The 51,627-nt window shown below is 41.4% G+C and overlaps 3 protein-coding genes and 2 long non-coding RNA genes across 6 annotated transcripts, besides 4 other annotated features; 3 read left to right on the forward strand and 2 right to left on the reverse strand.

The window, feature by feature from the left end:
• Positions 1-6,685: 6,685 nt before the first annotated feature.
• Positions 6,686-7,813, forward strand: LCE6A (late cornified envelope 6A). Of its 2 annotated transcripts, none has more exons than NM_001128600.2 (2): positions 6,686-6,841; positions 7,330-7,813. In NM_001128600.2, exon 2 carries the CDS (start codon positions 7,351-7,353, stop codon positions 7,591-7,593), a length of 243 nt encoding a protein of 80 aa, NP_001122072.1. In that variant the 5' UTR covers positions 6,686-6,841; positions 7,330-7,350; the 3' UTR covers positions 7,594-7,813. The 2 variants fall into 2 exon arrangements, with proteins under 2 accessions (NP_001122072.1, XP_016856816.1); XM_017001327.2 differs by having other exon boundaries at positions 6,686-6,738.
• A 16,012-nt stretch (positions 7,814-23,825) lies between these two features.
• Positions 23,826-25,082, forward strand: LCE7A (late cornified envelope 7A). Its single transcript, NM_001395990.1, has 2 exons — positions 23,826-23,861; positions 24,507-25,082. The coding sequence occupies exon 2, from the start codon at positions 24,528-24,530 to the stop codon at positions 24,813-24,815; it is 288 nt and encodes a 95-aa protein (NP_001382919.1). The 5' UTR covers positions 23,826-23,861; positions 24,507-24,527; the 3' UTR covers positions 24,816-25,082.
• Positions 25,083-25,396: 314 nt separating this feature from the next.
• Positions 25,397-32,033, reverse strand: LOC105371444 (uncharacterized). The gene is made up of 3 exons (XR_922149.2): positions 31,640-32,033; positions 27,178-27,290; positions 25,397-25,761 (listed from the first exon to the last, which is right to left on the reverse strand). It is a non-coding gene; the product is annotated as an uncharacterized LOC105371444 (long non-coding RNA).
• Positions 32,034-33,159: 1,126 nt separating this feature from the next.
• On the reverse strand, positions 33,160-36,325 carry LOC105371445 (uncharacterized). The gene is made up of 4 exons (XR_922150.1): positions 36,158-36,325; positions 35,901-36,034; positions 34,824-35,503; positions 33,160-33,223 (listed from the first exon to the last, which is right to left on the reverse strand). It is a non-coding gene; the product is annotated as an uncharacterized LOC105371445 (long non-coding RNA).
• A 5,826-nt stretch (positions 36,326-42,151) lies between these two features.
• Positions 42,152-48,877, forward strand: SMCP (sperm mitochondria associated cysteine rich protein). The gene is made up of 2 exons (NM_030663.3): positions 42,152-42,276; positions 48,233-48,877. Exon 2 carries the CDS (start codon positions 48,253-48,255, stop codon positions 48,601-48,603), a length of 351 nt encoding a protein of 116 aa, NP_109588.2. The 5' UTR covers positions 42,152-42,276; positions 48,233-48,252; the 3' UTR covers positions 48,604-48,877.
• Positions 44,068-44,147: an enhancer, noted in NCBI's record as "active region_1733". NCBI's record gives its function as "activates an Ori minimal core promoter by ATAC-STARR-seq in GM12878 lymphoblastoid cells {active_cell/tissue: GM12878}" and the evidence as "EXISTENCE:reporter gene assay evidence [ECO:0000049][PMID:35858748]".
• Positions 44,278-44,337: an enhancer, noted in NCBI's record as "active region_1734". NCBI's record gives its function as "activates an Ori minimal core promoter by ATAC-STARR-seq in GM12878 lymphoblastoid cells {active_cell/tissue: GM12878}" and the evidence as "EXISTENCE:reporter gene assay evidence [ECO:0000049][PMID:35858748]".
• Positions 44,698-44,877: an enhancer, noted in NCBI's record as "active region_1735". NCBI's record gives its function as "activates an Ori minimal core promoter by ATAC-STARR-seq in GM12878 lymphoblastoid cells {active_cell/tissue: GM12878}" and the evidence as "EXISTENCE:reporter gene assay evidence [ECO:0000049][PMID:35858748]".
• Positions 47,912-48,041: an enhancer, noted in NCBI's record as "active region_1736". NCBI's record gives its function as "activates an Ori minimal core promoter by ATAC-STARR-seq in GM12878 lymphoblastoid cells {active_cell/tissue: GM12878}" and the evidence as "EXISTENCE:reporter gene assay evidence [ECO:0000049][PMID:35858748]".
• Positions 48,878-51,627: the final 2,750 nt, after the last annotated feature.

A 51,627-nucleotide genomic window follows, 5' to 3' on the forward strand; every position in this document is an offset into this window, starting at 1 on the left:
CACATGGACACAGGAAGGGGAACATCACACACCGGGGCCTGTTGTGGGGTCGGGGTAGAGGGGAGGGATAGCATTAGGAGATATACATAATGCTAAATGACGAGTTAATGGGTGCAGCACATCAACATGGCACATGTATACATATGTAACTAACCTGCACATTGTGCACATGTATCCTAAAACTTAAAGTATAATAATAAAAAAAAAAATAGTTTCCTATAATTCTTTAAAAGTGGCAACAATGGCTACTTTGGAATTTTTGTTTATTAAGTCCAGCCTTTGGGCCGTCTCCCAGGAAGTTTCTGTTTATTGCTTCTTTTCCTGTGTAAGGGTCACACTTTCTAGTTTATTTGCATGTATCATGTGTTTTTTCTTTAAAAGTGGTTATTTTAGAGATTAGAATGTAGCAACTCTGTGTAATGATACTCCTCTCCCTTTAAGGTGTGCTGTTGCTTGTTTATTTGTTTGACTATTTAGATAGACTATATTAGTAAAGTCTATTTCTCCTGAAATGGGATGTCTCTGATGTCACTCCTCAGGGGACTCAACCCTGGGCTTGCTCACAGTTACCCTGAATGACAGTAGGTTTAGCAGAACTCTCTTTGGTTGTCTCTTCGATGATTTCTCTGTTAAGCTATCTCTGTTGGCATCACACACAACTGTTAGGCTTCACAACAGTTGCTGACAGATTGGTTTATTATTTCTGATAATGTCCTAGAACACAAACAGAAATTGCTTCATAATTGAAGCCAATTAAGTCTAGGCCCCTTTTCAAGGGTAGTGTTTGAGGCCAGGTTTGAAATTTGTTCTAAACTCGGGAAGACTCTACTTAGCCCTCACTTTCCTTGGTTTTCTCTGGTAAACAAGCTGCCCTATGGTTTAGCATATTGCTCTTATGACTCAACAGCCTCTTCTTAAATGCTTGCCAACAAAATCTCTCCCATTTACCAAAGTGCCTTTAAGCTTGAACGTCCCCACACTCTTTTCCAAATATAGTCAGTTCCTTTGGTGAGAACTTTGGAGTTCTCTGGGTTTTCTGGACATCCTCTTCCCTGGACAAATTCTCTTAGCCACTGCTTTTGAGCTGAGGGCAAATGTCTCCTGGAGCTCACTGCTGATTAATGAGCAGAACACTTTAATGGGGTGGCAACCACTATTCTTCTTGGATTGTTTCTCCCACCATCGATCCTCCACCCTACAAGTGAGCTGGGACAAAGGACTTTGGTGTCCCAATATTCTTGCCCTGCTGCACCTGAGGTAGAGTGACTGCCTGCCCCATGAGTGGGAGATGGGGAGTAAGAAAGCCCCCAATCTCTTAGAGTCCCCCTCCTGGAATTTAGCCTCTATACCACAGAACTAAGGGAAGAGGTGTAAGAAATGTTGGCAGCCTCCCCCTCACAGGAAGACACTGGAGGCCATGATTTGGAGCTAAAGGGGGATGGAACCTTATCTCATTGATTGCATCTTCCAAGAGTGGAGCTAGCATCATGCCCAACTGGAAGAGATTAGGGAGGGTGCAAGTTGTGATTCAAGTGCCACAGACTATTGTTATTGTTACTATGATTTAGTAGATTTTCTTGAATAAAAGTTTTTTAATTTGCTCTATACCCTTAGGACAATTTGCAAAGGATGATTGCAAAACTTTTTTTTCAAGTCTTAATTATTTTGCTAGGAGAAGGGTCCAAGGAGTTCTTCATGCCACTGTTCTGAAAGTCCTCCCTAAAGGGATTTTTATTTAATTTGTCTTAGGTTTTCCATAAGGCTTTTTAGAAAATACTCTGAATTGAGATTTTATGTATTTATAGATTTCTTTTATAATTTAGTCTTTAAAAGTTTTTTTAACATAGAGTTGTGAACAACCTAAGCTGTGGACACAGTTTTTTTGTATTTATTTATTTATTTTTAATTCTTTTTTTTTTTATACTTTAAGTTCTAGGGTACATGTGCACAATGTGCAGGTTTGTTACATATGTATATATGTGCCATGTCGGTGTGCTGCACCCATTAACTCATCATTTACATTAGGTATATCTCCTAATGCTTTCCCTCCCCACTTCCCCCACCCCACAACAGGCCCGGTGTGTGATGTTCCCCTTCCTGCTGTGGACACAGTTTTAATTATTTTCTTCTAAATCTTAGAAGCTTTCTTTTCTCTTTCTTTGGATGATGAGAAAGGGAAAAAAGAGACTTACTCGTCTGATGAAGAAAACACTACACTAAGCTCTTCTTTTGCCAATGACAATTTATTCTATTGAAATGGAAACTAAACCACTTATATCCAATGGTCTACATCAGGGGCATCCAATCTTTTGGCTTCCTTGGTCCACATTGGAAGAAGAAAAATTGTCTTGGGCCACACATAAAATACTATTAATACTTGGGCCACACAATAATACTAACAATAGATGATGGTCTAAAAAAAATCACAAAAAATTTCATGTTTTAAGAAGGTTTACAAATTTGTGATGGGTCACATTCAAAGCCGTCCTGGGTCACATGGGGCCCACAGGAGTTGAACAAGCTTGGCCTAGATTAACAAGCCAGTTCTGATGATATTATAGTCTTGAGTACAAGTCAGGATAATTGGTGGTTTGGATACCATCCTACCTGGAGGAAAGAGGTAGGACCAGATCTCTTGGCCTTTCTTCCTAAGAAAACATGAGCAGGGCTGGGTTCTAAAATAAGAAGTACCTGTAGAAAACATGATATAGATTTCTTTTATTTATTTATTTATTTATTTATTTTTTTATTATACTTTAAGTTTTAGGGTACATGTGCACATTGTGCAGGTTAGTTACGTATGTATACATGTGCCATGCTGGTGCGCTGCACCCACTAACTCGTCATCTAGCATTAGGTATATCTCCCAATGCTATCCCTCCCCCCTCCCCCCCCACCACAGTCCCCAGAGTGTGATATTCCCCTTCCTGTGTCCATGTGATCTCATTGTTCAATTCTCACCTATGAGTGAGAATATGCGGTGTTTGGTTTTTTTGTTCTTGCGATAGTTTACTGAGAATGATGATTTCCAATTTCATCCATGTCCCTACAAAGGACATGAACACTCCCCTCAAACTAAACTCTTTGGCACAGTCTAAGTAAAAATATAATAGTGTTCAGGAAATATAGTTGAGGTGCCCACAGTGTGATGTGGACAATCCCAAACTCACTGTAAGTGTCTGATTTCATCATGGCCTGAGTCTGTATTTCATCAGAATTAATTGACTCAGGACATAATATTTGAAAAGCATTCTGTAAACTAAAGTTCTTTGCAAACATCTGTGATGGGGATTTTTAAAAACTTAATAATTAACAAACCTAATAACTAGTAACTGTAATGAACCATTGTGTACACTGAAATGGGGCTTGAGATATACAGATAATAGCCCCATGTTCAAGGCATTAACAATATCACATACAAGTACAATTGTTTATGATAATAAATTATATGTATAACAAGTAATAAATGCTCTGAAAGATTTTCTCAGCCAGGCATTGTCTAGAAATTCATTACAGAGAACACGGGATTTGAACTGGCCCTCGGAAGTAGTCTCAGAAGAGGAACCAAGAAAGACAAGAAGTAAGACACAAAGAAAGACAAAAAGAAAAAGAAAAAGAAAGAAAAGAAAAAAGAAAGGAAGAAAGAAAGAAAGGAAAGGAAAGAAAGAAAGAAAGAAAAAAGAAGGAAGGAAGAAAGAAAAAAAGAGAGGAAGAAGGAAGGCAGGCAGGCTGAGGAAATAAGAGGAAGACAAAGAGATAGAGTGGAAAAGGGAGGAAGAAAGAGAGGTAGAGACAGACGGACATCAGACAGGATAAAAGCCAGTTCACCATACAATAAATCCATCCATTCAGCAGAGGAGGAGACATAATGAAAGGAAGTTCCAGAAGTTAAGCATAAAGCGATGGGATAGGTTCGAGTATACACAGGGACTTGAATGCTGGCTAAAGGAATTTAGATTTATCCGGAAGACATCAGAGTGTTCTGAATGAACACTTAACAGTCAGGGCAATTATTCATTAAAAACATAAAGCAAAATAAAAGAGATTTTAAAAATATATTTGAGGAGTTACTTCAGGAATAGTTAAATGATTTGAGATATCAGAAAGAAATTGACCAAAGAGAAACCCAGTCATGGGAAGCCAAGCAACTTCATTTGAGGCTGGGGACCTAGAGATATCTCTTGCTCAGAGAAACAGTCTCCTGAATAGAGACCAGGAATGAGATGGGATTATTCTCAGAGATGGGCTCCTGTCTTCAGACCAGGTGGGGACTCTGATAATGGTGGGAGCTACATACTTGAGACACTACCTTTCTAATTTGGTACATTTAAGAGGACTAGTTGTATTCTCAAGCTACAACTACAGTTTGCCTATTTGCCGATTTTTCACTTACAAGCTTGTGTTACCTATTAATTTGTCTGTATTCCCTCTGGAGAGTGAAAGCTTTGAAACATAATATAGACATCTTATTCTTTCTTGTATCCAGTACATAGTTGGGACTTAATAAATATCAAATCACATAATTATAGACACAATCTGAACCAGGAAGAGAAGTGGAGTGGGATTAGAATAAGAACATTACATTTCTGTGGTCCTGATTTAAAACTGGCTGGACTTTTAAGTTTATCTGGAAGACAGTGCAGCTCAGGGGCCTCAAACAGGCTCACTTAATGAGCTAGGCAAATCTAGATGCTGGACACACTCCATCCTATATGTGATGAAATTCACTGTACTGAAAAGGAGGGGGCTAAGAGATTTCTGTGGGCAATTTATTATGGGAGGTGGTCTGGGAGAGATATAGAAGGGGCAGGAAGTGTAGTTTGCCTAGGGCAGAGCCTCCAGAAAGAACCCTCAGCCCTAGGCAGAGACAGTAAGGGTTGGGTACTTGCTAGTTAACTTCAAAAAAATGCATTTGTGATGTGTGAGGTCTCTGAAGCATGTGTTTAAGTGGTGCAGGTCTTGGGTGGGGAAAAGGAGCAACTGGTGCATTGAGACCAGTGTTACTTTGCCTTCCTGCTAATGCTTAGTGCAAGGGAAGCACTTCTGAGGCACCATCAGAGTTATTTCTGGTGTCTGAGGGAAGAAAAGAGGAGAAAGAGAAGGAGAGAGAAAAGGGAAAAGGAAGTAAAGGAAGATGGGGTCTATCCCTGAGGCTGTCTAAATCAGGCACTCTCTCTCCAGGGCTCTGCTCTAACAGAGTGAGCGAGGTTTCATACCATTCTTCCACCTGCTGTTTCACTCACAAAGATCTTCTCTTCCTCCATCCAAACTGCATCTCAAAGTTTTCCCAGATGAAGCAATTGAAACCTGATGATCCTGCCCTGCTGGATTTTGGGATCCAATAGCTGCTCCTTTTCTGGCCTTGTCCTATTTTCCACCCTGGTCTTCATACCCTCTCCCATACCCCAACCCTACTCACCTTTGTCCTATACATGATTTGAAGGCCTTTGAGGACTGCCCCTACAGTCAGAATGTTCCTTGTAATTGCTCATCTTTTTATTTACCCAACTGTTTCCTGAATACCTACTGTGTGTCAGGCATCAGAAATACAGAGGCAGGTGAGGCACACTCTTGAGCAGCAGGGAGTTTCATCAGTGCCTTTTAACTTAGCTGGGCACACCAGGAGCGATTCTGAGATGGAAGCATCCAGAGGTGAGGGACTGTGTTTAGAGAATGTTCCCAATTTAAGCACTGCCAAAACATGATTATCTCAATTTTCATGAAAGCTAAAGAAGAACTTTTCACTCTGTGGAAGGCTTTTCCACAATGTCCCTTGATAATTCCAAGAACAGCTCCCCTTTTGCATTTAAGAGACAGCAGGTGTGTGAAGGTTTTGCTTCCCACCCTCTGCTCAGCCTATTGTGTAAGGTGAGGTCCACCCACAGAGTTCCCTGTAGTATTTATGAAAGGGTGTTCACAAATGCCTTAGGGGAGAATGATGGAAACAAGAAGTCAAGGTCTCGTCCACAAAACAAAATGAGTTGGGCTTTATTTTATTCCTGTTTTTTTCTCCTGAAACACAAAGTCTTTTCTAATGGCACATAGACTGTTTCATTCAACAAATACTAATGAGTATTTTCTTTGTGTCAGGAACAACATCAGGCTCTAGGAATGCAGAAGTGATAAAGGCACTGTCATCAAATAACAGTTTAATAGGTGAGATAGGATATGTATCTTGGTCACACGACCCAAAGCAATAGTAAAGGCTGTGACATGTATCTATAAAGGTCAGAGGATGAAGGACTCATGTGTGGCTAGAGCAATGGGCCAATCTCCACAGAGGTGATGACACGGAATGGGATGCTGACAGTCATGGATGATGGGTGGGGAGTAGACAAGGAAGGTCTTCCTCAGACCCTGGGTGATGTCGAACCTGATTTTTCCCTCCAATCCTACATAGAATTCAACAGCAGCTGCAACCCGCCCAGCCTCCCAAGGACATCATCCAGATTAGCCAGTGTACCCACTTCTGCGTAGGCCAATCTGAAGGCCCCAGCCTTCTGCTCACTCACGCACCTGCAGATGCCTTTGAACCACATCCCAGCTACATGTAGCTGAGGAATCTAGCACTGGGAATTGTGAAATACCCAGATCAATCATCCACTCCATGGCTCTCCTCCAATGACATGTGGCCTGGAGGCTTCAACTGGAGGATATATAAAAGAGCCTCTTACTTCCTGGCAACACAAGGCCTCCAGACTCCTCCTGGGATAACTTGTCCACACATCTTCCACTAGGGTAAGGCTACTTCTGGCTGAGGAGACACTTGGATGTAGCTCAAGTGCTGCTTAGGCAGTCCTGATCTCTCCTCTCGTCTCTTCCCAGGGAGCTGAAAAGCCAGGTAGGAGATGCTTGGGGTAGAAAGAAGGGAAGAGAAGTGGATCCCTGCAAAAGAAAGACCCCAAATAATCTAACATGGGAGAAAGCCATAGAAGTTAGAGGGCCAGAAAAGCAGAGATGGGACAGTCAGACTTAGGAGTCTGGGGACAGAATAAGACAGAGTAAAGAAAGAGCAGAGACTTGGCTCTCCTTTGCACTTAACCAGGTGGACATTGGGCTGGGAAAAGTAAACTGTCAGCTCAACTAAGTACAATTTGTCTTTTTTTTTTTTTAAGGAAGCATATATCATTAACATGGTTATTAGTAAGTGAGTCCCCTGGGAAGATTTACTCCCAAATATTTAGTCCTTTCAAGTCCGTTTTTCTCCTCCTGAGATGGAGTTCAGTGGGTTGTAAATGCTGGACTTCATTTTTGACAGCTCCAGTTTGTGGAGGAGAGAAACAGAAGCCCAAGCTGCCTGGGTCCCTGATATAACTATTTTTCTTCCAGATTCGACCTGGTAGCCAAGCAATGTCACAGCAGAAGCAGCAATCTTGGAAGCCTCCAAATGTTCCCAAATGCTCCCCTCCCCAAAGATCAAACCCCTGCCTAGCTCCCTACTCGACTCCTTGTGGTGCTCCCCATTCAGAAGGTTGTCATTCCAGTTCCCAAAGGCCTGAGGTTCAGAAGCCTAGGAGGGCTCGTCAAAAGCTGCGCTGCCTAAGTAGGGGCACAACCTACCACTGCAAAGAGGAAGAGTGTGAAGGCGACTGAGCCCAGAAGAGTTGAGGCACAGGTGCAGTTACTCTCTCCCTGCCCCACCTTTGGGTACTAATTCCCCCTTGGAAAGCCAGGCCCTCAACCTCTCATTTGGACTGAGAAACACTTCCTGATCCCCAGCTCTAGAGAAGCGAGAACTAGGCTGAGCCACGCTGCTACTGCTCTCTTCCATTCACCCCTTCAGCTCAGCAACAATAAAGCTGCTTTACTTGGAGCCCTGACTTCTGTGAGTTCTTGAGACCCCTGCTCAGATGTACTGAGACCCCCGCTTCAACCCAAGTGCATGGTGCTTCTCCTCCTTCCTCTTAAGACAGCTGATAGTATTTTTAAGAAGCAGATGTTCTGGGATTTATGTCCCAGTTTCCAGCAGCCTCACAGCCATCAACCCATGTCATTGCATGATTCTAGCACCAAAGACTACAATAAACATATGTTGAGCACCTACTGTGTACTGGCCTCTGTGTTTACAGATGTAAGTGGGAAATTTGTCCCTGCTCTAGAAAGCTTATAATCCAGTAGGAGATGCAATGGACACTTCAGATAGAAACAAGTGGATTAGTAAATATCATTTTAAGCTGATTAATTTACTCATTTTTATCTCTCATTTGTGTTCAAAAGAACTTAAAGCAGAAATTTAAAAAGTACCTTAGGTCAAAGACAGCAGAGAGAGGAGAACCATTCTGATGGTGTGGATCAAATGTGGTTTCCTAGGCCTTGGAAGGAAAGAGAGTATCCCACTTGGGAGTGGGGAGAAGAGGCTCCCAGACCTCTAAAGATAGCAGACTTTGGTGCTAGGAGGTGCAGTGAAGAGGAAAGTTCATCCAGGTGGAAGATCCAGCATAAACAAATGCATAACAAGGGTGGTACTTGCCAATGGTGTGTATTTCAATTTGGCTGGAGTGCCAGGTGTGAGATGAGAGATATGACACAGTTCATAACCCCAAGTCTTCATGATAATTCAAACCAGCTGAGTTTACTGAGCTTTAGGTATCAAACACCAGCTACCAAAAGATCATACCTCTGGGAAAAGTCTGGGCCCAAACCCCAAGTCTAGTAGTCTGAGATGAGGGAAGCATGACATAAATTACACAGACTTGAAGGGGACTTGAAGCTCAACTATGATGCATATAAATATAAGTTTATGTAAATAATTTTGTTGATCTGCATTTTTGGCAAGACATTAAAAGCATTACTTTTTTTAACCAAATATCCAACTCAATAGATTGTATTGACCAGGCTCAGAACAGAATTTCAACCTGTAATATCCAGTATATGGGATTCTCATTTTCAGAGCTTAGTAATTCTCCTCATTGCTGGGACATGATGTCACCTTTGTGATGACACACATCTATATGCAGATATGTATCATGGTTATATATAATTATAATTTCATATGCATGATTTTTCTCATTAAACAAATGACACACACTTGTATAAAGATTTGTTAATGGGCATATGTAACTAACCTGCACAATGTGCACATGTACCCTAAAACTTAAAGTATAATAAAAAAAAAAAAAGAAAAAAAAAAGATTTGTTAATGGAGATAAGCTTAAGGAAGATGACTAAGATCAACCTAAAAATCCTATCACCTAAAAATAACCATGGCTAATCATTTCATAGATGTATTTGCAAACCTTTAAACATCACACAATGGGTTCATTACAGAATACTTTATAACCTACATTTTTTTTACTGTTAAGTAAATGGTAAAATTGAACAAGAGTCATTGTCAATACTCTTCCATGCTGGTAAATATTGATCAACACTATTTACACATGATATTCACAAACACATCATGGTCTGCATAACTAGGTCTCCAATACTGGGCATTTATGTTGTTTTTGCACTTGCTGTCAAGTGTAATTTAAAATAATCATTCCCATTGATAGTTACTCTTAATTTTCTTAGAATAAGTTTTTAGAATTGGAATAAATTAGCAAAACTATGAAGACTTTTTCAGACTCTTCAGCAAGACTGCATTTTGGGAGCAATAAAAATTACTCCACTTAAGAAATTAATTATGGTAGAGGGGATTTCTTTTGTTTGAGAGCAAAAGTGAATACAAAGTTAAAAGACTGCCCATGTTTATAGTGGAAAAAGTCCACTTTTTGAGAAGAGACACTTCCTAAAAAGCTTGAGAGGTGTCCACCTATTTGCCATCATAAAATCTATACTTTAAAGAAAGTTTAGATGCCTTCCTCTTTTGAGGAAAAAAGAGTGCTTTGTATTATATGAAGCAATATCTTATGAATATTGATATACCATTGTTTGAAATTTTGTGTCTATATTTGCATGAGAGATTTTTGGGAAGAATCCCATATTTCCCTAGGAAAAATACAAAATATCAATGTTGAGTTGATTGTGTAAAGCTCAATGTGTAAGAACATCTTTTTTTCTACTTTTTATTTCTGCTCTTTATTGAAGACAGGTATTTACCAAAGGAAAATTTTTTAAAAAGTTTTTACAGAAACTGTTTTTCTTTGACAGGAATATTACTTACTATTTTGGCCTACTCAGCTTTCTCTAGTCAGTACTTGAATTCCCTGTGCTAAGTGTTCAACCTATGTATTATTCTATAGATACACTGGTTAGTCTGTGTCAAATTGATTTCTAAATTACTACAATGAAAATAAACTAATGATTTGATTATTGTTTTTCTTTATAAAGGCTGTATTTGGCATCTTCACAATTCCTAAAATATGCCTGTACATCAGAAATGTCAATAGGAGTGACTTTTTTATATGGCTTTAGGATGGCTTCATTTTAATACTACATGTACATTGTATTTTGTTTTATAGTAATAAGTAATGAAAAATGCAGACTTTATATTTTACACAAAATGTCCTGTAAATCTATATATATGTTATGATTTATACATAAATATATATGTAGTTTTAAGCATTCTCACCACAAAAAAAGGTATGTGAGATAATGCATGTTAATTAGCTTGATTTACTCATTCCACAATGTACACATTATTTCAAAACAATATGTTGTACATGCTAAATATATACAGCACAAATTTTATTTGCCAGTTAAAATAAATAAATACATGTATTTTTTAAATGTCCTATATATAAAATTTTGTAACTTCATAGGAACAACAAAAGTAGGTAAATGGTACAATTCCTTTTATTTAGAATATATCTAACTTTATGCTTTTAACAAATGTTAAAAATCTTACATATATTTTACATCTTTTAATTCAGAAAACTTTATTTTGACAGAAAAACTTTATATATTTGATATTTAACATATTATTTTATCTAATTTTTAGAAAATGTTAAATGCTATATTGTTTGGACTAAATAAAGAACACATAAGTTAAAAGAAAAAAAGGTGCTAGGTGTTTAGAAGCGCTCCCCAGGGACTTTGAAACATCCCCAGGTGTCAGTTCCTAACACTACTCTGTCTTCCTTAACAAGTCTGGACTCCAGCCTTCCAGCAAGCAAGCTCTTGCACGGAAGCTGAACTTGAGCCCAGTGATCTCAGTTCAGGCCATCCACTGCCTCAATATGCCCAGCTTTTCCGGGTCTCCAGCCAGGACAAATAGGGCCCTCTTCAGCCTGGCCCATGGTCAACATAGTCAACCTCTACTGCGGCTGGCATAGCCCACTCCCTAAGTATAACACCTTTTTAGCAGCTATGAGTTTACAGTGTTTGACAGGCGGTATTTTGCTATTGGATGGTATACACTTCATGATACAGCATAAATAATAAGTCGTTCCTTTTATTTATTCCTGTACAGATATCACAAATAATATATTAAAATAAAATTAATCTAAAGTGAAGGAAATGCGGTGCTGATTTAGTACGAAGTCAAGAAATACTGCCAAAACTTCAGGAATGAAGAAATAGAGTTTTAATTATAGCATTTAAAGTTATAGAGGTAGCCAATAATGATATTAAAATTAAAAATATGTCTAAATAAGAAGGAGGGAGGGAAGGGATGATGAATGTGAGCTTAATTCTGTTTTTTATTGAGAAGGTAAATAGACACGGCCTAAGAAATAAATGTATAAGCAGATTATTTAGACTGATACTTAATTTTTTCATATTACAACTATTTGGATTACCTGACTTTAAATTTTCATTTAAATGTATTGCTTTTCTATAAATAAATAACTAAAAGCCCATCCCCTTTTTTCACATGCATCTGTAAGAGTCCTAGGCCAAACCTTCCCTAACAGAGCAAGTACAAGTTGAAATCCTGTCAGATGAAACTCACTTCAAATCTTTGACAACTCCGTGGCTTTATGAAAATTTCTGTACCTCTGAAATCTTCCTCATCTAAAAATTAGATAAAAATTATAGTATCTGCCTTGTGAGACTGTGGAGGGATCGCACATGATATCATAGGTAACATGTACTGCATATCTAACTCAATTTAACTCCAAGTTGTAAGTTCGTTGTAGTTTACATTTGGGGTACATTCTATTTTTTTAAATAGATTGTTTATTTTATAATAATTTTAGATTTACAGAAAAATTGCAAACATAGTTAAGAATTCCTGTATATCTGCACTCAGTTTCCTTTGTTAATATCTAACATTAATAGTAAATTTGTTATAATCAATTTTCTGTGTTCCTGAGTCCCATTTAGGAAAATCAAGTTATAGTCAGTGGTCACATCTCCTCAGGTTCCTCTTGACTGTGACTGTTTCTCAGACTTTTTTTATTAAGTTGGTGCAAAAGTAATAGTGCAATTAATTTTGCACCAACCTAGTATTTTGGATGACTTTGACAGTTTGAGCAGTACTGTTGGGTATTTCGTAGAGTGTCTGTCAATTGAGATTTGTGTAGTGTTTTTCCTATGATTATAATAGGATTATTGACCTTTGGGAGGAAGACCACAGAGGTTAAGTGCCATTCTCATCACATCATATCAAGGTTATATAGCAATGTGACCTCACTGCAAACACTGACCCTGGACAGTGTTCATCAAGTTTCTCTATTGTAAAGTTACTCCATTTCTTTCCCTTTCAGTACTCATGTCTTAGGAAGGATGTCACTCCACATCACCCATTCCAAGGGCAAGACACCTCCTTATGGGGCTGGGAGTACATGTTATATATGCTGTATAAATTATTTGTAATTCTTCTCTATGAGAGATTTTCCTATTTTCCCTCCCTTTTTAAGAACTATACAATCATTTCTTCTTATCAGCATGAACTGATGGATATTGGATAATATTTATGTCATACTTTGGGTTATAATCCAATATATGTCATTTACTTGTTGCTCATATTTTTCCAGCCTTGGGAACTCTTTCAGTTGGCTCTTGTGTCTCTTCCCCAATAACACCACCACTTCCTTTTCAGAGCACTCCCTGGCTTTCTGGTCATACAAGATGCTTCAGACTTATCTTGTATAGTCTCTGTCCTGAACCTAGATTAACTCATTGCTCTAGTGAGCCTTGGCTTCTGTTATTGAAAAATTGTGTTGTAAACCAAGTGTGTTGGTTGTGCTCATTGCTAGTGGAATGTCATTGCTTCTAAGCTTTCTCAGTGGACAGAGATTAGAAATATATGTGCATATACTAATCAGTGTATATCCATAATTATTTCAATATGTATCCATCTTTTTCTGTATAAGCTAACCATTAGTTTATACTGATGTCCTTAACTCTAATTTAGTATCACATGGTTTATTCTAGCCTTCCTTGCTTAGCTATCATTTCTTACTCCAATATTGAGAAATCAGGCTCTCACCATCTGCCGTATATTCAATTATATGTTCAATCCCAGTTTGCCTATATGGTGTACTCTATTTTAAAAACAAAATTATAAAATGCTCAGTAGTCAGTGTATCCTATGTAAACAACATTTTTTTCTTGACTTTGCAGGTTATATGATTGTTTATTGAAAAGAAAGAATGAGTGAGCCAGGGTTCTTGAAACTGGGTAAGGATGGGATCAAGGTAAAGACAGAACATCCTGAAGGTCAAGGAGCTGAACAGAGCCTCAGCATCGTGGCTTAAGGCTGTAATCTCAGTACTTTGGAAGGCCAAGGCTGGAAGATCACTTGAGCCCAGGAGCTTGAGACCAGTCTGGGCAATATAACAAGATCTCATCTGGACTAAAATGGTAAAAAAAAAAAAAAGAAAAAATAGCTTGGCATGGTGGCATGCAGCTGTGGTACCAGCTACTCAGGAGACTGAGGCAGGAGGATCCCTTGACCCAGGAATTCAAGGCTTCAGTGGGCTATGATTGTACCACTCACTGTACTCCAGCCTGGGCAACAGAGTGAGACGGTCTCTAAAAAGGAGGAGCAGCTAGTGGGGGTTGGAGGCTGAATAGAAGTAGGCTTTCACTCCATGGGGACCTCCTTCTATCAAAACCTCCTACTCAGCTTCCTCCTCCTGCCATTCCATCTTAACAGACCCACTTCTGAGAACAAGCTTCCTTCGTATAGTTTGGACACAAAGAGTGAGGTTATGGGTATCTTGCATGGGGTTATGGGCATGAGAGGGCCTCACTCCATATAAGGCACAGGTTGAAACAGTTTTGATTGTCCCTATGAAGCAGAACAGGAGTGAACATAGCATCTCTGTTACACAACTATAAATAGGAAATCAGGAAACCATAGGGAACAGGCTGTGAGTAGATAAAAGAGCACATGATATTCAATCTGCAACCTACATAGTTGCTATACCTCAGCCTAATGAGTAGTTCTGAACTTCCTGACATACAGAATATAAACAGACAGTCTATTATACACTCGTTTTTTCTTCAAAGAAAGGATAGACCATCATAACAGTGGATTCTAAAAGAAATTGTTTGCAATAGTCAGCAAGACGCTTAACAACACTCTTACAACAAATACACAGATGGTTGACAAACCCATACTGCTTTGTCTCCCATTGAAAAACACACAGTACATTGAAACAGAATGTTATTCATGATATGGCAGAAAGGGTATACCAAGAATACAAGGAAGCAAAAATGCAGATGCCTAAAAGCAGAAGGTCTCTCAGGCCAACCATAGCTTGGCTTACAAGATACATAATTTACCCATCTGTGAAATGTGGACAATAAAAAACTTAATGCATCACTCTAGCATAAAATGATGTCCAAATAAGATAAAAGAGCCCTAACTAAATGTGTTTCTTGCTACTTCATTCACCACCCTTCACAGATATCATCTAACATCTAGCCAGGGAAGATTTCAATACCACCTACACCTTTTACATACACACACACACATACACACACGCATGCATGCACGCACACACAGAGTCTATAACTCTTCTCTCTCTAGCAGCTCTGCCAGTTCTCTCAAGTCCTTGTTTCTCACTGGCCCCAATCCTCCTCCTCTGAGCTCCAATATGCCCTCCCTACATGGACCTAGAGGTGCCTCCTTATCTTTCTAATAGTCAGTCCTGGAGTTACATCCTTATCTCTGTCAGAATCTCTCTGCCCTGCTTTGATTGCTGGAGGAGTAGAAATGATCGAGGCACCCTGAATCTAATGAGAACTCAGCCCCTGCCTAGACCAAGGACTAACTCTAATGGCTTCTCTAATGTCCAGTTTGTTCTCACAGCCTACAGGTAAATATTTTAGGAAACTTTCCCTATTATGGCTTTATACAATAAGCCTGATATGTGAAAATGGTTCCCCAAGTGTAAGACTCCAACCTTGAATCCTTGCCCAATCCATGTCAGTATCCATTGTCATGGCTGCAGCCCCAATCTATATGTGACTTGGGGTGATTTTTTATAAGAAATGGAAGTGGTCCTGAGAGTGGATTAGGGAGAGTGTTGTGAAACCAGCTTTGCTTAGTCACCAACATGCTCTCTTGGCATTCATGGGTATTCATAAATCATGGGAGAAATAAAGAGATAGGCCCCCATCATTGAGGGACACTGAGCTAAACAAATGATAATAATAATAAGAAGAAGAAGAACAGCAACAATCTGTATTTATATAGTGCTTACTACGTACCAAGTACTCTTCTAAGCACTCTACTCATATTACTTATTTAATTCTCACAACACCTCTATGAAGGAGATGTTATCACCATTTTACAGACCAGCAACTAAGGCAGAGATGTCAAGTGACAAGCCTAAAGTTTACAACCAGTAAGTGACGAAACCTAGGCTTGAAGTTAGGAAATCTGGCTACCAACACTAAACACTGAGCTGCTATGCTGTGCTCCCAGAAGTGTGATGCTGTGCTCCCAGAAGTGTAGTGCTGGATGGGCATGCTCTCCTCTTGCTACCTTGCATCCCTGCTCCTCCTCCATCCACCCCTAGTCATAAACACTGGGTTGGAACTTAATCAACCCTAGGTTTAGTCTTGATTCTGACACTATTTTAACTTTGTGGATTAAGTAAGGTGACTTCTGTGAACCTCCAACTCTTGTTTCTAAAATGAAGGCCTATAACCAAGCCCACTGAAATATTTTATTTGTAATTAACTCAATCATTCAATGAACCCCTAGTAAGTACCAGCTATATGTAAAGAACTGCTTTATTTAGGTATTATAGTGATTACCTCTTTATGATCTGATCTTATGCATTTTTTGGAGAAAAATTTCTTTTTTTTATTATACTTTAAGTTCTAGGGTACATGTGTACAACGTGCAGGTTTGTTACATATGTATACATGTGCCATGTTGGTGTGCTGCACCCATTAACTCGTCATTTACATTAGGTATACCTCCTAATGCTATCCCTCCCCACTCCCCCAACCCCATGACAGGCCCCAGTGTGTGGTGTTCCCCACCCTGTGTCCAAGTGTTCTCATAGTTCAACTCCCACCTATGAGTGAGAACATGCGGTGTTTGGTTTTCTGTTCTTGTGATAGTTTGCTCAGAATGATGGTTTCCAGCTTCATCCATGTCCCCACAAAGGACATGGACTCATCCTTTTTTATGGCTGCATAGTTTTCCATGGTGTATATGTACCACATTTTCTTAATCCAGTCTATTATTGATGGACATTTGGGTTGGTTCCAAGTCCTTGCTATTGTGAATAGTGCCGCAATAAACATACGTGTGCATGTGTCTTTACAGCAGCATGACTTATAATCCTTTGGGTATATACCCAGTAATGGGATGGCTGGGTCAAATGGTATTTCTAGTTCTAGATCCTTGAGGAATTGCCACACGGTCTTCCACAATGGTTGAACTAGTTTACAGTCTCACCAACTGTGTAAAAGTGTTCCTATTTTATTGGAGAAAAATTTCTAACAAAGATAACAATGTGGAAAGAAATGGACTGCCTTGTGAGGTAATGAGTTCTCCAACTAAAAGCATTTTCATTTAGGCCAGGAAGCTCACCACTAGGCATGTGGGTGAGGAGATACAAGCTCCTGGTGGAAAACCACACTACATTCTTTCTAAGGCCTCTGCAAGGCTAAATAAGTTTGTGAGTTTACTATGCTTCCTGCATCTTTCAATTTCCTAGGAAGATCCCTAGAGGAGCTCAGAGGAAGGTGGTAGGACTGTGAAAATGTTGTTACCAGAATGTTTCATGGGCTGGCTATAGTTCTACGGTTCTACCAGAACATGCCAGGACAGTGGCTACCAAACTAGGTAGAATAACCTGGGAAATAGTTAACCAATGTAAATCATAAAGACCCACTCCTTGGAGATTATGATTCAGTAGGTCTTAGTTAGAGACCAGGTGTCTGCTTCTTTTATTTTTTATTCATTTATTTTATTATTATTATTATTATTATTTTGACAGAATCTCGCTTTGTCACCAGGCGGCTGGAGTGCAGTGGCACTATCTCGGCTCACTTCAATCTCCACCTCCTGGGTTCAAGCCATTCTCCTGCCTCAGCCTCCCGAGTAGCTGGGATTACAGGCGCGTACCACCACACCCAGCTAATTTTTGTATTTTTAGTAGTGATGGGGTTTCTCCATGTTGGCCAGGATAGTTTCAATCTCCTGACCTTGTGATTTCCCTGCCTTGGCCAACCAAAGTGTTTGGATTACAGGCGTGAGACACCACACCTGGCCGGGATCTGCATTTTAAAAGTACTTCCAAGATGGCTCATGTTCCCAACCAGGTTTGCAATTCTTGATCTACAACAGCACTGAGAGTCCAGGACAGCTTCCTTGCTTTGCGCAGTTCTTTGCCGGGCTTGCCTTATTGCTCTGCACCCTTACAGACTGTGTGATATGCACTTACTTTTAACTGTCCAGTATTCAGTTTTTCTAGATGCAATAATAACAAACTCTCAAGGTTGTTAAGAAGAGAAAATAAAGCATGTGAAATGCAATACAATGCATTACAAAGCATGTGAAATGTAATACAACGTATTACAAAGCATGTGAAATGCAATGCATGGAGGGATGTGAGGGGCTTCCCTTGTGTGACCACCATCACTAAAAGAATGAATGGTTTAGAACTACAGGCTCACAGAGTGATGGAACACGGGGTCTTGGTGTCACAGGTGAAGGTGTGGGCTCCAGAAAGATTGAGCAACTTGCCTAATGCTTCTTAATGTGTCCCCCCATGCCCTTAAGAGTTTTGTAGTGGCTTTCCTAGGTAAAAACACTACTGAAAACAGGCTTTGAGGTGAAGGGTGGTGATAAGAGGGATTCATCTTCCCTACCTTTCTCTTAAGATGTGTTAATTGCAGGATGAGAGATACAGTCCAGCTGGGTTATCTCCTTTAGGCACAGTGGAGAAAATGATGGAGAGATCAAAGGCATGGAGTTGTGATGAGCCAGAGATATCATCAGAACAACTGTTTCCAAGAATAGGAGGGCGGTGGAGCCAAAGATCTGTTCTGCTCACCTTAGTTGGTAGAATTCATCTTTAACATCAGCAAAAAGACATGAAGTTTCACAGGAGTCAGAAAGCTCTGTCATTGTAGGCAGTGGAGTCTCCTTTCTTAGAAGATTCAGAAACATATTCTTGGGATTTTAGAAATATATTCTTATTTAAAAATATATTCTTGGGTCTGGAGGAAAATGATAGGCAAGATGATCACTCTTCATCCCTTCCTATTTTAGGATTAACAGGCATCACTTGATGGTGACATGTGTAAATACAGGCTCCTGATAAGGTGTTTTAGCTATTGCTCCATTCACCAAAGTCAACCAAGAAGCCAGGGCAGGGCCTAGGATCCAAAGAGGGCATCGTTCCATGTGTTACATAGGAGAAGGATTGGCGAAGCTATCGGAGACAATAAATCAGGGAGTCACCCAGGCTCTAATATGGTCTAGAGCAACCACAAGCACAGAGATCTCATAATTACCTTAGTGATCAAGATGAAAGCAACAATACTCATTTTACAAATGAAGAGACTGAGGCCCAGAAGAGGCAAGTGGCTCATAGCTGGTCAGAGTCAGGACTAGGCTTGTGCTCCAGGGATGACCTGCTGCTTCTTTCCAAGGGAGTTTTCTACAGCTGGAGATATTAGGGAAAAGAGGGGCCACAACACTGGTACGAGATGATATTGGTGTGCATCCCCCATCCTAAAGGAATAGAGCTCAGCATCTGGAGAATAACTGGGACTGTAATAATAATGCTTATAGTTGTAACTGCAGCTTATGGAATATCAGTTAATTGCTGGGCACTGTGTTGGTTTCTTTTCTCACAGTAATTCTTTTAACCACCATATTATACATGATGGGCCTACCTCTCTAGTTCACACTAAACAGATAGAATGGAGTGCCTGTTTTAAGGCCACCTAATAAAGGTGATGAGAATATGTTATGCTGAATAGTTATTGTCCCTTTCTTCTACCCACTAATTCAGATGGGCACAGAACCATGAGGCAGGTCATTGATCATGGGTCATCACTATTTTCTGTGCTCCAAGAGAAACACAAGCAGCATTGGTCCCTCAGTGGCCCTGTTATGAATCCCATCATCCTTGGGAGGACCATAAATCCTCTCCTAGTGTGGTTTGCCAATCAGACCCACATATGCTCCCTGCCCACAGAGATTCTGGCCCACAGGAGGACTGTTCAAGGGGTTGATTGCTCAGGCAGAAGGATAATCCTTGTTTTCCTTTCTCTCATCACTTGGGAATTAGCTTGATAAGAATCTCATGCATGCCAATGCTAGCTTGGCTGGTACCTCACCGTTTTATTAAGGGGCACACCCAAGCCAGATGGGAATCCTTAACATTCTTGAATCTTCAGGCAGGCAGGATGGTGAGGAAGTGCATGGGCAGATGAGAGTGGAGTCCAGGAATGCACCAGCTATGCCCAGATGGCCTAGGCCAAGCAAAGATCTTCCAGTCATCTTCCAGCAATTCCCCTTTTCTAGAAGCTGATTAACGAAGCTCCTCCCCCAAGTCCATCTCTGATCCTCATTAAACCATCAGGCTGGTCATTCACCATAGGCTTCAGCTTTGTAGATAACCAAATCAAAACAACTAAGACCACCTTATCCTAGTAATCTTTTTAAAATGTAAATCTGATCATACTTCTCCCTTGTTTAAATGATCAGGGATGTCCAGTTGTCTCTGGTCAAACTTTTAAAAGCAGAATCACCCTGTTTTCACATTAAATCATATGTATGCTTCCAATATATAAAGAAGGTAAAGGTATAATTACTTTGATTGCAGCAGGGGGTAGGTACAAGGCCCCCACTGTTGTCTGCTCAGGGTCTCCTTCCCAGGCAGCCTAAATAGTCAAGGATTAATGGTATTTTTAAGTGGAGCTCAAATTTCTGGAACCCTCATATTAATGAGATGGGAATTAAAATTTATTCTCAACATCCTATCCATCAAACATGTTAATTGCATTACCACATTACAATAGCTCTATGAGTTTCTTATTGATAATCCCATTTTTTAGATTTTTTAAATGAAGCTCAAAAAATGTTAAATAACATACAGCTCAAATGCCAATGCCCTGATTCTGAGACCCATATTCTCCCAGATTGTATGCCATGTAAAGACATGAAGCAGATGCAATAGTCTATGGTGGAGGCATGGAGGGAGGGCTAGAGAGTGCACAAAGGCAGAGAAACTCATGTTGTCTGGAGGCTCTCAAAAGAGATGACGGTCGAGCATCCTTGGCAACAGCATTTTAGGAAATATAATTTGGAAGCCATAAATGTATGCTAAAATCACACAATGCATCAAGTAAAGCTTTTAATGTTTTGGGCCTGTCCTTCCTTTCTGTCCAGCAAACATCCCACCTCTGGTTCTTATACACCCAATATTATGGCCACTATCTGTTTCCAGAACAAACCAAGCTCATCCACATCTCTGTGCCTTTGTCAATTCTTCTTCCGTTTACTTAGAATGCCAATTTCCCCTTCACTCCCTGATTAACTCCCACTGATCTTCCAAATGTAACCTCTTCCAAGAGATGTAGTCCCAGACAGTACAAATTTCTGCCTTTGTGCACTCTCCAGCCCTCCCTCCATGCCTCCACCATTGCCTACTGCATTGGCTTCATGTTTTTACACAGCATACAAGCTGGAAGAGTATGCAACCCAGAATCAGGGCATTGGCACTTGAGACATAGGTATGTTATATAATGTTTCTGAGCCTCCCCTTTTTTTTTTTTGAGACAGAGTCTCACTCTGTTGCCTAAGCTAGAGTGCAGTGGAGCTATCTTGGCTCACCGCATCCTCCACTTCCCAGGTTCAAGTGATTTTCCTGCTTCAGCCTCCCAAGTAGCTGGGATTACAGGTGCCTGTCACTATGTCTGGCTAATTTTTGTACGTTTAATAGAGACAGGGTTTTGCCATGTTGGCCACGTTGTCTCGAACTCCTGACCTCAGGTGATCTGCCCGCCTCAGCCTCCCAAGGTGCTGGGACTACAGGTGTGAGCCAGGAGCCTTACTTTTTCTGTAAAATGAGATTAACAAAAAGACACCCATAAAGCTATTATACTATGATAATTCAAATAACATATTTAAAGAATAAATATTAATTCCCTTTCTTTCTCTCATATTATCTCACTTGGACCATTCTCTAAGGACAAGAAAATATCTTAATTTTCTTTGAATTCACAAAACTCTGCAAGTATCAGGCACTCAACAAATGAATTAACATCTTTAAAGTAGCATTTGAAAAGTTACTACAAAAAAGGAGTTTCTGTGGACATAAATAATTCTTCATTATTGAACCAGAAGGTCATTGATGGGTATTAGACCAACACAATAAAATGGTGTTTTCCAACCTTTTTAAATATACTTGTAATACTTTTTGTCAGAAATATCACAGGGAAAGAGCATCATTTTGCCTATCTCTACAGATCTGGGCTTCAGTGGCTCAGAAGAAGAGCCAGAAGAGGCACAACCAGAAGAGAACCACATATATACACTATACTCTGCTTTGGCACAACAAGGCAAGATGTTAAGTCATTTCCTCTGATAAGTGGGAGAAACTGAATAGACTGTATGGAGTTCCTCCCTCATAATGTGACTTACTTTCAACTATCTCACACCCTGGCATAGTCAACATTCCAGCCATCATCTCCACCCTCTTCATCAAGTTCACTGCCACTTCCAATCCCAGATAAAATATATTCAGGGACAAGATCAGACCTGTGCTGAGTGTAAGCTCCGTGGAGTTCTGAGGCTCATAAATAAAAATACCTACTTGAAGATATACCTAAGATAATCTGGTCCAGCCTCTCCTGAAACCCAGAAAGAGCAGCAGAGCAGGGACCAGAGCACTGACTCACAGTGCAAAGCTCCTGCTGCTGACTCCATCCCTGGAGCAGCTTCCCACACCTGCCCCACAGGCCTGCCACTGACCTGGCCTCCCAGGCTACTCTCTCTCAAGGAGTGAAAGGAGGGGAGACCTTTGCCTCAACCACAGATCACCCATTAACTCATTAAACAAATACTTTTGAGCACTTACATTATGTCAGATTCTGTGTAGGTGCTGGAGATAAAGAGTGAACCCATGAACACTGAGATTTCATTCTATCCAGGACGACAGATATTGAAAAACAAATACAAGCAAGTGTTACCAGAAATACAAGGTGCCATGGGAGCATTTCATAGGAGAAACAATACAATTGAGATTGAAGGTGCAAGGATCCAGAGAAAAGGGCTAGGGATAGGTGTTGGAAAAGACAAGGGGCCACTCCTCCCCTGTAACACAGGAAGTCATGAAGGATGGCTGCAGATGTAAGTGAGCTTGAAGACTTAGGAGAAGGAAGCGGAAGTGCTTTATGTTTGACAGGAACTCTTTGCTCCATATGGTAGAGGCAGTACCATCTATCTAGAGGCAGTAGTGAAGGTTTGGAAGATTCAAGGGAGGAGAAAAGCCATGAGGTATGTGCATGGTGAATACAGGGAGGTATACGGGGATCACCAAGCCATGTTTTGGACCAGCCAAGGTGGATGATGGTGATTTTATGATGGTGTCATCCTGCCAAAATGTCTATTTTTGTTTTCATTTTTATAGCAACTAGGCACAACAGGGAGAATTCAGCCAGGGATAAGGCTTTGCCAGTCAAATGCAGTGACAAGCCAAATGGGTAACAAAAGAAAGTTTATTATATTGGCAAAAGAGTAGTTGAAACAATGAACTAAGAAAAGTGAACTGGGTGGGGAGTGGCATGAAAAAAGGAGGGAGCTTGTGGGCAGGGGAGAGACTAGATCCTAGTGGATGTACCCAAGCAAATCCAAAAGAAGGGGCTGCTGTGAAATGGGGGCCTGAATTGATGATCTCAGAGAGTTAGAAGATATGGTTTCTAGTTCAGACTCTGCACAACTTTGAGGTCTCCATTGCCCCCTCTGGCCATATGTTCCTGACCTACGTAGAGTGGAAGTATCCTAAATCCGCTTGCAGCTGGGACTTTCTATGATGCCACATGGTTGATCAATATTTTAGGCACTTTGGTATCTGAATCAAATACACTGAGCCCTCAGTATTGGCCCATGTGTGCTTAGATTATTGGTTCCCATCTTATTGATAATGCCTGCAGAAACCCCGATCAGTGCCTGTGTTGATCTAACATCTGTGACTTTAGATGCCCAGTCATGTTTTGGATTCCTCCAGAAACCCTAATTTCAATTCCCAAGCTATGTCATTATAAATACCCTTCTAAGTCATGATCTTCTAATCTTTATGGAAATCCTGTGAGAGTTTATGAAGGGGAAGGATGCTCTGGGGGATCTGTTAGTGACACAGGGTGACAAAGTGACAGAATGACAGAGCCACTGGAATGTGGGAAGTTGACATCACAACCACCTGGTTGGGAAACAGTTTTCACATCATCTGTGGCTCATTCTCTCTAGTTGAATGCAGTGTGTGTATAAAAGGCTCCCGCTCACAGTGTATCTATCCGTAGTCCCATCGTTTGCCCAGGGTTAAGAGGACAAGGTGAGTGTTTTTACTGATCTGATGGCAGTTTGGGGATGACTAGGGCTGCTACACCTCCTTTTGGAAAAGCCATTCAAAGTTGGAGAGAATGGAAATTGATAATTCCAGGAAGACCAGGCTCATGGCAATCATCGAGGTGGTTCAGAAGCAGCAAACCCAGAAGGAGTGAAGTTAACCAGAGACTGGGGCAGTGCAAGTGTTTGTAGGGCAAGAGACAGCCACGCAGGGCTGAAGAGTAGGGCTAAAGGTACAGCTCATGATGCAAGAAAGAAAAAAAGGGAGATGATGATGAGAGGTGACGTAACCATAGACTCAGGTTAAAAATGTGGTTTTTAGAATGCATAAATTAGAAGATAGGATAATAAGTAAGTGAAGATTTGGGGGACTACATAGTGCCCTAAGCAACTGCCTTTGAAGTCAGGAGTCTTGAGAGAATCAGGCCAGGCACAAGAGAAGATGTCACCAGACTCTAACTTACTCACTGCTGAATCTCTCCTATGTCAGGAAAGCAGGGCTGCTCTGCTATTATGATGTGGCTTCTGGAGCCACATATTCAACTGTAGAATTTCGGGCTCTGTAGAAAAATGTTGATACAAACAAGGTTTACATTAATTAGACTTTTGAAATGTTTGCATTGTTTTTTAGAGTAACTGGACTTTCTCCAAGATGTCCTATCAGAAACACCAGCAGAAATGGCAGCTCCCTGCCAAGTGCCTCCCCAAATATCCATCCAAGTGGACCCCTCAGGCTCCTGCTTCATGTCCAGCTCCATGCCCCCCTCCAGCTCCCTCCTGCTGTGTTTCCAGTTGCTGTATTTCTGGCTTTGGAGGCCACTGCTCTCTAGTTTCACTCCGGTTTCCACGATTCTACCTGCGTCAGCCCCAGCATTCTGACTGCTGTGAGCACGAGTCTTCTAGATGTTCCACTTGCTATAGCTCTGGAGACTGCAGCTGACCTGTGACCTTTGAGGAACCAAAGAACCACAGCCAAGGACCCGCCCTGAGTTGATGTCTTCCCTCACTCTTACCCTCCTCCTTCCTTCTCCTCCTGAACTCAGCTGCCTAGCTCCATAGGTGATGGGCTCCCCCTTTTGCTGAGAACCTCAGGCCTCTTGGCCTTGGCTGTGTTCCTAGATCAAGGAGACCTGCATGCAAAAGAAAAACCTGCTTTTTGAAGCCTGATCTGTGTGCTAAAATAAAGCTTATCTTTCCTGGTGCCCTATATGTTTGTCGATACTCCATCCTCAGCTCTGAAAAGCTCACATTAATCTGAATTATTTAAGCAGACTCCCACAAGGTGCCAGCCAGGTGGAAATTCCTACCAAGGTAGATCTAGAGTCTGAGCTATTTGAGAAGGCTGTGAAGAGCAGCGAGTCAGAAGGGTAGAGTAGAGGGAGTTTCCAAAATGTAAGTGACCCTGTTCCACGGCTGCTGCCGCAGGTGACACCATCACAGAGTTTTCTTTCTGTTTATTGAGGACATTTTGCTGCCTAGATCCTCCTTATTTGGGAGAATCTCATGCTCAGGAAGGAGATGGTACAGCAGTGCTTGTACCTCTCAGATCTCAGTTTCAGAAGCCATGAGAAATACTCTGCTTGAGCATATTCACTCAACTGAGTCTTTTGCTCCATGTCTTCACACAGAAGCCAGGATGAGGGAGGAACTTGTACGTGGTCCAATCAGCACAATACCCAGGAGACTTCTGGCCTTGGTGTTGCTATCTACCCTTTTCAGATTTTTCCCTCATCTATTCAACCAGCCAAATGGCATAGGTGTAGGGCCTGCTCTTAAAGCAATGTCCTTCCTGACCCAACAGTGGCCATGGGTCATAAGCCACAGCAATGCTTCTGTACATCCTCCAGGGCTATGGCTCTTAGCCACAATCTTGAGACACACGGTGCCTATCAGGTCAGTGGGAGACAAAGAAATAGGGTTATGGTCAGTACCCCAGAAACTGCACATATCCACAGCTTAGAATAACTAAACCATGGCTATGCTGTCAAAACATCTGGTTTCAGGCAGAGGAGTGTCACACACTTGAATGCCACCCACTAAGTATGTCCTAGCAGAAGAGAGACTGTTCCAGGCTGTCCCTTGGCCCAAAATCATTTACTAAAGGTCATGGCTGTCCCAGGGCATCCAGGGCACTGGGAGTTCTGAGGGTAAGAATGAAGGCAGATTTCATCACCGTCCTTGACATCCCTATGCTCAGTCCAAGGAGGAGGACTTCTAGTGTTTTCCAGCCTCTGACAAAAGGAACAGTAGGGTTCCAGAGAGGTTCTTCAGGGGTTCTTGAGATTTCTATTTGTATGTATATGTGTGTGTTTATGTGTGTTGACACATTGGAGAATATTCAGAATGCCTGTTCAAAATGTTAAATAACAGGTGACAATGATAACACCTGGGAGAGCACCCAGCTCTCCATGTTCATCTGGGCTGTTAGTCTAACTAGTTTACTATTAGCTGATCTAAATAGTAGATTGCAGAGTAAAAATTGTGTAACGTCTTTGTGTGTATTTTTAACTTTTTAATCATAGTTATTGATTTAAGGGGAAATGTTATTTTTATCCATATTGTAGCCTCATCTTTAAAATAATATCTTCCATCTCACATTCACTCCTTTCCAATGGAGAGCAAGTGAGTTGTCTGAGAGGTGAAATGGCAAGAGTTCTGCCTTCCTTTGTCTCTGCTTTTCTACTGTGCTCACTCTGGTTGCTGGAAGGATGTCTCTCTGTGGACCAAGTTCTATCCCAATGCAGGCTCCAAGGTTTAGACTTTGAAATAAATATTATGAAGTTCATCTTGGCAGTGGTACAAGTTACATTTGCCAAAGCTCTGATTTATAAACTCTCTGTCTTAAACCATTCTCTTTCTCAATTGTTTAAGAGTTTGGGAAGGAAAGACATATGATTAATTAACCCTCTCAAAAATCCCAATATTACAAAGAGTGTGACTGTGTACAGAATCCACCATTTATACATCTAGTTATGTAAAATTTTATTCACACGAAATTGTATTACAGCTCATTGCATTAAATACAATACCAGATAAGTCCAGGTGCACCAATGTCTCATGATAAATTATTTTAACAGCTATCCCCTAGTGACATGGTAATATCATAGTGCAAGGCATTACTCATGTGTTTGTGGTGATGCTGGTGCAAAAAAACCTACCTGGCTCTCAGTTGCATAAAGGTATAGCACATATAATTATGTATAGTACATAATTCTTGATAATGATAATAAATGGCTATGTTGTTGGTTTTTATGTATTCACTGGATTTTTATCATTATTTTAGAGTATACTCCCCTACTTACATAAAAAGTTAACTGTAAGACAGCCTTAGGCAGGTCCTTCAGGAGATATCCAGAAGAAGGAAGGCACTGTTGTCATAGATGGCAGCTCCATGCATGTTATTGTCCCTGAAGACCTTCCAGTGGGACAAGATGTGGAAGTGAAATACAGTGATACTGATTATCCTGACCTGTGTAGGACTAGGCTAGTGTGTGTGCTTGGGTCTTAGTTGTTAACAAAAAAGTTTAATTTTTTAATTAGGAAGAAAACTTTACAGAATAAGGATATAAGAAAGACAATATTTTTGTACAGTTGTACAATATGTGTTTTAAGCTGCTATTACAAAAAAGTAAAAAAGTTAAAAAAAAGTTTATAAAGTTAAAAAGTTATAGTAAACAAAGATTAATTTATCATTGAAGAAATAGATTTTGTATAAATTTAGTGTCCCCTAACTGTATAGTGTCTTTAAAGTCTGCAGTAGTGTAATTTCCTCGGCTGTCACATTCACCCTCCACTCACTCACTAACTCACGTAGAGCAACCTCTAGTCCTGCAAGCTCCATTCATGGTAAGTGCCCTATACAAGTGTACCATTTGTATCTTTTATACTATATTTTCCTGTAAATACACTGGTGTATATACAAACTATATATATATACTGTATATATATAATTTTTATATATACTATATATATATTCCCTGTATATATAATTTATATATAGTGTATATATATACTATATGTACTGTAGATATATTTACTATACCTTTTCTATGTTTAGATACAAAAATACTTACCATTGTGTTACTACTGCCTAAAGTATTCAGTATAGTAACATGCTGTACAGGTTTATAGCCCATGAACAACAAGCCAGACCATACAGCCTAGGTGTGTAGTAGACTACACCATCTAGGTTTGTGGAACTATGCTTTATGATGTTCACACAATGACGAAATCACCTAAAGATGCATTTCTCAAAATGTATCCCTGTCCTTAAGTAACACATGACACTACTACTAGAAAAAAAGCCTGTTAAAAATGACATGGTATTGGTACTGCAAGAAGGATGTTCGATGACCAGCTGATTTAGAAGTACAGTTAGGAGCATTTGCTGATAAAGAACTTCAGAAAGACTGCAGCATGACAACAACCTCACTTCATGAATTATTCTAAGGTTGAGATCATGAAATATTTATAATAAAACTGAACAGGAGTATGCCTATTGAGAATATTTCCATTTTGCTTATTTTTGTACAATATGGTTAAGCAAGTCAATGGAAAGATGACTGACACATGTGCAACAGAAGAAAACTTTAAATATTGAGATCAGCTTTTTAGCATATTATTGAATAAATCAGCACAATGGGATGTTTATACTGACATTGCAAAAGCAATGACAAGAAAAATTGTAGAAACTATGTTTTATATAGACATTATTGCTAAAGTGTGCTTAAGTAATTGTGTGTTGCATGAAAAACAAATGAATTTAAGAAGCTGCAGATATATTGCAAAATGATGTCTGACAAAGCCCTTCATAAAAATTGGCTTTAAATTTTCAGCTTTTCAGTGTTATTTGTATGAAATGCGAAGACATGGGATAAGTCCTGGTCACTGGCAATAAGGGACAATGTCCTGGCAAAGATATTTCAAATGAGATAAGAAATAACCATTTTTTGTTGATAAACATCATTATGTTGATAAATATCTCATAAACATATCATAGTTACAACAGCTGGAAATTTTTGCTGATTTGTTTAATAAACTGAAAAAGCTTGTCATGTGCAATATTGCAAGGTCAATATACTTAAAGCAGCAGATAAAGTGTAAACAATCAAATGAAAACTGACTCAACACCGAAAATAAATTCAGCTTTCTGAAACACTTAATCACTATTAATTCATTAAATAATTGTTTATCAAGCGCTTTTTATGGCCTAGGCATTGATCTGAGAGCTGAGGATATGGCTATAAACAAAAACAGTTCCTACTGTCATGGAGTTTAGTTTCATGGAGGCAGCAGACAATAACTACACAATGGCTAAATATATAACATATTACATGGTACTAAATAGTATGGAAAAGAAATAAAGAAAGGCTGGGGGAACAGACAGTATGGGTGCAGGCCTGCTTGTTTATACAGGGTGGTTAGGGAAGGCTTATGAGATCAAGTATTCTTTCGTAGGAAGTGAAGAAGCAAATCACATGGATATCTGGAGAAAGAGCACTGTTAGGCAGAGAGCACCAGGAACACAAAACTCAGTCAGGATTGTGCAAGATGCTTCGGAGGCACAGCAAAGAGGTCAGTGTGCCTGGAAGGAGGGAGTGGCTGCCTGGATTACAAGGATAAGTTGGATTCAATCTATGAGGACCTTATGGGATTTGGGCTTTTACTATGGATGACATGGGTATGCATTGGAGGGTTTGGAGCAGGGGTATGCCACTACCTAAGCTATGGGTTTTTCACTTTTATTATTTTTAATTGACACATAATAATTTCACCTATGTATGAGGTACAGTGTAATAATTTAATACATGTATACAATGTGTAATGATCAAATCAGGGTAATTAGCATATCCATCACCTCAAACATTTATCATTTCCTTGTGTTGGAAACATTCAAAATCCTCTTCTAGCTATTTAAAATATACAGGGAATTATGAATTATAGTCACCCTATAGTGCTAGAACACTGGAATTTACTCCTCTTATCGAGGTCTGCTTTGCATCTGTTAACCCACCTTTGGCTACCTCCCCTTCTGCTTTGTTGAGGAAAGACTAGAAGTTAAGTGCAGACCAGGGTAACCACATAGGAGGCCACCACAATAGTCAAGGCAAGAGCTAATGGTGGCTGGGACCAGGGAATTTGTGGTGGAAGAAAATTTCAGATTCTAGATATATTTTGAAGACTGAAGCAACAGGATGTATGGGTCTATAAGAAAAAGAGGACTCAAGGATTGCTTTCATCTGGGCAATGGGAAGGATACAGTTGCATTTTAAGAGATGAAGACTTTAGGAGTAATGAGTGTTTTTTGAGGCAGGAGGGAAGTTTTGTTTTATATGTGAGATACCTATTTCCTGTCCAAGTAGGAACTTTAAGAGACAAACTTGGATACTTAAGTCTGGAGAGAGAAGTTTGAGAATTATCAGCATATGTTTGAGACAGGATGATATCACCTAGAGAGGAAATACAGATAGAGAAGACAGGATATACAATGACTCAACCCTGGGACACTCCAATATTTGGAAATCAAAGATATGAGAAGTAACCATAAAAGAAAGTTGGGTGGGGGGTAGTGATCAGTGAGGAAGGAGGCCATCTATCTACAAGGGAATAGGGGCCGAGCAGTCAGGTGAAGAAAGTACTGCAAGAAAGAGGTAGTGATTATGCCAGTCACGTGCTGCTGGTGGTGTCAATCACATCCATTATATCTCGCAAAAAGCAGATCAACAGTGACCTTGACAAGAGCATTTTAGGCAAACTGGTGGGACAAAAGCTTGACTGATGAGGTTTAAAGCAGGATTGGAGACAAGGAGTACCAATAATTTAAAAAAAACTTTTGAGGAATATAATGCTTTAAAAAAATAGATAATTGAGTGTTGACTTGAAGTGGTTGTGAGACCTAGGGAGAGAGAAAAGGAGAGAGAGACAGACACCGATTTTTTTTAAGATGAGCATTATAAGTATTTTTTAGATGGAAAATACGATGTTTTGTGTGCTGATGAAACAATCCAGTATAGAGAGGAAAAACAATTATGAAGGATGGAGAGGGGAAAATTGCTGGTATGATACTCTTGGGTAGATGAGAGGGATGGAATCCAGGTCACCAATGGAGGGTTGTCCCCAGATAGGAGCATGGACAGGTTACACATGGTAGCAAGAGGGACCACAGTAGAAAGGTAGGTGAGTAGACAAGACTATATGGATGTTCTCTTATAACTGCTTCTGTTTTCTCAGTAACATAATAAGTATGCTCGTCATTGAAAGGGAGAAGAGTGATGGAAATGTTGGAAATTCGGGGAGAGAGACAGAGGGGCAAGAGAGACATGGATTATGCAAGCACATGATTTTAATGATAGTTTGTGGAGCTTATACTGGGTAAGAAGAGAAATGAAGACATGAAGGAGATATTGGCCAGATAAAACATTGTGGTATCAATGAATTGTAGTTTCCAGCGTATTGAAAAACTTCTCAGAGTGGGATACCAGAGCAAGTAAGTTGGAAATACAGGAGGTTAGGTTTGGGAAATGGACTATTTGAAACTCATTTTACAGAAGGGTTGTAGTTGTTAATAATAATGACTGGTCTAGGCTGGTATGACATGGGAGTAGATGAACGTTAGGATGAAAGACAAACCAGTGAGAGGTGCAGAGGTCAAAGAATTGTGAAGTAAATTATTAAATGAATCATTTTTGTGAATATTAAAATCACCAAAGACCATGACAGAAAGTCTTGGATTGAGCAACAGTGAACAGGGTGCCAGATACTTACCTGGGGATTTGCAATGAAGAGAAGCAGTGGTTGGTGTAATGGATGCCTAGCCCATTCCTTGGCCCAATGAGTACAAAGGCATGGGCAAGAAGAAAATGGCCAGACCATGAGAGGACTACGCGGAACTCAGGTTTCACTTAGGACAAGAAGGTGGAGGTGGCTTTGTGAGAAGAGTTGGTTGATACAGCACATTTTTTCGATGTGCAGCCTTGAGTCTTGAGGGCTTGTGGGGAGTTTAGGGTGCTGGAGAAGGATGGAAGATGGAGTCCCATTGGGGATTGTGCAGACCTATGGGGAAGGGAGGAATCCTGGTGATGGCAGGCAATTTGGGAGTCCTGAGCTTCTGCTGGTGACTGAGACAAACAGGCAGAGGGCATGACCAGTTAGTGCTGAGTGTCATCAAGGCAGAATGAGAGAGCAGGCTGTGAGTGCTGAGGAGGACCCAGGAGGATGAACAGAGTCCTGTCCACTCCCACCCCCACTCCCATTCCTCACCACCTCCATTCCTACTGGCTGTGGCTGGATTGCTTTTAAAAGGTTCCAGTCAAGGACTGAGGAATCTTAAAATGTTAAGAATAGCATCAAGGATTGTCTCACATTATAGATGTGCCAGTAATACATTACATTGCTTTATATAATGTCATATATCTTGTCAAGTCATAGCATATCAAATAGTTCTCTATTCAACACTTACATTATCTGACATAGTTGTTTTTTAAAAATTATTTTGTCATTAAACACTTTTCAGTCAAGGAATGTGAACAGTTCTTAGACATTTCTGCTGATTGTCTCCAAATCCTTTATAACTATTTTTTCAAATATTGAGGTTAATCTAATAGAAAAATATGCCAAAATTGTAAAGTAAGCTGTTGAAAACCAAAACAAAGCAAGAAACAAATCCTGACAACTGTCTAACAGCTGGTGCTGTGACTGGTGCTCCCTGAGTTGTGGACTGCACAATCCGGACAGCTCCAAGCAAAGGCCCCAAGGACCATGTGCAAAGTAACTATTATTTTACCAGTACTGCCCAACCAGAAAGAAAAAATACAGAAAAACAGTGGATGCAGAGACTAATTAATAATACTACAACTATCATCTGCATTTCATGAATTGAGTTTTGTATGTTCATCAAAATAACCCAATTTTTCTTAATTAACTAATTGATATAAATTTTAATGTAAAAGATAAATTTAAATAAATAAATAAGCTCTTATCTGTTTTATGTATAGTGGTCTCAATGTAAGTTGCTATTAGACAAATGGTTGCAGTTGTTAAAGTATTTGAAGGCTCTCAGAGACTATTAGAGATTCCATGCTTTGTTAATAGGTGTTCTGTGAAAATAATAATTACAAGTGATAATTATCTTCACAAATGTTGTAAACAATATAAGCATCATTGTGATAAAAATAACACATACTAATTTTATTCTTAGCATACAATCTGCATTTAAGAAAACAACATGCCTAATCAGAGAAGGCCAGAAAGTCACTGACAAATTATCTGACCTGGGAATACATCACCTGTAACTTGGGCATGAATTCGCATGCAGAGTTTCTGGTTCATCCTTGCCTTGATGTATAGTGTCTAATGGAAGGGAAAAACTCATCAATGCAATTTATCTTATTTTTCAATATCAGCATATACTTGAGATACTATTCAACGTTAGTAAATATGATTAACTTTACTACACACATGTATTCTGCTTTGATGTGTTACTGAGAAAATAAATTTGTGAGACCTTTGCATTTTTTTCTCAACCATAATACAAAGGGGCCGTTATCTGTATTTCTCGAACAAAGTTAAATGTATTATTTCATTATTAAATTTAAAATATGACATATATTGTGTTCAAATAACTTTGGGAAATGTAGTTCTAGAGCAATGTTATTCAAGCCTCTATTAGTAAGCAATGTGTATACTTTTATTTATTAATGAATTATCTGCACATATTACTATATAAATTTTAAGTACAATATAACAGAAAACAAAAAAAGAAAATTTTAAAAGTTGGGACGATAATTAGAAATACTACTTTGAGTCATGGTGGACACCTTCCCGTGTCATGCAGAGTCTTCTTTGGGGACCAAAGTTGGCTTAAATGAAAACAGAGCAACAATTACTAGAGCTAAACCCTCTGCAGGGCTTGGGGCCAACAACATGGTTTGCATAGTATGAGGTGTTGTTACACACCAGACCACAAGAGGGCAATCGCGGGAAGACCACAGGATCCACGGGGAGATGAGGCCCTCCAATCTACAAGCCAGCAGTGTGGCTTGGAACACCTCTACGAGCCTCATCTTAGACATTTGAAAATGGAAACAACATCAACAAAGACAAGAGACACTAAGTTGATCTATTTTGAAGGTTAAATAAGGTAATATATTTGAATTTTTTCCTAAGTTGTAAAGTACTGTATAAAATGTTTATTTTCAATAAATTAGAAGACCGATGAATCTCTTGCCTAATAATCTTATTAATCTTATTGCCTATCGATTTCTTGGATTTTGCTTCATGTGTCTATGTTCACATTTCTTGCTACCTTTTGTTCTCTCTGGCATTTTCTTGGCTTATTTTTCTTTTCTGACCGTTTATCTTTCCTCCCTTTCTTTCTGTCTCTGTCCCGAATTGGTCCTATGTAACTGCTGGCAAACTCTGTACCAGCACTCTTCGAGGAGCTTAATGTGTTCTATCTCATTTAATCCTCACACCGACTGCGTAGAAAAGTACTGTGTCCATCCTCTTTTTATAGACCAAGAATCTGAAGTTAAGAAATGTGTTCAAAGACGCAGAGCTGGTAAATTATAGAACTAAGCTTTGAGTCTAAGTTATTCCACTGTAGCAGCAAGTCAAATCAGGAGACAGAAGTGATGGAGTAAGTTAGACAGAGGGAATTTAATATAAGAATTAGTAACAATTAATAAAAGAAAGACTAAACTATAAGACATAAGAAAAAAGCTCAGGGAGGGTACCCAAAGAAGGACAAAAGTAGAAGGGGCTCTTACCTATTGGGAAAAGTGCGGTTTAGCTACCAGTCAGCAGAGAAGTGCTCTGGCTTAGCTAGATGGGGTGGGTCTGGAGTTAAACCCTCCAATAGGGGGCAAACAATAGGTCACCTTCCCAATGCAGGGCAAGGCCGACATTGGGAACCATGTGGCTTGGATATGCAGTGGGAGTCCAGGCTTACCTTCAGAGTACATGGGCAGCAAGCAGGCTTGCAAAGGGGGCCGCAGCTCTGTGTGGACTGCCCCTCCCCCACCTCCATACAGCTGATATGGGCAGCTGAGGCCATGGAGGGGCTTTGGTTTCAGGATGAGAAGGCTGTGAAAAGGTCATCCTCACACCAAGGCTGCAAGGAGGCAGAGGGATCTCGTTCTGGGCCCTTGTGGCGGGCACCACCGGACTGCCACACACTCCCCACTACCTGCCTCTTCCAACTGCAGTGTCCCTCCAGCGCCCCCTATGGAGAAAGTTTAGCATTGTTCTCACTTTAATGGAGAAAGGATTCGAGGGATTACATTGTTTGTCCCAGAGCACAAATCGAAGGGTGTGTTTGGAGCTGAGAGATAATAAATTGGTAACTGACACGCTGATTATCTCGCGCGCGCGCACACACACACACACACACTCACTCGCACATACACAGTACCATGGAGACTTTTGGAATTCATATGTAAGATAAATCAACTAAAGAGGAGTCATTGCTCATGCTTCAGGACTGTTACGGATGGCTGTGTTTTCCACCAGGAGGCAGCAAAGCCAAGCCTTCACCCAGACTGCAGCAGCGATGTGCAGTCAGGAATTACCTGAAGATTCTTATACTTATCACCTTGATGGGTATTCTTATATTGATCACCTTGATCATGCCTGAGGAGAAAAAAGAGGACCACAGTTACCTCCAGGAATAGTTATTTCTAATTGAAGTTGGGATCCAAGATGTAGAGTGTAGTTAGGAAAAGGCTGTGATACTTCAACCTCTTGAAAGCAGAAGCATGGCAGGGAGGACCTACTCCCAGATCCCAAAGGAGGACAGTTTAGGGCTTAGTTGAAGCCCGCAGCTTTAATTTTGGTTCCAGTTCACCTGGTGGGACACAGGAAGTACTGCTGGTCACCTAGCTACTCTATTTCAGGCTTTTTACAGACCACAAGAAGCTAATGCAAATTCAGAAATTATTTACAGATTGTTCAGAATATTGAGGACCCGAGATGGCCCTGTGCTTGTTCGGATCTTGGTGGCGACTAGCCCCAGAGGTAAATAACTCACTAGATGGGCCCAGGGATGGCTCGAGAATATATGCACGACTTAGGGACAGCAATCAGAGCAGGCAAGGAGAGCAGCCAGGAGGCTTGCCTGAAAGCAAGCACCTTTGTTTTTCCTTAGATTATTCAGTGACAGTTCTGTAAAACAGCAAAGTTTGTTAGTCAGGTCAGTCTTCTTACAATATTGAGAATGTTGCAATTGCCCATAATGAACACAAAGGTGCCTCAGCAGAGACACAATCTCTGATTTTAAATCCTTACCCTGAAGAGACAGCACCCGGGAAAACAAGTGTTCCTCAGGTCTAAGGCCCATGGGAAGGGACCGCGACAGATGTGGGAAGCAAGGTAGCACTTCTGGAAGCATTGGAGATGAATCATATTCACTTCAGTGGGCAAAAGCCAAGCAGATGCAGGGACAACCAGACCATAAATGGAAGGAGGGTCTGAGTCTGACAAAGAGACAACGTGCACCCCTTTGTAGAAGTTCACTAAAACCTGACCAAGAGAAAGCTCAACTTCAGAGCCTTTCTGCTTTTATTGCCAGAGATAGCTCTAACTTTGCCAGTGCTACCCTTGCTAATTCAGTTCCTAGAACTCTGTGGTGGAGAAGTTGTGCAGAGGGTTGTCATTCTATTTCCTGGCTTAGGTGGTAGTCACACAGATGTTTTACTTTGTTTAAATGCATTGGCTGAAATGCATTGGGCTGTATTCTCGATGCATGTATGTTACAGTTCAACAAAACCACATTAAAATAATACACACAAATGAATAAATATAAAAATATCCAGGACAATTCTTAAAAATAAAATTCATGTGTAGGAGCTAGTTCGACTAGATGTATAACATATTATAAAGCTATTATAGTTAGACAGTTTGTACTGGACCATGAATATACAGACAGATCAATAGAGCATGATAAGTTCAGAGCTGGGAAAAAATATACAGAAGAAGCTAGTACATGATAAGCACACCCTCAAATCTGTGAAAAAAGATCAGTTAATAAATGATGTTGCTACAACTGGGAAGCCATTAAGAAAATAAAAACTCTCATCTTATACTAGGATGAGTTATTTAAGGGTTAAAACATTAAAAGTTAACTCTTAAGAAAATCTGGGGGTATTCTTCTACACTTTCAAAATGGGGATCACTTTTATAATTATAATACAACAAACAAGAACTAGAAAATAAAAAAATTTTAAAACGTGTTTACATAATTATCATTTTCTATATGGCTGAAATATAACAAAGTCAAAGGTCAAAAAACACAGAGGAAGAAATTTAGTTTCTCATAGCACAAAAATAACTTAATTTCTCCAATATTATATAAGTGCTACAAATCAATAATAAAGTCATCAAGAATACAATTAAGTATTAGGTAAGTTATGTCATCAGGCAGTTCCCAGAAAATGAATGTTGTGGTTCACTAAATGTAATAAAATATAGTTGAGCTTAGTTACTAAGAGCAACTCAAAACTACTTTGAGATCCCATTTTTAACCTACCAGATGGGCCAAGAACAATTAGTTTAAAAATACATCATTTTGATGAGTTTGTGGGGAAAAAAATGCAGTCTTATACATTGTAGGGAGTGAAATAAATCAGTGAAACTCATATGGAAGAAACTGGAAATACTGATCAAATTACAAAAGTATTTAGCCTCTGAGTCAGCAATTGCACTTAAATAAATATATTCTATCTCCTGAGGAATGATGTATAAATAATGTGTTCACTGCAGCATTGTTTGCAAGAGCCAAAATTGGGAACTGCTATATATACATAGGTTATTATCCAGACTGGGAAACAAAGAGAGAAAGTCTTAATGCACTGAAGTGGAATGCTCTCCAACAGATGCTGTTGTGAAAAAAGCAATGAGCAAAATGATGTGGAGTTACTCTTATTTCATTAAAAGAAGAAAAAATATACATGTTTGTGTGGGGTTTTTTGTGCATAAAATAACCCTGAAAGGATATTTCAGAAATTGATCTCTGTGAACTGAAGTAATTGGAGTTTCAAGTTGGGGATTTCACTGTGTATCCTTTGTAACTTCTGATTTTAGGCCCAAGTGAATGTGTGATAATGATCACTATTAATAATATTAAAGGAGATGGGCCATGCTCCGTGGTGCATGCCTATAATCCCAGCAGTTTGGGAAGCTGAGGCAGGAGGATCTCTTGAGCTCAGAAGTTCAAGACCAGCCTGGGCAATGTGGCAAAATCCCATCTCTACAAAAGATACAAAAATTAGCCAGGTGTAGTGGCACGCACCTGTAGTCCCAGCTACTTGGGAGACTGAGGTGGAAGGATCACTTGAGCCCAGGAGGTCAAGGCTGCAGTGAGGCAAGATCACACCACTGCACTACAACCTGGGCAACAGGGTGAGACCCTGTCTCAAAAAAAAAAAAAAGGACAAAAAAAATTGCATTAAAGGAGACCTGCAGGAAGCAGAGCCTCAAATGCTGGAACCCAGGAAGACAGCACCATAAGGACTCGCTCCGCTCCGTTACTGGATGTAATCACATCATTACATTAGCAAATTCCTGCAAACTGGCCTCAACTTTTCTCACCATCAATTAACATAGCCCATGCAGCAAAGAAAGATGGTAATAGTCTTCCCCACTTTTGATAACAGAGGCAGAAAAACATAAGGAGGTAGGAGTGTGGCTGCCGCGGGACACATTCTGCTAGTTTGGATGATGCATTGAAAACAGCCTTAAAAAATGAGTTCCCCAATTTGGACAAGCAAGTTGGGAGTTATTGGCAGAAAAAGTTTGATTTAAGAAAAAAAGACCAACAATCACCATTCATGCATTTAACTAATATTTTTGAGTATTTACTATGTATTAGGAACTATTCTGACTGAGAGCCTGAGATATATCAGTAAACAACATTTGCCTTTTTGGCAATGACATTCTAATGAGAGAAGACAATACATAAAACTATAATAAATAAAAATTAGCTCATTTTAGTGCTATGAGATACTGGTCTTTATATTATACTTATATTATATTGTATGTGAAAAGTACTACCAAAGGAAAACAAAATAGGACTGTGTAAAGGTGACTGGAGTGAGGGCAAGTGTGGAAGATTGTCATTTTAATTAGGAAAATCAGTGTGTACCTCACCGAGAAATTGATATTTAAGCAAAGACTTGAAATACAAACAAAAGGCCCTTAGTGGCATGCTTGTGCATTCGTATGCATGTACACATGTGCACACACCTGGCCTGCTGCAGGAACAGCAAGGAGGTGAGTGTGGCTGCAGCAGAGCAAGTGACAGGAAGAACAGTAGGAGATGAGGTCCAAGGTGTGTGTGGAGTTGGGGGTCAATAATGCAGGGCCTTGTGGGCTATTGTGAGGACTTCAATTTACCCAGCAAGGCATGGAAAGCCACTTCAGGTTTTTGAGCAGGAGAATTACATGATATGACTTATGTTTTAAAGTCCACCCCAACTGCTCTGCTGAAAACAGACAATAGAGGACCAAGAATAGAGCAGAGATACCAGTTAAAAGCTGATTAGAAAAGTCAGCAAGAAATCATGGTGTCTCAGAGTAGGTTGGCCACAGTTACAGATGGATTCATTTTGAAGTTAACAGAATTTACTGATATTAACTGAGTGTGAGTTATACAAGACAGAAGCCAAGGAGGACTCAAAAGTCTTTAGCTTGAGCAAATGGAAGAATAGAGTTAGCATCTTCTGGGCTGAGATGTCTAGGGGTAGAGGATGTTTTCAGGAAAATATCAATAGCTCAGTTGTGAGCACATTAAATATGAGATGTCTATTAGATATCCATGTGAGAATACTAAATAAATAAGCAGTTGAATATGAAAGTCTGAAGTTCCGGAGAGATTTCTCAGCTGTTATTAACAAAGTAGACACCATCATCAATGACATATAGATGGCCTTCATGGTCAGGAGACTGAATGTTCTAACCAAGAAAATGAGTATTGATGGAGAAGAAAAGAGAACCAAGGACTCCAGCAGGAAGTAGCCAGGCAGAAGAACAGGAACACAAAGAGTTCCAAGTTAATGTACTGGCTAAATTATTCTTCCATGTATTTATTTACTAAATGTGGATTTAGTACCTAGGATGTTCCATACATTGTGTTGGAAATAGAATTTAAATGGTGAGCAGAAAGTATATCTATCCTCACCTTCTAGATAGCCTTCATTAGCTTAATTTTAACAAACTAATATGCATCATGGTTAAAAATTCAAATAGTTTGTGTGTATTTGATTCTTCTAGGAAAATATTTATGTATACTAACATATATGTTTATCTTATTTTGTATATATCTCCGTATATACATTCTTTTTATAAGAAAAGGAATATACTAACATATTGTTTACTGGATTGCTTTCTTTGATTACATAGTTGGGAGAATTTTTCATAGCATCATCTACAACTGGACTCTGTTTTTATTAGCTATATACTATCCTATTACATGATTGTAAAATGAAATCTCATTAACAGAATATGAAAATACCTGTTTCTCAACATATTCATTAACAACTAATGTGATCAAAATTTCATATTTGTTGCCAGACTGTCATAGAAAAGCCAGTGTCTCATTGATCTTCTGGTTTGCATTCCTTTAGTTATGAATAAGCATTTCTTCATAGATTTGTTGGCCATTTCCACCTCTCTCTCTCACTCTACCTCTCTCTCCCTCTCCGTACTCTTCCTAGAAAGAACTTAATTCTTATAGATTAAGGCTTTGGTCCCAACTACAATGTTAGAGACTTTGGGAGATGTGAATAAGAGTAGACATTTTACTGAGAATAAATTTTAGAGATAACTATAAGCATGAAGACCTGAAGAAGACAAGTAAAAGAGAAATACTTGAATAGGCTATTATAGAATGAAAAGCACAATTCACATACTTCCCAAGAGTGCTACCCTTTGGCCGAGGTGGTTCTGTCCTGGACTTCAGACTTTAAAGAGTCCTTCTCTGGCTCTCCTCCAGCCATGACCCACCCCCATAGGATGATTCAATAGGTCCAGGGTACAGGCCCAGAGCTGCTGTCTCTCTCACTCCAGCTATCCAGGACCCCAGAAATCTCTGTCAACTGGCCCTGAGATCACCTTTATGTGTCTATCCTCTTGAAGACTCAAACAGCCAATACTGTGCTCACTTCTAGGTCTCAATGACCAAGAGAGGGGCAGTTTGAGAGATCCATGTATGAAAAGAACATGGACGGTATGGACTAGGATATTTACACTCATGCACGCCCGAGGTCCCTCGTGACACAAGATGAAGCCAGGGAGTAGGAAGAGAACCAGGGGTGAACCACAGGGGTCAGAAGCCTCTGTTTGTGCTCTTGCCTGGTGTCCTACAAATGTTTATGGCAGGCATGCTTCCCAGAAGAACAGAATTTCCTAGTCACTGTCCTCAAAGAGGCCATGCTACAGGAAGAAAAGGAAAGAGTAAACATAATGAAATGCTTCTCTCTTATCATTATTTTAGTCAATTCACTATTCAATTGATTCAGTTTCAGAATCTTTTATGTGCCAATTGCTCAGCCAGACACTGGGAATATCAAAGTGAATAAAATAGGGTCCTGGCCCCTAAGGCATCCCAGTTTCTCCCCTGTTTAAAACCTTTCAGTGGTTCCCATTGTCCTCAGGATAAAGTCCAAACTCTTTTTCTTATGGCATAAAGGTCCTCACCAACACAGCCTTACCTACCTAGGTAGGTGAATCTCCCCCTTCTCCTTACTCCCCACTCTGCTCCAGCCACACTGAGCTTTTCCACCAAATAGCCTATACTTTCACATTTCTGGATCTGAAAATGTCCTCCCAGACACACCCCTATGTCCAACTTCCTATTTCCAATTTCCAAGTCTCAGCTTAAATATCACTCCCTCCAGGAAGCATATCTGACCCCCAAACCTGACCCCTGTGCTTATCCTACCATCATTATTATCACATGGTATTGTTGGCTATTGACTTGCCTCCATATTGAATTAGATCTTTGAGAATGGGAACTACATCCCATTGAGCTACACTTCACTTTTTAGGACAGAGCCTGGTAGATAGGAGACAATCAATACAGATTTGTGTTTTAGGTTATTGCATGCTTATGGGTTAGCTAGGGAGCTTTCTTTTTATCTTTCAGGAAAGAAACCAAAGAGACAGACTCTCCAGCAGGCAGGGGGCGCCAGTGAGTGAGCTAGGCATAGAGTCTTGTGGAGAGAATTATGGTGTCATAGAGGCTTAGAATCTTGGCATTAGCAGGGAAGGGAACCCATCTGGTTCAGAAGGCTTTGGCTTCTGATAGTCATGGACTCACTAGGCTGCTGAGGAAGATCAATAATACCTACTGGAATCAGTCATGAGAAGTCAAGCATGGAAATTGTGAATTGTGTGTGTGGCCAGACCAGGTAACACAGAGAAACATTGTCTTTTGGGTCCTCTCTCCATGGCTTTTTCATGTGTTCATTAGTTCATTACGTATTTACCTACTGAGACCCATGCAATGCCATTCAGTGTGTTGGATGAGAGGATTCCAGGATTCATCCTATCTTTCAGGAAAAAGCTCCTGCTTCTATTTAAGAGGAAGACATGGGAGCCACTGGGGGTGGGGATAGTGAGAATGCCTGTGTTTATGGAACTAACAGACCACAAAAGTGAGACAATTGGGAAAATAATAACCACTATAAAAATGTAATGGGAAGTACAGGGGATCCAAGAAAGCCTTTCAGGGAGATGGAGGTTTTGGGTTAAGGAAGTTTTCCTCGAGGAGTGATGTGTAAGCAGAGACTTCAGGTTTGAACGATATTCAGTGAGCATGTGGGGACAGAGACCCAGGAAGGGTGGTTTAAGCTGGGAAAGAGCACATTCAAAGACCTGGAAAGAGGTGAGAAAATTCAGCAGGTGTCTGCTCTGAGCCAGTCTGGTGCCTGAGGGAACAGTGTTTGGACATGAGGCTGGGCCTGTGGGCAGAGGGAGAAGGTGCCTTGCCAGAGCCCTCCTGGTGGTTTGGGCTCTGTATCAATCCTCTCTGAATAGAGCAATAAGAGCTAGGAAGATGGCCCTGGCCTTGCACCACAAGTGTTTGACATGATTAGGCAGATTTCCTGAGGCAGGCTGTGCACAGCATGGTTGGGAAGGAAGGGAAATGGAGCTTGGAGAGAATATTTATTTATTTGTTTGTTTCTTTTTATTTATTTATTGAGATGGAGTCTCACTCTGTCACCCAGGCTGGAGTGCAGTGGTGAGGTCTCGGCTCACTGTAACTTCTACCTCCCGGATTCAAGTGATTCTCCTGCCTCAGCTTCCCAAGTAGCTGGTATTACAGGTGCACGCCACCACACCCAGCTAATTTTTGTATTTTCAGTAGAGATGGAGTTTTGCCATGTTGGCCAGGCTGGTCTCAAACTCCTGACCTCAAGTGATTCACCCGTCCCAGCCTCCCAAAGCGCTGGGACAACAGGTGTGAGCCATTGTGCCCGGCCAAGGAGAGAATCTTAAGAAGAAACTCTTGCAGGAGGCAGAGGGGTCCAGGAGGCAGGTTTGTTGGACAGGAGCCAGGGTTCTGAAAGTGGAGGATATAGATACTATTCACCAGGCAGAAGGAAGACAGTGGAGACAGCACTGGCTCAGAGGGGCAGGACCTGCATCCATGGGGGTGAGGTTGCAGAAGGACTTGATGTTGCCCTCCCTATGCTACAGTCAACAAGACTGGTTTCCAACCTGCTGTCCTTCTCTGATATTGCACAACCTCCACATTCAGGACCTATTCCCAGGATCTCACTATGGGGGACATGCTTGGAGTGGGGACATTGGTGGGACTGGTGAGGCAAGCCCCTGGACCTGGGCTCCAGGTGCCTCTGATGCCTCTGCACCTCTGATCACTGGAATGAGAATTGCTTCTGTAGAAACAGCTCAGTCTGGACTTGTAAAGATGGACACTAACAAACTGGACTTCCAAGTGGTGATGAGACTCTGCACTTTGGTCAATTCAGGGCACTGACCTTCAGAGTAGAGAAAGGTAAACCAGAGACAAAAGACAGAAAGGTAGAGACAGAATGAAGACCAGAGAATGATAGAGAGGCAGAGAGGAAAAAAAAATAGCAAAAGGCAAAAATAAACACAGAGAGGAACAACAGAAAATAAAAACAGAAGGGGCTCACTCCTCCCTCGTCCCTCTCAAAACCTAGTCTTAGGTCTGACCTCTAAGGGAGCAGATTCAAACAACAAGGAGATACGGACAGATACTGGGCTCCCTGCATACCCCGGCACACCCAAATTCACCACTGTACAGCTGCAGGGGCACCCAAGTGTGTGCTTGTGTGTGCGTGTGGACACACACACACACTTCCTGTCAAACAGCTTTGAACACTGCAAAGGTGGTAGAGAACATGGCCCTGTACTCTCTCACCTCTTCCCTATTTTTATACTGGTCTGTCTCCGTCTTATTTCCATTTTTGGTGTGCCTCTCCATTGCTCACCTCTCTCCTTCCTGTTCTCTCTCGGGCAAGTCAAGGCATCGCAGGGCCTGTATCTGCCACCTCAGCCTCTTTGCAGCTTCCTCTGACCTAGAAGGAGCAATAGGGTGACTTGTCCCCACCCCCATCCTTTAGGAGTCTTTGCTCTAGTGTCTTCCTCTTAAATGGAAGCAGGGGCCTTTTCCTGAAAGATAGGATGAATCCAGGAATAACTGGCAGAGATAGAGTCATGACTGAATTAAAGCCAACATCCTAACCCAAGTCACTCTCCCCTTTTTAGGTGGGAACTGCCCTTGACCCAGTTCAGGCTGCAGCCATATAGCCAGGGACTTAGGATCATGAAAGGTTTATACCAGGTGGCAGGGCCTTAAGAGATAACTCTTCCCTCCCAATCTTCTCTCACCCTAATGCTGTAGTTCAGGAGATTCAAACATAGGGGTCCTTATAAGAGGTAGCACTGTGCTCCCCTCCTTCCCACAGAGAAACCCTGAGATGAGGCTCCAATGGTTCAGAAAGTGAAAGTGAAGAGAGTCTGCGCTGGGGCTGGGTCCAACGTGTGAGTCTGAAAGTTACTGTTTCTAGTGGGTGGCGCTGTCGGCCACACCTGGCTCAATGGGACCCAGTTTGTACACTATGAACTGGATTTAGGTGAATCCCCAGATAAAAAAGGGTTGAGTCTAAGAGCATGTCACCCATCATTCAGGATAGCCACAGCCCTGGGTCTTCTATAAAGTCACAAGGGTGATTCAGATAGCAAAGTAGGTCATCTAACAGGCGTCCTTTAGCAACCACCTGACTGGAGAATCCTGCACACCTTCAGGAGAGGATGATACAGATTTTTGTCCTACTGGGGTGGATTAGTCCATTTCCACACTGCTATAAAGATACTACCCGGCCGGGCGCGGTGGCTCACGCCTGTAATCCCAGCACTTTGGGAGGCCGAGGCGGGTGGATCATGAGGTCAGGAGATCGAGACCATCCTGGCTAACAAGGTGAAACCCCGTCTCTACTAAAAATACAAAAAATTAGCCGGGCGTGGTGGCGGGCGCCTGTAGTCCCAGCTACTCGGGAGGCTGAGGCAGGAGAATGGCGTGAACCCGGGAAGCGGAGCTTGCAGTGAGCCGAGATTGCGCCACTGCAGTCCGCAGTCCGGCCTGGGCGACAGAGCGAGACTCCGTCTCAAAAAAAAAAAAAAAAAAAGATACTACCCAAGACTGGATAATTTATAAAGGAAAGAAGTTTAATCGATTCACAGTTCCACATGTCTGAGAAGGCCTCAGGAAACACAATCATGGCAGAAGGCAAAGGGGAAGGACCTTCTTCACATAGTGGTGGGAGAGAGAAGTAAGAACAGGGGAAATGTCAGATGCTTATAAAACCATCAGATTTTGTGAGGTACATACACAGAGCCAAACCATATCATGGGGTAACCCCCAGAAATTATTTTATTTTATTTTATTTTACTTTATTTTATTTTTTGAGATGGAGTTTTGCTCTTCTTGCCAAGGCTGGAGTGCAATGGCACGATCTCAGCTCACTGTAACCTCCACCTCCTGGGTTCAAGCGATTCTCCTGCCTCAGTCTCCCAAGTATCTGGGATTACAGGCACCTGCCACCATGCCCATTTTTCTATTTTTTGTAGAGACAGGGTTTCACCATGTTGGCCAGGCTGGTTCTGAACCCCCGACCTCAGGTGATCCACCTGCCTCGACCTCCCAAAGTGCTGGGATTACAGACGTGAGCCACTGTGTCCGGCCCTCCCCCAGAAAGACTTTAATGTGAGGAGAGATTTGTAGCTACTGTCCCCAGGAGTCCCTTTATCTACAGGACACAAAAGAAGAGGACAAGACAAGAGATGTGGCTTTCTAAACATCAGGGAGAGTGTTTGGAGCAGGGCTGTGGGGAAGCAGCCTGACAGCAGGTCAGGATAGGATAGAGGGCAAGTAGGGAGCACCCAGCAGGAGAGAGAAGGCCAGGACAGAGGCTGGCCCCTACTAGGAGCTATTCACACTGGCTCTAACTGTAAAGACTCATGAGAAAGTTCAAGCAATCTCAATTTGTTAAACAGCCATCATCACAAACCTCAAGTTCTTCTCTCCATGTACCTATAATTATGCATGGACACATGCCTACATGCACTTAGGTGCACACACACACACACACACACACTCTCACAGAGATATGGGCATGTGTGTGCTTAGTGGAAAGCCCACAGCAGTAACTGGCTCAGTTTAAAAAACAAGTTTGGGGGCTGGGACATTGGCTCACGCCTGTAATCCCAGCACTTTGAGAGGCTGAGGTGGTCAGATCACCAGAGGTCAGGAGTTCGAGACCAGCCTGGCTAACATGGCAAAACCCCATCTCTACTAAAAATACAAAAATTTGCTGGGCGTGGTGGTAGGCATCTGTAATCTCAGGTACTCCGGAGGCCGAGGCAGGAGAATCGCTTGAACCTGGGAGGCAGAGGTTGCAGTGAGCTGAGATCGCACCATTGCACTCCAGCCTGGGTGACAAGAGCGAAGCTCCATCTCAAAAAAACAAAAACAAAAACAAAGAACCACTAATTTGGGCCAGAGGCTTTTCTCACAATCCCAAGGATGCCAGAGGCTGGAAGGTGGTTGCCACCTCACCTCAGCAGTTGTCACTCCAAATCCCACACCCATCCTACCCTACCAGTGACAGGGCTCTGACAGGCCTGGCACCTCCCTGACATGGGTTTGTGGCTTTGTGAGCTGAGTCCACAGAGGGGGTACAGGCTCATTTCCCGTGCTTCTACATTTCCTTGAGGAGGCTAGATAACAACCTGCTCACTGTCTGCTGTTTCCTGGCCACTTCTAGACCCTCTATTCTGCTCTGGGACCACAACAGTGGCGTTCATCCTCTCATCATGTGCCATAGGAGGGACCAGGGCGGAAACCATTAGGGGCTTCTCCAGGGGCTGCATACCTGGGCTGAGGCCCAGGGACGTTCCCAGAAGAGCTTGGACTTCCTGGGAGGAGGAAGATGGGTAGATAGAAGTAAAGCAAGAGTTGTTTGGATTTTCTCTATACCTGGAAGAATCAGGAAATGATAAAACTGCTGAGTGGTTGAGTTTGAGGACACCTACCAGGTCCAGTTCCCCCTTCCTCACCCCCACCACTGCCCCTTTATAGAGGAAGAGGTACAAGCCCAGAGAGATGAAGAGAACTGCACAATCCCTTAGGCTTGGGAGTTGCAGAACCAGGCCTGGAACTCAAGTCCTGCCATGCCAAGAGCACTGTACTTTTCATTTCATCTTGCTGTAACCACCACAGTGCTCCGTGCATGGGACAAAATGATGCATTCAGGAAGCGTGTGACAGTTGGTCACTCTAAGTGCAAGAGTTTCATTGCACCTGGGTCCATGGGTGCCACATTAGAGACAAGAACAAGCACATGCTCTGGAGTGGGATAGAGCTTGGCTTGAATCACTTACAAGCAACTGAGGTGGATTTTTGAACTTCAGTGGTCCTCATATGAAGTGAAGTGGACTAAAAATGTCTACCTCAGGCTGGTAGCCGTTATAACATTAGCTGATGTTTGTGAAGTGCCTGACACTTGACTCAGGATCTGGAGACTGAGGGTCAAACTGTTTGCTCATTAGCTAAGGGACCTTATTCACATTGCTTACATATTCTGGTCTTTTGATTCTTTATCTGACAAATGACTACCTAGTAAGGAACAAACACACTGGCATATGCAAAGGTAGAATTATGGGGCTGGCTGGCCTCTCTGAGGGATCCAGCTCTGCTTTCTCAACCCTGGTCTGAGTCATTATCCTGAAGATGGATGTATTTGGGTGTCAAGAAAGGAGGAAATGAAAGCAGGCACCCAGATTTCCTTCTGATGAGAATATTATTTTCTTTTTCTAGTACCTCCAAGTGTTCAGAAGATGTGTGACCAGACAAAACACAGTAAATGCTGCCCAGCAAAAGGCAATCAATGCTGCCCACCACAGCAGAACCAGTGCTGCCAGTCAAAAGGCAATCAATGCTGCCCACCAAAACAGAACCAGTGCTGCCAGCCAAAAGGCAGTCAATGCTGCCCACCAAAACACAATCACTGCTGCCAGCCAAAACCCCCATGCTGCATTCAGGCCAGGTGCTGTGGTTTGGAGACCAAGCCTGAAGTCTCACCCCTTAACATGGAGTCTGAGCCCAACTCACCGCAAACTCAGGACAAGGGCTGTCAAACCCAGCAGCAGCCCCATAGCCCACAAAATGAGTCCAGGCCAAGCAAATGAGAGCAGAAGAAGTCAAACAAAGAAGAAGTCCCTGGGGCCATGCCTTTCACTTTGTAGGGTGGGGGATTACTGAGAGTCAGGCTAGACCTGTGTTTAGAGAAGCAGTTTTCACAGTGACTACCATTTCCACCCAATGAGAGGCTCCTATTTCCCATCATAGCTCCCTACCCTAGGGAGGCCTCCATCTGGAAATGGGAGGATGAAGAGGCTAGAATCATCTTTCCTAGTGATCCTGACATTTAGACAGCACAGAAATAAAGAGCAATAAAAAGAACATTGCCTCCGTTTGTTCCTTTACTTACTTGTGAAACCATCTCACCAGCCTGGCCTAGAGCCCAAGAAAATATTATGGGCATGTCCTGGAGGTCCAAGGAGCAAGAACTAGCATCCTGAAGAACAAAACCTCTGCTGAGCTGGAGTGTAGTTGACTGACTCATCTTGGTTTTAAAATGAAAGTCCTGCATTCCAGGAACCCCTTCAGTCCTTATTAAAAAAAAAAAAAGATTATTGGTCACTCAAAGTGCAAGAATCCTAATTCCTCTGGGTCCCTGGGTACCACATTGCACTCCAGACCAAGCAAAAATATGTAAGTCCCTTGGAGTGATTCCACCCCCGCATCCAGAAATTTTAGATGGAGGTAGAGTCCCCAGGACTCAGCAAAGCACAGTGGCTAGCGGCAAAGAGTGAAATCTTCCAGGATCAGCACTGGCTCCTCAGTCACAGAGTAGCAATCTTAAAGCAAGTGGTTCAGTGTTTCTGACACTCTATTTCCTCGTGTGTAAAATGAAGACAATGGTACTTCCCTCAAAGATTTTTTTATGAGAATTAAAAGGGATAATTCATTTAAAGTGCCCGACATAGGGTCTGACACCGAGTGGCTATTCAGTGTGCATAGTTTTCAAACTCCTCTCAGCCACAAGGCCCTATTTCCCTCTAAAGAAGACATCATTCTCCAATAATTTGTCCCCAAGCACACCCCCACTAGTCCAGGTAGACAGGTAGAAATAGAGAAATCAGCCTCATTAAGCACACTTGTAAACTTCCATTTTTACTGCTTTTTGATGTGTAATTAACATATCACTTTTAAAATTTTTCGAGTGCACTTCTGTACTCTCTCTCTCATACTTCTCCCTGTCCACCAATCCCCAGAAAACTACTGGTCTACTTTTGTCCCTTCAAATTAGTGTTTTCAAGAATTTTATGTAATCACACAGTAGGTTTGTTTTTTTATGCTGAGAGTTTATTATTTCAAAGCAGGTCTTCCCCTACCCACTAAACACTGCATATAAGAAGAAGCTCAAAACTGCAGTTTCTATTTTGGTACCATCTAGGGTCTATGAAAGTCATTTTCAATTACTTGGAATTTCAAAATAGAGATTCCCTAGCAACAATGCAGCGGTGGCACACAAAATATTCCTGCACTTTGTTTAGTTTGTGGGAGAAATTGGAAGAATTTCATAGTCTTACAAAAGTTATGTTGGAAGTAGTTTATTTTTCCCTCTAGGTGGGCAGGCAGCCATCTCTCCAAAGTTTTTGTGAATGCTAAGGTTCAGATTTCAAAATGTAAACAGATTTTCACGAAGCATCTAAAATGGGCCACTCTATTTCTATTCTGGGTCATGGCAACTCTGAGTTATTTTGTATTCCCACACTGCAAAGGGCAAAACCCCATTCCTTGCATGTAAACTTTCAGGAGAAGTGATGCAGCACGATTTTAGGAGTTTCTTGAAGTAGCTAGCGACCTGCAAGTTCAGGTCATTCCAAGAATCTGGCCAGATGGGAGAAATCTTGAGATCTTGGGCTCCTGAAGGCTTCCTCGTGCCCCATCCAGCTGGTCCTGGGGGATTCGTGGTTGCTGCAGTAGTTGGAGGGTTGCTACTCTTCACAGCCTGGGTGGTGGGTGCCCTGCTCTCCACCCTGGGAGCCTCCACTGGCTGTCATGCTCCAGGGACTACTGCGGTTCCAAGGCGAGACCTCCACCCTCCCATGGCACCAGCCTCCAATTTGGCATCGCCCCCCAACTCATCGGTGGAAGCCAGTGAGAGTCCTGCTACACTGGGCCTCACCACCATCCCCAGGCCCAATGCGGCTGAGCAAGATCTTGGTAGAGCTGGGCTTTGGGATCTGCACCCTGTGCAAGGACAGCCGAGATGAGCTGACTCACCCGCCTTTCCCTTGCTGGGGTCTGGGGAAGCCAGTGGTAATTACCCAACCCTCTGTGAAAGGCAAGGCTATGGGTCTGCAGGAATGGTGGGAAGACCCTGCCCAGCCTGGAGACTCCAACCTTCATCCCTGCCCCTTGCCCCACCCCAGTCCCACTCCCTGTCCTCTTCCTGAGTCTCCACGCAGCTCTCTGGGTTGGCCACCCTCCGTGGGGAGCCCTGGCATCAAGTCAAGTCCCTCCTCTGCCACTTCCCAGCCCAAACCACTGTGCATTCTTTTATGCCTGGCCCCTTTTACTCAGCTAAATTAGATTGAGATTCAAACATGTTTTTGCATGTATCCACTGTTCATTCTTTTTCATTGCTGAGTAGCAAATACCCTCATTATTGTGAATATGTCGCTTTTGTTTATCAACTAATCCTTTGATGGGCATTTGGGTTGTTTCCAATTTGAGGCTATTACAAATAAAACTGCTATGAACATTCATGCACAAATCTTTCTATGAACATATGCTTTCATTTCACTTCAGTAAAGACTTAAGAGGAAAATGACTGTGTTATATAATAGGTGTATGTTTTACTTCTTAAGAACCTGCCCACCTGTTTCCCAAAATGGTTCTACCATTTTACATTCCCGTGAGAAGTGTATGGCAGCTCCAGTTGTTGCATAGCCCTGCTGATTATTTGTATGCTCACTTTTTTTAGTTCTAGAGTTGCAGATATTTTAATAAATATGCAGTGCTGCATCATTGTGGCTTTAATGTGCATTTTCTTAATGGCTAATGATACGGAACATCTCTCCTTGAGCTCTTCTGCCTTCATATATCTTCTTTGGTGAATTTTCTGTCCAAATATTTCCTCC

The sequence above is a fragment of the Homo sapiens genome, chromosome 1, assembly GCF_000001405.40.
Source record: "Homo sapiens chromosome 1, GRCh38.p14 Primary Assembly".
Classification (NCBI taxonomy): Eukaryota; Metazoa; Chordata; class Mammalia; order Primates; family Hominidae; genus Homo; species Homo sapiens.

Bases quoted from the DNA above. Each gene is read 5' to 3' on its own strand.
- LCE6A (NM_001128600.2), top strand. From the start codon at position 7,351: ATGTCACAGCAGAAGCAGCAATCTTGGAAGCCTCCAAATGTTCCCAAA.
- LCE7A (NM_001395990.1), top strand. From the start codon at position 24,528: ATGTCCTATCAGAAACACCAGCAGAAATGGCAGCTCCCTGCCAAGTGC.
- SMCP (NM_030663.3), top strand. From the start codon at position 48,253: ATGTGTGACCAGACAAAACACAGTAAATGCTGCCCAGCAAAAGGCAAT.